General features: G+C 47.8%; 4 protein-coding genes across 4 annotated transcripts; 1 reads left to right on the top strand and 3 right to left on the bottom strand.

The window, feature by feature from the left end:
• Positions 1–29,198: 29,198 nt before the first annotated feature.
• On the bottom strand, positions 29,199–31,405 carry LOC123056697 (uncharacterized). Its single transcript, XM_044479999.1, has 2 exons — positions 31,385–31,405; positions 29,199–30,975 (listed from the first exon to the last, which is right to left on the bottom strand). Exons 1-2 carry the CDS (start codon positions 31,403–31,405, stop codon positions 30,265–30,267), a joined length of 732 nt encoding a protein of 243 aa, XP_044335934.1. The 3' UTR covers positions 29,199–30,264.
• A 48-nt stretch (positions 31,406–31,453) lies between these two features.
• On the top strand, positions 31,454–31,995 carry LOC123056696 (uncharacterized). Its single transcript, XM_044479998.1, has 2 exons — positions 31,454–31,561; positions 31,670–31,995. The coding sequence occupies exons 1-2, from the start codon at positions 31,501–31,503 to the stop codon at positions 31,993–31,995; spliced, it is 387 nt and encodes a 128-aa protein (XP_044335933.1). The 5' UTR covers positions 31,454–31,500.
• A 1,835-nt stretch (positions 31,996–33,830) lies between these two features.
• LOC123057761 (indole-2-monooxygenase-like) lies at positions 33,831–36,391 on the bottom strand. The gene is made up of 4 exons (XM_044480664.1): positions 35,802–36,391; positions 35,023–35,380; positions 34,572–34,648; positions 33,831–34,490 (listed from the first exon to the last, which is right to left on the bottom strand). The coding sequence occupies exons 1-4, from the start codon at positions 36,294–36,296 to the stop codon at positions 33,867–33,869; spliced, it is 1,554 nt and encodes a 517-aa protein (XP_044336599.1). The 5' UTR covers positions 36,297–36,391; the 3' UTR covers positions 33,831–33,866.
• Positions 36,392–54,562: 18,171 nt separating this feature from the next.
• Positions 54,563–56,802, bottom strand: LOC123060068 (indole-2-monooxygenase). The gene is made up of 3 exons (XM_044482633.1): positions 56,280–56,802; positions 55,491–55,919; positions 54,563–55,407 (listed from the first exon to the last, which is right to left on the bottom strand). The coding sequence occupies exons 1-3, from the start codon at positions 56,769–56,771 to the stop codon at positions 54,784–54,786; spliced, it is 1,545 nt and encodes a 514-aa protein (XP_044338568.1). The 5' UTR covers positions 56,772–56,802; the 3' UTR covers positions 54,563–54,783.
• Between the last annotated feature and the right edge of the window lie 14,905 nt (positions 56,803–71,707).

Genomic DNA, 71,707 nt, shown 5'->3' with positions numbered 1-71,707 from the left:
TTCGCGGATCATCAGCAAGGCAAGTAACACTTTGATCATACCTCCTACTACCCAGTTTTATTGCATTAGATCAATCCTCAAACATTGCATGATTACGATCTAATTAAATTGTGGGATGGGAAGTAGTTGAGGTAGTACCTATTACATGTTGTATTATCAAACCATTGGGTGTTACTTCTATGTTTGCCTATTATGCCATGCTATGCTAGTAGACGTGGATTGGGTGAGTGATATCCATGACATTTGTGAGTTTGTTAATTAATGGTTTATCTAAGGTGGCAACTTAAACACACATCTGGGTGGATTGAGGTACCTGGGTATTCCAGGATTACCTGTTTTTCTTTATGGACCGCCACCAGGCCCAAAGGGATCATGAGATTTTTTTCATACTAGAAACTTCCGTGTGTAGCCACAAGCTATTATGGGCTCTGGCATAGTTGATTAAGTCGTGCGAACTCTTACTTGGTAGACTAGCAGATGTAGGGGAAAGTAGGTGTAACGGTCTATCCATTGTAAGGTGCTAGCGCTTCTGAAAGACTATTTCTCGGTCATCCGTTTCTCAAAAACCGTGTAGTGCGACAAACCAAACGGAGGCGATCGAGTCTTGTGGGGAAAAGTGCGCAAAGCTCTGCAGAGTGTATAAACTAATCATGGTTAGCCGTGTACCCGGTTATGGACATCTTGAGTATCTACTACTTGGATTATCATGTGAATCTCAACATGTTACTCTAAAATTTAATTTTCATGGGTTCTGTTTAATGATGATGCTTAATTGGGATTGAGAATGCTGTCAACCATTCTCAATGTTTAACAACTACCATGATAGTTAAATAAAATTTATTCCTTTGAAGTAGGGAAAAATTAGCTTTACGCTAAACTGTAACCATAAAGCGTTCCACCAGCCAAATATGCATATAGTATAGCTGTTTCATTCCATTACTCTCTATGTGTTACCTTGCCAGCATATTCCATGTGCTGACCCGTTTTCGGGCTGCAACGTTAATGTTGCAGACTTTTCAGACGATGATTAAGGAGTTTTAGGTTGTGGTTCTATACTTAGTGGTGCCGTTGGAGTTGATGGACTCACTATCTTCTAAGCCTTCCGCTGTTATCGTTATTAGATGGCCTTAAGCCATATTTATTGTAATAAGTTCTCTATTGAGACACTCGATGTAATAAGTGTGTGATTGCTACTCTATTATAAATCCTTCAAGTACTATGTGGTGTCAGCATTACTGATCTAGGGATGACACCTGAGCATAGAGATTGGACCGTTTGAGGTCTGGTCGCTACATAACATGTCTTAGTACGGACATCTGTAAATGAAAAAGGCAGAAAAGCCTGACTATCTACCAGATCCTGCCGAGGGCACAAGATCATAGCTGAGGTAACAAGCTAAACCTTGAAGTCCACACGGAACTACTAGCGAGACTGAAGTCTCTCTGCAAAAACATAAAATAAGCAAACGTGAGTACAAATGTACCCATCAAGACTTACATCAGACCTAACTACATATGCATCGGTATCAACAAAGGGGTGGTGGAGTTTGACTTCAGCAAGCCAGCTTTGACTCGGTGGCTATCCTGAACTACGACTGCAAGTAACTCTTTGAGGTGGCGCACACGAGTCCACATATTCACCATATCAATACTCCACTATGGATCCGCTCCCGTCTCCATACGAGAACGCCATCCATAGCACTCACGCTTATTATCTTGCGCATTTTAGAGTATCCACATTCACTTGTCTATGAACTATGCAAGGGGTCCAAGTTTCCATATCCAAGGAATCCGGCTATTCGAATAGATAATGATAACCCTGCAGGGGTGTACTTCTTCACACACGCTCTCGCCACTTACCACCATGTACATGTCGTGTATCTCGGCAACCTTCAAGCGGAAGCCTGGTGAGGTTGTCTGCCACGACCTGACTAATCACACAAGTCTCTAATCCAGGTTTATCACCTATTTGGGTTCCATCCGCAAGGAGATCCGGCCGAGGTGTCGCTCACGGCCCCAAACGATGTGTACAGGGTTCCCAAGCCCACCAACCGGGTGCCACTTGGTACACTGGGCCACTGTGCCTAGCCTGTCCCAAGCCCACCTATACCAGGTGCCACTTGGTAGACTACTAACACTACCTACAAACACCAGAAACTAGTTGCAACTCCTGGACAGAGATCGAGTTGATTAATAAGTCGAGAGAGCTTGGAGCACCCGGAGCCCAATGTGTGGTAGTAACTGTTCATGGATCACAAACACAGAACTCAGTTCCTAAGGACATCTGCAATGAGACAACCCACCATGTACTCCTACATGGCCTCTCACCGCTACCTTTACCAAATCGTGTTCACACACTTAGCTCTCAACGGTAGAACATGTTCACCACATTCCAATTCATCCCCGATGAATCAGACCTGACTCAACTCTAAACAGTAGCAGGCATGACAAACAAGCATGAATGAGTAGGCACAACAGGGCTCAAACAACTCCTACTCATGCTAGTGGGTTTCATCTATTTACTGTGGCAATGACATGTCATGCAAACGAAAGGGTTCAACTACTGCGGCATGTAATAGTTGAATCGGTGTTGTCCTAATGCAGTAAAAGAGAGCAGGAGCGAGAGAGTGGGATTGTATCGGAATGAACAAGGGGGTTTTGCTTGCCTGGCACTTCTGAAGATATCATTGGGTCTTCATCAGTGTCAACAATCACATCGTCGGTACAACGTCTCTCGAGAGGGGACAACCACCGGAAACAGAGAAGGAACACAATCAATGCAATGCACAACATGACGCATGATAATGACATGGCATTATGTTGTTGATTGAGCTAATGCAACTAGCAACACAATTAAATACCATTCATATGATTTGTCCTAAACCGTGATCGTAAGTTGTTCTAACATGCATGAAAATGGTACAGATGGATAGATTGGATTTTCTTGATAATTGTTCTTATATAAAATATTTCATTTGGAGTTACGGTTTAATTTCTATGATTTTTAGAAGTTTAGGATATTTATGAAATAAATAAATCATTTCTGATTTATTTAAAATCCAGAAAGGCTTTACTGCGTCAGTACTAAGTAATGCTGACGTCAGCTGGTCAACTGGGCCGGTCCAGGTCAAACCTGACCTGCGGGACCCATTGGTCAGTGACCCTGGGCCAGTTAAGTCGCCGACAGGTGGGGTCGGGTTAACAGCCACGTCAGCAAGTCAGCACTGACGTGTGGGGCCGGTCAACAGGTGACATGGCTAGGTCAAACTGACCTGTGGGGCTCGTGGGGGTAGTTTAGTCTAAACAGTAGCTAAGCAGGGTTAATTAGGTTGTGGGGCCCAATAGTCAGTGGCTCTGGGAGGGTTAGCTGGCCATGATTAGCGCTAATCACGCGGCCACGTCGGCTTGCCGGAGTTCAGCCGGCGGTGACCTCGAACCACGGTGGAGCCCGCTCGGAACTCGCCAGAGGCCACGGGTCGACGCGTCAGGGGCACCAGAAGGAAGCCCGTGCCCGTATGCATCCGGGGAGACCAACGGGAGGGCGCCGGATGGCCAGAGTTCGCCGGAAGCGAGCTCCTGGCGGTGGACGGAGCTTGGACAGGATCGGCTACTCGCTATGGTACATGGGAAGGTGAGCTAGGAGGTGCGTTCGTCTCCTGGTAGCAGCACGAGCACGATGATGTGCTCAGGGGCAAGCTACGATGTCTGTAGCCACGACGGCGACATGGCCATCGGCGGCGAGCTTCGGGCACTTATGGAACGACGGCTAGAAGATGGGAAAGGAGGGGGCGAGCAAACAGGATAGATGAGGAGCTCACAGGGAGGCGGCAGAGAAGGTCAGTGGGCTCGGGGGCGACCGGAGCGAGGCGAATCGACGAACGGCGTCCGGCGGGTACCAAGGTTGAAGACGACCAGATGGCAACGATGCAGGCCTCTGGCGAAGCGTGGCTCGGTGTGGAGGACGTAGAGAACGAAAGTGGAGCTCGGGGACACGTTCGTGAGGCTAGGGCAGGCCGATGGCCGCGGTGGCAGCGATCGGCGGCGGCCGTGGTGTTCGGCTGCGGGAGAGATAGCGAGACAGAGAAGGGGAGAGGAGGTGTGGGGGATCCATACGACTATAGGGGGGTCGTGTGGCATCTCCAGAGCATCGAGGGGGAAAGCGGCAAGCAGGAGGTGCCCGTGCGCGTGCCGGCGGGCGTCGGCCACACGCGCTCCAGTCCTTCTGGCGCGAGCTGGAAGAAGACAAGGGAGAGAGATGGGCTGGGCCAACAGTGTTGGGGCAACACAGTGCAGGCCAGGTAAGTGGCTCAGGTACTCTCCTTTCTGCCTTTTATTTCTATTTTCTATTTTCTGACATTTGTTTCTGATTTAGTAAAATACTAAATCAATTTTAAACTTCATGAAAATAATTGTGTCAACTAAGTGGACTTATACAAAGCCACACAACAATTTTCAGAATTATAGAACATATATTTATATATATAATAAATATAAATCCAATTCAAATAGTTATTGAATTAATTCCAAATGCCCAAAATAAATATTTCTGAGACTCCAAAAATATTGGTTTGAGTTTTACCTCTTGCCAATATTTTTATAGCTTGACAGGAACATTTTCTTGGGTTTATTTGAAACAATTTTTAATGTTGATCATTTTTGTAAAAGACTTCTGAGGCTTTCCACTTTCCCCAATTCAACTTTCAATAAAATTTAAACATGATGCAACAAGATCAAGCAAGGACAACAGGGGCTGAGCTAGGGCTGTGACAGTATGTACTGTCGGGTAATTCGTTATCCTTTGGAAGCTTCTTCTTCAATATTTTCAGTAGCTTCTCAAATGCTTTGTCGGCCACAGCATTCTCTGCCTTCCACTGCAGCAATTCCAGTATGGTATCGAGCTTTGTGTAGCCATCTTTGCAATTGGGGTACAACCCTTTTTTGTGATCCTCTAACATGCGATCGAACTTCAGCTTCTCCTTTTGACTTTCGCATTGCGTCCTTGCATCGACAATGACTCGGCGGAGATCATCATCATCGGGCACATCGTCTGGTTCCTCTTGATCTTCAGCAGCTTCACCCGTTGCAGCATCATTAGGCACATCGTCTGGTTCCTCTTGATCTTCACCAGCTCCCCCCGTTGCAGCATCACCGTATTTAGGGGGCACATAGTTGTCATCGTACTCTTCTTCTTCGTCGTCTTCCATCATAACCCCTATTTCTCCGTGCCTCATCCAAACATTATAGTGTGGCATGAAACCCTTGTAAAGTAGGTGGGAGTGAAGGATTTTCCGGTTAGAGTAAGACCTCGTATTCCCACATTCAGTGCATGGACAACACATAAAACCATTCTGCTTCTTTGCCTCAGCCGCATTGAGAAACTCATGCACGCCCTTAATGTACTCGGAGGTGTGTCTGTCACCGTACATCCATTTCTGGTTCATCTCCGTGCGTTATATATAATTAAGTGTCCAAATTAATAGAAGTTCATCATCACATTAAAACCAAAGTACATACATAGTTCTCATCTAACAACATATAGCCCTCCAGAGCATCTAATTAATTAAACCATACATTGAAACTATATAAAACATTGCAATGAGAAAACAAATGTGATCATAATCGCAACCAAGGTAACAATTGATCCAACGGCATAATGATACCAAGCCTCGGTATGAATGGCATATTTTCTAATCTTTCTAATCTTCAACCGCATTGCATCCATCTTGATCTTGTGATCATCGACGACATCCACAACATGCAACTCCAATATCATCTTCTCCTCCTCAATTTTATAATTTTTTGGTTCAACAAATTGTTTTCTTCTTCAACTAAATTTAACCTCTCGACAATAGGGTCGATTGGAATTTCCGATTCAAATACATCCTACATAAATAAAATCTATGTCACTTTGGTCGGCATAATTTTCATAAACAATAAATGAACCAATAGTTATAAAGATAATATATATACCACAACCGAATCATAGACAGGACGAGGGCCGACGGGGGCGGATACCAAAACCATCGCACTATATAAGATGCAATAATAAAAGTAAGAAAGTAATAAAAGTATCTATGTAAACATACAAGTAAGAATATTTTTTCCTTTCAGAAAGAAGATAAGAACAAGAGGCTCACCACGGTGGTGCCAGCGATGAGCTCGGCGCGGGTGATCGACGGCGGTGAAGACGGGGACGGGGCGTGACAGACTGCTAAACCTAGACAAATATTGAGGAAAATGGAGCTTGGAGGTCGAGCTTGGAGAGGAGAAACCTTAAGTAGTGTGGCTCGGGCATTCCATCGAACACCTTGTGTGCATAGGAGGTGAGCTAGAGCACCACCAAGCCCTCTCCCCCTTGGCTAGAAAAAAATAGAGTAGTGTGCTCTGCTCTTACGCGAGGGGGTATATATAGGCACCTCATTGGTCCCGGTTGGTGGCATGAACCGGGACTAAAGGGGAGCCTTTGGTCCCGGTTCAAGCCACCAACCGGGACCAATGGTGGTGGACCAGAAACAAGGCCCATTGGTCCCGGTTCATCCCACAAACCGGGACCAAAAGGTCCAGACGAATCGAGACCAATGGCCCAAGTGGTCCGGCCGGCCCCCTGGGCTCACGAACCGGGTCCAATGCCCCCATGGGTCCCAGTTCTAGACTGAATCGGGACTAATGGGCTGACCCGGCCTGGACCATTGCCCCCTTTTCTACTAGTGGAGAAGTGTTTCCCCTCTGGTCCATGGCCTCCATGGCATGGGACGGGCGAGAGCCCCTCTGAGATTGGATCTGTCTCTCTGTCTCTCTTTGTTTCTGCGTTCTCAGATATTTCCCTTTCACCATTTCTTATATTCCCGGAGATCTGTAACTCTGATTGGGCTGAAATTTTAACATGATCTCTATCTGGATATTAGCTTTCTTGCGGCGAAAGAAGGGCGTCAACCGCCTTACGGGCTGTCCACGAGGGTCAGGGGCGCACCTACCTCCCTAGGGCGTGCCCACCTACCTCGTGGGCCCCTCGAGCATCATCTCACGTGGATTTTTCTTCCCAAAAATCATATATATTCCAAAAAAATCTCCGTCAGTTTTTATCCCGTTTGGACTCCGTTTGATATGGATATTCTGCGAAACAAAAAACATGCAACAAACAGGAACTAGCACTGGGCACTGGATCAATATGTTAGTCCCAAAAATAGTATAAAAAGTTGCCAAAAGTATATGAAAGTTCAATAATATTGGCATGGAACAATCAAAATTTATAGATACGACGGAGATGTATCAGCATCCCAAAGCTTAATTCCAGCTCGTCCTCGAGTAGGTAACTGATAAAAAAGATAATTTTTTATGTGGAATGCTACCTAGCATAATCTTGATCACATAGCATGAATATTAAGATACGAGTGATTCAAAGCAATATTCTATAATTTGACATAAAAACAATAATACATCAAGCCTACTAATAAAGCAAACATGTCTTTTCAAAATAACATGGCCAAAGAAAGTTATCCCTACAAAATCATATAGTCTGGCTATGCTCCATCTTCACCACACAAAATATTCACATCATGCACAACCCCGATGACAAGCCAAGCAATTGTTTCATACTTTTGACGTTCTCAAACCTTTTCAACTTTCACGCAATACATGAGCGTGAGCCATGGACATAGCACTATAGGTGGAATAGAATATGATGGTGGAGAAGACAAAAAGGAGAAGATAGTCTCACATCAACTAGGCGTATCAACGGGCTATGGAGATGCCCATCAATAGATATGAATGTGAGTGAGTAGGGATTGCCATGCAACGGATGCACTAGAGATATAATTGTATGAAAGCTCTAACTGAGACTAAGTGGGTGTGCATCCAACTTGCTTGCTCATGAAGACCTCGGGCATTTGAGGAAGCCCATCATCGGAATATACAAGCCAAGTTCTATAATGAAAATTCCCACTAGTATATGAAAGTGATAACTCAAGAGACTCTCTATATAAAGAACATGGTGCTACTTTGAAGCACAAGTGTGGAAAAAGGATAGTAGCACTGCCCCTTCTCTCTTTTTATATCATTTTTTTGTTTTTATTTTTTATATATTTTTTATTTTATTTTTCGTGGGCTTCTTTGCCTCTTTTTTTTATTTGGGCTTCTTTGGCCTCTTTTATTTTTTGTAAAGTCCCGAGTCTCATCCCGACGGGGGAATCATAGTCTCCATCATCCTTTCCTCACTTGGGAAATGCTCTAATAACGATGATCATCACACTTTTATTTACTTACAACTCAATATTACAACTCAATGTCTAGAACAAAGTATGACTCTATATGGATGCCTCCGGTAGTGTACCGGGATGTGCAATGACCTAGCGTAGCAATGACATCAAAAAACGGACAAGCCATGAAAACATCATGCTAGCTATCTTACGATCATGCAAAGCAATATGACAATGAATGCTCAAGTCATGTATATGATGATGATGCAAGTTGCGTGGCAATATTTCTCGGAATGGCTATGGAAATGCCATGATAGGTAGGTATGGTTGCTGTTTTGAGGAGGGTATATGATGGGTTTATGGTACCGGCGAAAGTTGCACGGTACTAGAGAGGCTAGCAATGGTGGAAGGGTGAGAGTGCGTATAATCCATGGACTCAACATTAGTCATAAAGAACTCAGTTACTTATTGCAAAAATCAATTAGGCATCGAAACAAAGTACTACGCGCATGTTCCTAGGGGGATAGATTGGTAGGAAAAGACCATCGCTCATTCCCGACCGCCACTCATAAGGAGGACAATCAATAAATAAATCATGCTCCGACTTCATCACATAACGGTTCACCATACGTGCATGCTACGGGAATCACAAACTTCAATACAAGTATTTCTACAATCCACAACTACCCACTAGCTTGACTCTAATATCACCATCTTTATATCGCAAAACTATTGCAAGGAATCAAACATATCATATTCAGTGATCTACAAGTTTTATGTAGGATTTTATGACTAACCATGTGAATGACCAATTCCTGTCATCTCTCTAAATAGATGTATGTGAAGCAAGAGAGTTTAATTCTTTCTACAAAAGATATGCCCACGCTCTAACAAATATAAGTGAAGCAAAAGAGCATTCTACAAATGGCGGTTGTCTATGTAAAGAGAAACAGACAATCCAAACTTCGAATGATATAAGTGAAGCTCATGAGGCATTCTATAAAGCCATACTCAAAAGATATAAGTGAAGTGCATAGAGCATTCTATAAATCAACCAAGGACTATCTCATACCAGCATGGTGCATAAAATAAAAATGAAAACTAAATGCAAAAGATGCTCCAAGATTGCACATATCGCATGAACGAAACGAATCCGAAAACATACCGAGAATTGTTGAAGAAAGAGGGGATGCCTTCCGGGGCATCCCCAAGCTTAAACGCTTGAGTATCCTTGAATATTTACTTGGGGTGCCTCGGGCATCCCCAAGCTTGAGCTCTTGCCTCTCTTCCTTCTTCTCACATGGAGACCTTCTCGATCATCGAACACTTCATCCACACAAAACATCAACAGAAAACTCGGTAAGATCCGTTAGTATAATAAAGAAAATCACTACTCTAAGTACTGTTGCAAACCAATTCATATTTTGTTTTTGCATTGTGTCTACTGTAATATAACTTTTTCATGGCTTAATCCACTAATATAAATTGATAGTTTCATCAAAACAAGCTAACTATGCATCAAAAACAGAATCTGTCTAAAACAGAACAGTCTGTAATAATCTGAACATTCACCATACTTATGGTACTTGAAAAATTCTACCAAAATTAGGAAAAATAAAAAGATTATATAGGAAGACAGTACAAAAAGAATCAGAACCATTTGACGTTCCAGCTAAAAATGTAAAATCGCGCACTACAGTCAAAGTTTCTGTCCTGCACCGTACAAACCATCAAGCAAATGTAAACATCCTAAAGGCAAACCTTGGCACATTATTTTTATAATATAATGGAATTGTACAAGGGGATAATTATTTTTATTGAAAAGTTTATGTAATCAAGAATCACAAAGTTTCCGTGAGCATGAAAAAGTTCAAGGCTAGCTCCCACTTCAACAATGCTTGTCTTTCTCACTTTCGCTTTCCTTTTTGAAAAAGTTTTGGGTTCCCCTCTTTATTTTTGTTACTTTTAAACTATATGAAAGCACTCAATAGAAATAAATGACTCTCTAAAACTTCCGGGTTGTCTCCCTGGCAGCACTTTCTTTAAATCCGTTAAGCTAGCACTACTAGGAAAAGGGCTATAGATGAAATTGACACTAATGGCACACCAGAGAAGTGGTGAGCCACTACTATATACTAATGGCGCACCATGTGGCGATGCGCCATTAGTGTGGAAGACACTAATGGCGCACTAGGCACAAGGTGCGCCACAAGTAACATTTTTTTCATTTTTCCAAACATACTAATGGCGCATCCTGGCAAAGTGCACCATTAGTAGTTCTAATTAGTAATGGCGCACCAGCCATGGAGTGCGCCACTACTGTATTTTTTTATTCTGTTTTTTGCAAAACTACTAATGGCGCACCGTTGCAAAGTGCGCCATTACTAGTTTAAACTAGTAATGGCGCACTCTGCCATGGTGCGCCATTAGTATATTTTTTTTTACTTTTTTGCAAAACTGCTAATGGCGCACGGCCAGCAGGTGCGCCATTAGTATGTTGGGTTACTAGTGGTGCATTGCTGTATGGTGCGCCATTAGTAACCTGGGACCAGCTAGATATTTTGGACAGCCATACCTACATACTCACTTTCGCCACTTCATTCCCTCCACCTCCTTCTCCAAGCTTGTCGGCGGCCTCCTCCTCCTCACCTCATTTGCACCATAGATTCATTAAAATTAAGTGGTGAAATTACCTTTTTTGATAGGTAAGTAAGGGGAAAGCTATCTTCATGTTGTAGATCTACTTTTTTTCTCCCTAGCTCGCTCCAACAACATGCACATGCACTTTTTGTGGCCTAGCTAGATCTATGTATGTTTGTGGTGTTGCATATGTTTGTGGTGTTGCATATATGTTTGTCTTTGCAGGTACCGGTATTTGAAATGCGATAGTTCCCAATATTTTTCCCGAATGTTGATTCATTTCCGTTTCGGCGAGAATTTTGGCACTATGCATTCTTTTTGGTCCTATTTTTAGGGAAAGTCATGCCAAATTTTTTCTTGGTTCTAAAATATCGTTTTGCTCTACCCCGCAGGCGGCCATGGTCCGCACGATGACCGAAGGCATCGTGAATAGGTTTTTGAGCTCCGCAAAGGCCGAGATGCTTCAAAAGAACGAGATGGAGATAAGATGTCCGTGTCGAAGATGCAAGCTGAAGAGCCTTATTGCGGACCCGGATTCCGGGCAGGTGTGGGACCACCTACTCTTGCGTGGTTTGAGGGATGGCTATCGGTGGCAAGGTGATGAAGATGACTATGAAGTCGTCCATGGGGGCCGGGCAAGAAATGAGGAAGGGCAGCAAGACAACCACCGCGGCTCGGGCGGGCGAGAAGACGAAGAATCTCCAGGACATGATCACGACGGTGATGTTGTACACAGTCATCATGTAGAAGATGCCGGACATGATGATGAGGAAGATGTCGGAGCAGACGAAGGGCATGATCATGAAGATGAAGATGCCGGCGAAGCAGACGACGATGGACCATCGATGGGCTGGGTGCAGGACCCTCATATTCAAGAGCTGCTTCTCAAGCAGACGGATAATGCAAGAGCTGCCGCTTGAGAGAAAGCCAAGATGGACCAACTGGAGATAGACACGGTTACTCCATTGTATGAAGGATGCAGACCCGAGGATACCCGCCTGAAAGTAATGCTCATGGCTCTGGAGATGAAGATAAAACACAAAATGACCGACGCATGCTTCGACGAGAACATGTCATTCTGGCACGAACGTCTTCCCAAGGGGAACAAGTGTCTGGCTAGTTTTGAGGAGGCGAAGAAAGTCGTGTGTCCTCTGGATTTACCGCACGTGAAATACCATGTGTGCATGAACAATTGCATCATTTATCGGGGCGAGCACGCGGAGTCTACCATATGTCCGGTGTGTGGCATCACTCGATACAAGAAGAGGAAGAAAGTTCCTCGAAAAGTGGTGTGGTATTTTTCGATCACTCCTCGTCTGCAGCGGTATTTCGCGGACCCTAAGGTAGCAAAGCTCCTGCGTTGGCACGCGGATAGGGAGGAGAAGAAGCGAGAAGATGATTCAAATGATCCGGAGATAAATAAAAAAGACAAGATGCTAAGTCACCCTAAGGATGGGAGCCAGTGGTAAGCATTAAACTTCGAACACCTAGATTTTGGGAAGGATCCAAGGAACATCGTGCTGGGCGCGAGCACCGATGGAGTCAATCCGTTTGGCAGCCAGAGAAGCACACATAACACCTGGCATGTGTTTGTGTGGATGTACAACCTTCCCCCTGGTTGTGCATGAAGAGGAAGTACATTCACATGAGTATGCTAATTGAAGGGCCGAAACAACCAGGGAATGACACCAATATGTATCTGGGGCTGCTGAAAGAGGAGCTAGACACGCTCTGGAAAACGCCAGCCAATACGTGGGATGCCGCAGAGAAAGAATATTTCCCTATGAGAGTCGGGATGCTCACGATGGTGCACGACTATCTCGGTTACGGATATCTCGCGGGGCAGGTGGTCCACGGATTTTCTGGATGCGTCAGGTGCATGGATGACACAACGTATCGCCAGCTAGATAGAGATCCCGGGTCTTCGAAAACTGTGTTCATGGGACATCGAAGGTGGCTTCGCGATGATGACTCATGGAGGAAACGCAAGGATCTGTTGGATGGTGAAACCGAACCCCGAAGATGCCCGTGTACGAGGAGCGGCGAGGAAATAGACGGGCTGTTGAAAAATTGGAAAGATTGCCCACTGCTGAGAAAGAAGCAAAAGGCGCCAGAGCTGGGAAAGAAGCGAAAGGCGCTAGAGCCGCTGCTGAAGGTATGGAAAACGAGGTCTGTTTTTTGGGACTTGCCGTACTGGAAGATCCACCGTGTGCCTCACAGCCTTGATGCCATGCATATCACGAAGAACGTGTGCGAGAGTCTACTTGGTACCCTGCTCAGCATGCCAGAGAGGACCAAAGATGGGCTGAAAGCAAGGGTAGACTTGAAACCAATGGGCATCAGGCAGGAGCTTCACGCTAATGATGATGACGATGATGATGATGATGATGATGATGATGATGATGATGATGATGATGATGATGATGATGATGATGATGAGGCGAAGGAGGACACAGAAAGTGGTCGCAAAGGCAAAAAGGCCAAGAAGACGGGAAATGACTACCCTCCCGCGTGCTTCACTCTAAGTCAGGAGGAGATCGAGCAGTTTTTCACCTGCCTCGTAGGAGTAAAACTTCCTTACGATTACGCGGGGAAGATAAGCAGATACCTAGACCCAGCGAAGCAGAAGTTCAGCGGGATGAAGTCTCACGACTGTCACATGCTGATGACGCAGATACTTCCAGTTGCAACACGTGGGATCATGGACGCGCACGTCCGTGAAACGCTATTTGGCTTATGCAACTTTTTCGACGTCATCTCTTGGAAGTTGGCTGGCGTGAGGCAACTCAGAAGGCTATAGGAAGAGATCGTGGTGATATTATGCATGCTTAAGATGTACTTCCCGCCCGCATTCTTCATGTCCCTTTGAGAGTTTGAGTACTTGAACTGTGGCTTTATTTGCCCCTTGAAGGCTTTTATTGTTACATTAATAACTTCTATAGTGGCTGCAGCATGTGCTATAAATCCAGATTCTACTTTAGTTCCAGATTTCTATGCATGCCACCTTGTTGTGATTAGTTAGGTTAGTTTAGTTCCAGATGTATGAAATATACTTATTGTTCAGGGTTGATTGCAAACTAGTTCTGGTGCCTCCAGTGGATTAGAGTGTGGAGAGCCAAGAAGCTTTATCTCTTTAAATTCAGTTAATTTCCTTACTGAAATTAGGTTGTTGCCTTGATACAGTATTGTACAGTGGCTCTGCCTCTGGAAATTTTATTTGATTGTGAGATGATTGGATTTTGAAATGTAGGCATATGGTACTGACCTATAGTACTGCTGTTGTATATAAATGGGCTGCTGTAGAACTGTTCTTCATCTTTACAGTGCTATTGTATAGAAATATGCTGAATTCTCTGCTCTGGTTGTTGCAAAAAAATGGGGTCCTGGGAGACGCCGCTGCTGCTTGAGGCCCTTGAGAGGCCCTTCGTGTCGTGATGAATTTGCAGGTACCCCGAGAGGCCCTTGAGTTTGCCGGAATGTCGATTAACTTCTGTTCCGGCAAATTCGGGTACTCCATATGTCCTATTTTCAGCAAAGGTCATGCTGAAATTTTCGGTGAATTTTAGCATTACTTTCTAAAAATTGGACAAAATGGGGTACTTGCGACTAATGCATGGGTCGGGGTATCTTACTACTTAGTTAAGTAGGATCAACTGCCCCGCCATTCTTGCTGCATTAAACCATAGGTGGCAATAGAGCCAAGTGATTAGGCCCAACTTAGAATTCTCCTTAGCATCGATAAACCCTAGATGATAAACTCAACATAGGTGGCAATAGAGCCAAGTGATTAGTGCCAAGTGATTAGGCCTAACCTAGGGTGCCTCGGCATCGATAAACCGTAAATGATGAAAACTTAACTTGGCTTCTATAGGGTGCCTCGGTGTCGATGAGAACCTAAATGATGTACGCTTAGTCTTTTAGGGTGCCTTGGCGTCGACAAACCCTAAATGATAAAAGCTTAGCTTTTAGGATGCCTCGGTGTCGACAAACCCTAAATGATGAGACCATGATCTTGTTCCTTGACAATAACCAACTTTTTGACCAAACTTTTTTCCTATTTAGAGCGAAACATGGCCCACAATGATGAGGCCAGTGGTTCGGGCGGCAAGCAATTCTGGGAGCTGTCCTAGGAGTTGGATGAAGAACCTCACCGCTATGAGGACGCCGCGGAAGACACCAATCCTGACTACACAACCCCTAGTGGCGTCGGGGATGACACCACTGACGATGGCGCCGCGGATGCCACCACTGATGATGGCAGCGCATGCACAAATGGCAGCCAACCGAAGAGGCAACGGAAGGACCGGCGCCCGAACGTGCTCGGCACCGTCAGGGAGGAATTTACTGAAGTGAACTCCGACGGAAATCCGACGGCGCCCAAACACGTAGTCAAGGGGTACTCGGTTCAGCTCGGGTGCATTCTCCGGAGCACCGTCTTGATCAACACCGAGAACCTAAGGCATAAGGACCGAGGGAATTTGCACAGCCTCCTCTTCACGATGCTGCACGAACGATACAAGTTCCCCGCTGAGTTTGCAAACACACGCCTCTCAGGGAATAAAGTGAATGGTGCCGCCCTCACGAGGATGAGCACGGCCCTGTCTACTTGGAAAAGCACGGTGAAGGCAATAATTGAAAAAGGTGATAGTTATGAGAAGATCAAGGCGAAATATCCTTTGATGAGCGAATATGACTACACGGAGTTCAAGATCAATTGCAAGAGCCCCTCAACCTCCGAATCAAGTCAGTGGGGGAAGAAATGCGGCAGTTGAACTTAGGGATCCACCAACTCGGTCCCGGCGGTTACAGAGTGGCAGAGCCTATATGGGACAAGGAGGACGCGGAGGGTGCCGAGCAAGGCCTACCGACCCGCTTCGAGAAATATCGTGACAAGCAGACCAGGAACTTTCTCAGGGCCCGGTACAAGGAGGACCCGGTAACAAGGGAGCTTACCACGGATCCGAAGACCAAGGCTCTTGAGCTTGTTCTGGTAAGGAATACACCCCCGCGTAATTAGCTCCATATGGTTGCATTCTAATTAATCCCCAATATATCCAAATGGTTCACGTTCCTTTCGCAGGACAGAGAAAGCAGTAGCGCGGGGTCGTCTCAGAGCTCCCCTTTCGACACCCCTTTGAATAGGGCGTTGAACATAATGAAAAACAAGGATAAGCTCAGTAAACCAACGTCAGCTGGTCGTGTGGCCGGCAAAGGATTGTGCACAAAATGGTCGTCATACTATACCGCTGGTGGGCGAAAGGAGAAAAAGACCAGCTCGGAAAGCCAGTCGCGCGAGGTTGAAGCACTCAAGGCACAAGTGGCACGGATTCCGGAGCTTGTCCAAGAGCAAGTGGAACAACAACTGGGAACGAAGCTCAACGCCACGGTGCCTACGTTGATTCATGGGCTGGCGACATGGATTGCGGGCGGCCAACAGGGGCATCCCCCGGTTCCTAGCTTCACGGACAGCAACTCGCACAGCGGGCTGGCGGCGCCATTGGTGTCTCTGGCGGAGGCGGTATTCGTGTCTCCGGCGCCAGCACGGGCATTGGAGCTTAATGCACCCGAGTGTACGCCGGCCGGCACCTCGCCAGCAAGCGGCCCCTCCGTCAGTAGCACGCTCGCCGTTGGTGGCGCCTCGACATTAGCCGAGCTCGACGGCATCACGGTAACTAAGCCTCTCGGCCGATGACTTCATCTCCTTACCTTTGACAGGGCATCCCTGATGCCCTACATGTTTTCGCGGGGCGCCGCCGACGTTCCTTGCACTCTCCTGCACTTCGTGGGCGGCGAGTTGGTCGATGTCGCCAAGGGCAGAATCGTTCAACCGGGCAACCCCGTGTTCCACGGTAATCCGATGCCACCCACAGTGTATAGGGTTGAAGTGGTTCGGGTGCTGCCAGGCTGCGACGAGCTGTTACCTCCGATTCGACCCGCTGGGGCCGACGAAGAAGATGAGATGACCCTCAGCACCTGCGTAAGCTGGCCCCTGCTTTGGCCGAAGAGCCAGATTCGTTTGGGGGTGGGGGACACCACCCCACAGACAAGACCGCCAGTCGTGTCGGCGCCAAGCCATGGCAAGAACGCCGCAACGCTACCGGACAAGCCGGACAGCCCTATGGCACAAGATCCGGACATGCATATGGCACAGGATCCGGACGACGACGGTACATTTACCGACGTCGATAAGTACTTTGCCGAACATGGGTACGGTGACGAGTTCTACGGGCCTCCTACTCAAGAACCCAACCAAGACGACCACGATCTAGCTGGTACGGCGAAGAAACCCAGTTGCAACAGGCGTCGTCTGGCGTTCAGTTCTCAGGAGACACCTCCAGCTGTTGCCTTCACCGAGCCTCAGATAGCTGAGGTGCCAAATATTATCAGCCCCAACACGCTCAAGAAGGCGGTCTGTGAGCAGAACTCGGTCCCATTACAGCAGATCAAGAAGAAGAGCCGGAAACAGGAGACTAAAAAGGGCGCCGGTGCGAGCCAGCCGGCACCGAGTACGATCCGTGCTCAGGACGGGCCACCTTCACCTAAGGATATCTCGAGGAGGGAGCATGTGGCAGGTAGGGCGATACTACCGACAAATATGCTCAATGCTGCAACCGGTGCTATGTGGAGTCTGCACGACGGTGTTCTTTCTTTGGAGAAGCGGCGTCTCAGAGAGAATGATGTGGCATACCCGGTTTTCATGGCCAAGGTGCCAGAGGGCAAGGGCTTTGTGGATGGCGACATCGGGGGTACGATCGTCCTGCGGTTTGATGACATCTTTGCTATGTTTAACCTTCATCCGCTGCACTACACCTTCGTTCGGCTATTTTCACTGAGTATGGAGATGTGGATCATTAGAGACAAGACCCCGGACATCGTGATAGTCGACCCCTTCTACAGGCGTGCCAAGCTCTTGAACAGCGCTGGGGACCGCCAAGTCGCGAGTTCACACCTCGAAGGCATCATTCTGGCAAACCCAGATAAGGATAACTTCCTTGTGGCTTACTTTCCCGAGTAAGTCATCCCTTAACCTCCCCGTAACATATGATTTCTTAGATTTTGATCGTTCATTTTTTTCTAACATTCCGTATTCTGTGCAGTGGCACACATTGCACACTCATCCTCTTAAGCCCAAAATATTCCATGGCCACGTATTTCGACCCGAACCGTGACTCCAAGATAGACTACACAAATATCAAGAAAGTTCTTGATGATGTTCTCCCCGGCTACGCCAAATCTAGAGGCACCTTCACCAGGGCAGTTCTTAAGTACGGCAAGCACGTGTTCGCCCACAATACGACCTTCTGCTTCGTCAAGCAGCCGCCTGGCGGTCCGAAGGATGCCTACTACGCCCTCCATCACATGCGGGTGATCGTAAGGGACATTCATCACCTTCTGCTACCAGATAATCTCAAAGATTGGGCCGCGAGCTTGTCGGCAATCCAGGACGCGGACATCAGACAAGAATTCTTTCTCATCCAGTCGGAGTTTGCGGACATCATCCATCAAGATGTCCTTCATACCTCGGGGCAGTTCTTCCTCAGATATCAACCGTCCAACAGTGAGATAGACAGAACGCTAAAAATTCAGACTGACAACACCCGCGATTTGATGACCATCACGATAGACGGCGGCTTCATCCACGCTCCTGTCCCATGAGTCAAGTCGAAAGTAGTGATGTGTACTTCTGAAACATTGAATGGCTCATGTTGTAATTAAACTTTAATGAATTGTATGTCTCTTTGGTTTGGACAGTCGTTCAACTTAGATGTAATCGATGCTATTTATTAGTAGGACCATGAATCATGCTATTAATGTCTTGTTTTTCTCTTCCGATCCTTTTGTTGCATACTAATATATTGCTTATGTATGTAGTGTTTGTTGTTTGTCTTGTGCATAGAGATGCCGTCGTATGTCGTGTACAAGGGTAAGGTTCCCGGAGTCTACGATGACTGGGAGGAGTGTCGGAGACAGGTTCACCGTTTCAGCGGTAACAGTTACAAAGGGTACACCACTAGGGCGGAGGCGGAATCTAGATACGCCCGCTATCTAGCGGGAGAGAGGAGGGAGCGTTGGAGGAACCGGATGAAGACCAGTTTCATCGCGATGATGCTCATCGTGATGACCGCAGCTCTCTTCTATGTGATGGTAGTTTAGATGATCGATATCGACTTGTAATGTGAAGACAAACTCGATACTCGTGGTCTCGAGACTTGTAATGTTTAATCTTTGTTCGGTCTTTTGAATTCGGAGACTAATATGATGAATTGTATTCGGAGACTACTCTTCTATTGTATTCGATGAATCTGCTGTTGTTGTGTGCTGCTGTCTATATTCTGTCAAATAATATATTTTGTAACGAGTGCAAAAATCGGAAAAGTAAAAAAAACCTAATATTCATACTAATGGCGCATCACTACAGACTACGCCATTAGTATGCCAAAGTATACTAATGGCGTATCACCCAACAGTGCGCCATTAGTATGCCAAAGCACATGGTTAAATATGGCCCCCTGGAAGGCATACTAATGGCGCATGGTGTTCTATACTAATGGCGCACTGCATGGTGCGCCATTAGTATACCAGATACTAATGGCGCACCGGTGGTGCGCCATTAGTAAGAAATACTAGTGGCGTGATACTAATGGCGCACCAGTAGGGCGCCATTAGTAGGCAAAACTGGTGCACCATTAGTAGCCCTTTTCCTAGTAGTGTAGGCATATAGTGCTCAAGTAGTGAATCCACCTGGATCCCAAGGTATATCAAAGCCGATTCTAATTAACAATGATTTGTAATTTAGTAGTGAGCACAAAGTAACATATATCATGCAATGACGAAGTCTAACTCTCTTCCTATGCATCGGCATGTCATAAAAGAACAATTCATGCACACAAAGTAAAGGCCAATGCATAGTATAAACATTTTCTTGCAATTTTATCATGTGGGAAGCATAGAGAGGTGGAGATATAGTTCCTGTCTCATAATAATTGCAAGTAGGAGCAGCAAGCACATGCATATTATATTCATCAAAATCATCATGTGCAACGGTAAAAGGCAACCCATCAATATAATCCTTAATAAGTGCAAACTTCTCCGATATAGTGTAGTCGGGAGAATTCAAAAAGATAATAGGACTATCATGCGTGGGTGCAATAGCAACAATTTCATGTTTAATATAAGGAACTAAAGCAAGTTCATCTCCATAAACATAATTCATATTGGCATCTTGGCCACAAGCATAGCAAGCATAATCAAAAAGGGATATTTCAAAAGAATCGACGGGATCATAGCAATTATCATAATATTCATCCTTCGGTAAGCATGAAGGGGAATTAAACAATGTATGAGTTGAAGAGTTACTCTCATTAGAAGGTGGGCACGGGTGATCAATCCGCTCTTCCTCCTTTTGTTCTTCGCTCTCCTCCTCATCTTTTTCATCCAATGAGCTCACAGTTTCATCAACTTCTTCTTCCATAGATTCCTGCAAAATATTAGTCTCTTCTTGGACAGCGGAGACTTTCCCAATAAGCGCATTAATTTCGTAATTGTATTCATAATTCTCATAACAATATTTCAGGATAGCTAAATTTTCAGGTCTATAAACCGAATCATCAAAATCTACAAACTCTTTAAACATAGATTCAATTTCATGAGCACCCATAAAAGCAACAAATTCTTCTATTTGTTCCACATCATAGCAATCATATATACCATTAGCATAAGAAGCTAAGGTTCTATTATCATTAAATTTGCATTAAAAGGGAAGGTGTGGAGCCTTCATCCTAGAGCAACAAGTATAATCATATCTCAAGCATAGTTGCCTAGCATACCACTTCAATATATGAATTTGATCCCATAATAGTTTCCCTTTTTATGTCAAGCGGTAATCCCTAAAGTATTCACGTTGATCCAACGTTACTCCCATTACATAATTGAATGGGGTTTTCTCAGTATTATTAAAGTAGTACATAATATTTTTCACATAACCAACATCGAGGGTTCTAGGAGGTTCCCCATCTCCGTGAGTAGCAAGTACACCTATTTTTTTTGGTATTTCGTGTTCCATATCCATAACTAAAGATAGAAAACAACTAAGAACAGCAAAAAAAATTACTTATTGATAAAGCAAACAAGCACACACGAGAATATTCACCCCACGCTATTGCTCCCCGGCAACGGCGCCAGAAAAAGGTCTTGATAACCCACAAGTACAGGGGATCGCAACAGTTTTCGATAAGTAAGAGTGTCGAACCCAACGAGGAGCTAAAGGTAGAACAAATATTCCCTCAAGTTCTATCAACCACCGATACAACTCTACGCACGCTTGACGTTCACTAGTAGAAAAAGGATCAAACGTGAAGCACATTAGTGCCGGTTTGAATTTGAGCCGGCACTAATGGTACCATTAGGTGCCGGTTCGAACGGCTATGCATTAATGTCGGTACTAAAGGGGTGATGGCAGGCTGGCGCCAGGCCGGGGCCCCACGATCACCTTTAGTACCGGTTCGCGTCACAAACCGGTACTAAAGGGCTAACCTTTAGTACCGGTTTGTGCCACGAACCGGTACTAAAGGAGTATGACCTATAGTACCGGTTTGTGACACAAACCGGCACTATAGGGCAATTTTCAAACTCTACCCCCCCCCCCCCCCCCCCCCCCCCCCGTGTGTCGCCATTTCAGTTCTGAAAAAAATCAAAAGAAAATGATAAAAACTTCAAAAAATAAAATCCTTCGAGAGGTAGTTATATTACTACATCTACTAGTTAGGAAAATTTGAAAACTTAAATTTGGACATGTTTTGCAAAAAGTGTAGTGAAAATGTAAAACGGCCATAACTTTTGCATACTATGTCGGAAAAAAATGTATAATATATCAAAAAAATCAGCACGAAAATCCGCATCCGATGGAAACCGCCTACGGCCTGTTTGCAATTTTTTAGAATCCTCAAATTCCAAAAGGAAAAAAAGATATGGTCAAATTTAAGTTTTTTTAAAAAAAATTGTTAAATCTGGTCAAACTACTTATTCAAGAAGTATTAATGTTACTACATAATTATTCAAGAATATTAGTGTTACTAATTAATTATTTCAATTTTTTGAATTTTGGTCAAATCTGGTCAAACTATGGTCAAACTGTGGTCAAACTATGGTCAAACTTATTCAAGAAATATTAGTGTTACTAAATAATTACTGTTTTTTAGAATAATAGTTTCAAACTCAAACAGTGAAATGTGTGACTTCATGTTCAAGCTAAACTCCTGAGGGTTAATAGGATTGGCATCTTACTATTGTCAGGAAAACAACAAGTGCAGATGTGGAAACGAAGGAGAATAGAACCCGAAAGTTAAGCGTGCTCAGGCTGGAGTAGTGAGAGGGATGGGTGACCGGTTGGGAAGTTAGATGATTTGGAATGAGTGATCCACACTTGAGCAGTTAAGAGAGGTGATTAGAGACTAAATCACCAAATAATTCAGAAAAAATAAAAATCGAAAAAATAAAAATAAAAAAAAATCCAAAAATTTCAAAAAAAAATTCAAAAAAAAAACTTTAGTACCGGTTGGTAACACCAACCGGTACTAAAGGTCCCCCATACCAGGGCGCGAGCTCACGCCACGTGGTGGCACTTTAGCGCCGGTTCGTGCCGAACCGGTACTAAACGGGGGGGGGGGGCTTTAGTGCCCACCAATTAGTGCCGGTTATGGAACCGGCACTAAAGGCCCTTACGAACCGGTTTTAAAGCTCCGTTTTCTACTAGTGGTTCGCTTTACCTAGAACAAGTATGAAACTAGAAGTACTTTGTAGGTGTTGTTGGATAGGTTTGCAAGATAATAAAGAGCATGTAAATAAAAAGTAGGGGCTGTTGTAAGTAAAGAAGCAATAAAGTAAATATAGCGAGTGTGGAAAAGTGGTGGTAGGAGTTGTGAAATTGCTCCTAAGCAATTGACTACTTTACTAGACCGATAGCAATTATTATGTGGGAGAGGCCACTGCTAGCATGTCATCCCTGACTTGGAATTCTATGCACTTATGACTGGAACTATTAGCAAGCATCTGCAACAATAATGTTCATTAAGGTAAAACCCAACCATAGCATTAAGGTATATTGGTCCCCCTTCAATCCCGTATGCATCAATTTCTATGCTAGGTTGAAGCTTCTGTCACTCTTGCCCTCCAATACATAGTCCTATCAACATTCAACTAACCCCAGGGTGTGATCCACACGCGCAATCATATGATGGGCACCAAAGGACAGCAACATAACCACAAGCAAATTAAATCAATCATAGCAATTCATCAACCACCGATAGGACAACGAAAATCTACTCAGACATCATAGGATGGCAACACATCATTGGATAATAATATGAAGCATAAAGCACCATGTTCAAGTAGAGGGTACAACGGGTTGCGGGAGAGTGGACCGCTGTAGATAGAGGGGGAAGGTGATGGAGATGTTGGTGAAGATGGCGGATGTGTTGGTGTAGATCGCGGTGATGATAATGGCCCCTGGTGGCACTCCAGTGCCACCGGAAGCGAGTGGGGGAGAGCCCCCCTCCTTCTTCCCTTCTTCTGCTTCCTTGACCTCCTCCCTAGATGGGAGAAGGGTTTCCCCTCTGGTCCATGGCCTCCATGGCACGGGAGGGGCGAGAGCCCCTCCGAGATTGGATCTGTCTCTCTGTCTCTCTCTGTTTCTGCGTTCTTAGATTCTTCCCTTTCACCGTTTCTTATATTTCCGGAGATCCGTAACTCCAATTGGGCTGAAATTTTAACAGGATCTCTATCCGGATATAAGATTTCTTGCGGCGAAAGAAGGGCATCAACCGCCTTATGGGGTGGCCACGAGGGTCAGGGGCGCGCCTGCCTCCCTGGGGCACACCCCCTACCTCGTGGGCCCCTTGGGCATCGTCTCGCGTGGATTTTTCTTCCCAAAAATCATATATATTCCAAAAAAAAATCTCCGTCAATTTTTATCCCGTTGGACTCCGTTTGATATGGTTATTCTGTGAAACAAAAAACACGCAACAAACAGGAACTGGCACTGGGCACTGGATCAATATGTTAGTCCCAAAATAGTATAAAAAATTGCCAAAAGTATATGAAAGTTGAATAATATTGTCATGGAACAATAAAAAATTATAAATACGACGGAGGCGTATCAGGCGGCGGAGCACAAGGGGGTTCGCAGCGGAGCGTGGGGCCGGTGCTCGCGGCATAGCGGCGTGCGTGAGCGCGGCGCAGGCAGCGGCCAGAGCCGCGTCGGTCGTTGTAAACACGCTGTCCAGGCGGCACATCAAGTTCGAATGTGTTCGCTCCACACTCCTAAGGTATGTGCCCAGTGAAGATCCAAGGTCTTCGTTGCCTATGAGCCTACGACGGCAGGAGCACGACATGGCTTGCACCAAATCTGGCTGCTAGCAGATAGCCCAGTGCTAAAGTCTCGGTTTCAATTTTGGTCTTAGCATTTTCCCACTCTTCAGTAATTGTCCCGCAAGTGTCGTCGAGGAGGTCCGAGTGCGACGGAGATTACTCGCGACGTGTGTTAGAGTACTTAATGGGTCTAATGGGCATGTGCTGGTAGTATATCCCGTTAGTCTTAGGATTAATTAAAGATAAGGGTCGCTTGCTTAGGGGTAAGTAAGTCTTGCTTAGGAGTCAAGTAAACCTCTTTATATAAAGATGTATCAATCTAATCAAGCAATAATTAAGAAGAAACTCCCTTCCATCTTGCTTGGCCGTGGGCAAAAGGCCCCCGGCCGGCCCTCTCGCGCCCTCCTTCTAGCAGCGCCATAACAATTTGGTATCAGCTAGCTTCGGTTCGATCATGTCTTCAACGCCGCTCAACCCGTCTCTTCCGCCACCGGTCACCTCGCTGCCTCCGGTGACCACCACGACTGTCGCCCCACTCCTGCGCGCGATTGGATCCTCGGTCGCGCTCGCCCCCGCCGTCCTCACCTCGGAGGAGGTGTCCGAGGCGCTGCGGGACCTAACCCAGGCGGTCCAGGAGATCCGCATGTTCTTGGTCGGGTCCTACGGGCCACACCCGGCTGCGCCACCCGTTGCCTCCACCGCGCCGCCGTGGCTGCCGTGGCAGCCGCTACACCAGGCAGCCTCCGCCGCGCTCGCCGGGCCGCTACAGCAGCCGCTGCAGCTTCCATCCACCGCCCCGCCCTGGCTGCACTGGCAGCCGCCGCTCCTGGCAGCTTCCGCCGCGCCCGGTGGTCGGCGTGTGCGGGAGATGTGTGGTCTGTAGCTGCCGCTTCTCCCAGCTGCGCTTTGTTACATAAAGGACCTCGATCTTGTCTGCTACGTCAGGGATCTTGGGCATGTTGTTTTCCACACGGGCAGCGACCTCAAAGTCTATGACATTGGCGGTTGGGGGGCGCACCCCTCCTCGTCATTCTCCATCTCAAGCCATCCACTCTTCCCTGTGCAGTGCAGTCCAACAGCCGTCCGGCGGGGAGAAGACAGGGCGTCACCGACAGGAGCACAGCGCGTAGCACCACTGCATTCCGTCGCCGGCCGCCGAGATGGGCGCCTCTGCTGGTCGCTCTTGCAACCACTTCCAGGTGGCCATACACATGCACTCCCTTTGTCCAGGTGGTGTCCATGGGATTTAGGTGGCTATACACGTGTATATCCGACGTGTGGACAATGTCCACTTTTTGTTAAGGGGTCCAAAATAAAGCGTCCCAATCCATTTCAGGTAGAGGGTAATAAAACAAGCCGAGATGTAAAAGGCTTGTTTTTAGGTTTTAGGTTTGTGTTGCGTCGAGTCATGGTTATAAGTTGGTTAGGCTGCACCTCGAGGACAAGCTGCATGTCTAGGTGGGGTTTAGTGTTAGAGTACGTAATGGGCCTAATGGGCCTGGGCTGGTAGTATAGCCCGTTAGTCTTAGGGTTAATTAGAAATAAGGGGTGCTTGCTTAGGGGTCAAGTAAGCCTTATTTGGGAGTCAAGTAAACCTCTTTATATAAAGAGAGAAGATGTATCAATCTAATCAAACATGAATTAAGAAGGAAATCCCTTCCATCTTGCTCGGCCGTGGGCAAAAGGCCCCCGGCCGGCCCTCTCTCGCCCTCCTTCTAGCAGCACTGTAACAAGGTTTCAGAGGAGCGACAGCTCCGTAGCCACCGTCGCCACCCTCACCATCAGTTACCTACCATTGCTGTTCCATGCACCTTTCCTTCAGACACACCTGCATACCTATCTACCTAACCAGCACCCACCAGTCCTGATCATGACCATGGGTTGTTTTCTTAATTTATTTTGGTAATTTATTGGATCTGGGTTACACCCCGTCTATCTGAGATAAACAATTGGTCTGAAGAATTATGGACACTGGGTTGATTGGCCTGAATCACCTATGACCCCCTTAGGGAGATTTTTGGAATGCTTTGACAATTCAGGTTCTGGTTCTGTATAGATGCACAGTGATGAACAGGTAACAATCGTGACTTGGAAAAATGTAGATTTTAGTGTTGCTCACGCCAAATGCAGAAGTTGGATTTAGATTTGTGCACCAACTTCCTAACGAAGAATCTTGGGATTTCAGTTTAACTGACTCTGTTTTATTAGCATCTGTTGTTCACTGCTGGAATTTGCACATGTAATCTTCGGTACTACAGTTTCTTGATTCTATAGACTGGATCCCATGTTCTGAATTTAGGTGAAAAGTTTTCTTTCGGTGGAATAAGGTTCTCCCTGCATAGGGCCAACCCAATGGTGTGTCTAGCATTGTTGGAGGGTGGATGGAGGTGTGTCTCCGGCGGATCTCTCGGGAATCATTCGGTGGTTGTCTTTGGTGGGATCCTATTGGATTTAGTCTTCATCCATTTACATAAGTGTGTCTTTAGGTTGGATCCTTCTGATCTACGCTTCCGCTCATTGGCGGTGGTTGATGTCCTGATGCGTCCTATAGGGTCTTAGCACGATGGCTTCCGGTGTTTACTACAATACATTTTGCCTGGCCCCGGGGAGTGAGGGGTTGTGATTGTTGGAGAGTCCTAGTCCGGCTGCTATAGCTAGAGTTCCTAATATAGATCACGTCGGTTTGTATCCGACCTAAACTTGTAACTCAAGTTGATTACCCTGTACTTGTGTATATATATATGACATAATGAAGAGAGGAGGCATGCAAGCTAGCAGCGCCGATTCATATCAGTTTATACATGGTATCGAGCAGATCGATCCTCTCTCTCTAAACACCAGCGCCCAACACCACCTCTTTCTTTCCCACCACCATGAACGCCGACAAGTTGCAGAAGCTCTAAGAGGAGATCATGAACTGCAAGTCCATCATTAGGATGCGCGAAGAAGAACTCAAGTGCCTTGCCGCAGAGCAAGGCAAGGCTGCCGTCGCACCCTCCCCTGCCACCGTCCCTGCACACTCCTCCTACGTTGCTTCAATCAAAACCTATGTGACCATCACCCTCGATCACAGGACTCTACCTACTCCAAGTGGAGTGAGCTTTTTCTCGTAGCTCTTGGACGCTATGGCCTCTCCAACCACGTCACCGGCGACGCCGCCGCCACCCCTTCCGACACATCGCCCACCTCCGATTGGGGATGTGATGACTACATGGTGCTCTCCTGGATTTATGGCTTGATTTCCATCGAGCTGTTCGGCATCATCATGGCTCCAGGCTCCATGGTGCGGCAGGTGTGGGACTCCATCGCCAACCTCTTCCACGACAACAAGAAAAGCCGCGCCCTCGCCCTCGACGCCGAGTTCCGCAACACACCGCAAGGAGACATGTTCGTCCATGACTACCGCGCCAAGCTCAAGTCTCTCTCCGATGCTCTCAGTGATGTCGGCATAACCATCTCTGATGAGACGCTTGTCCTAACGATGCTCCACGGCCTCAACGAGCAATTCAGCCACCTACGGTCCTTTCTTCCATTTTAGGTGTCGTTTCCATCTTCCCTCCAGACGCGCTCGGCCCTCATTCTTGAAGAAGCACAGAAGAAGACGGATGCAAAGAACGTTTCTGCTACTGCACTCTGGGCCAGCGGTAATACTATATTGCCAACTACGGGCGGCGAATGCGCTCCATTGTCCAGGGGAGGACACAACAACGGTGCTCAGTCTCCTCTCGCTCCCTCTTCTGGCTTGTCCAACAGCGGCGGCCACGGCACCTTCAGCAACAATCACAACCGCGGCCACGACACCTTCAGCAACAATCGCAGCGGCGGCCCAGGACGTGGCCGCTCCAAGCCCTGGATGTACAATCGCTGGACTGGCCTACAACGCATGCACAGCTTCATCAACACCCTGCTCCAGTGCCGTGGCAACCACAACCATGGCGCGCTCCTGGCGTCCTGGGTCCACGACCTGCAGCTGCTTCCCCGCAGGCGTACGCGACATATGGACCACCTCGGACAACTCCCACCTACAGCGGGCATCAGCAACACCTCGACCCAACACTTCTGAACGCACTCAACAACATGCATCTTCCTGGAAATCAGGAGTGGTACATGGACATGGGAGCTTCCTCCCACATGTCATCGAATCATGGTACTATCTCCTCTCTAAAGCCTTCCACTCAAACTGTCATAGTAGGTAATGGCCAAACCATTCCTGCAACTCAGGTTGGTCAATCTACACTTCCATCTTCAGGCCAATCCCTCTCTCTTCGTAATATTCTTGTCGTTCCTCACATTATTAAAAATCTTATCTCTGTTCGCCAACTCACTACTGACAATTTTTGTTCCGTTGAATTTGATCCTTTCAGATTCTCGATGAAGGCGTTTCCTTCCAAGGTCGTGATCCTTCGCTGCAACAGTCTCAGGCCCCTGTATCTCGTTTGTCGTCCTCGACAAGATGAAGCTCTCGTCACAACCACTTCGTCATCACTCTGGCATCGCCGCCTCGGACATCCTGGTCATCACACCATGTCACGTCTTCAACACTTCAAGTCTAGTTCATACAATAAAGATGGGTCACCACTCTGTCATGCCTATCAGTTAGGAAAACATGTTAGGCTTCCGTTTTATGATTCTCAAACATATACAATTCATCCGTCTCAAGCTAGCAACCCCAATTCATATCAGTTTTTACAGTGATGACGGCGCATATTTGGTGCGCTTCCGTGCTTCTAATCGTCGCTAGGTGGTCCACCGATCTGAATGTAATTTTTATTATTTCATATGTTCATTGTACTACCAGAGTACATCGGCCGAACACCATACACACCACCAAATCCACGAAAACAAACTAGACCCTAAGGATGACCCGAGAAACAGATGACCATCCATTATGTAGCTTCTACGGATGCCTTTTTTGTGGCCTCATTCTGGCTTTTTTTTCTAAGAGCCTTTTCCACAATCATCCTGCCAGATCGAGGACAAGCCACCTACGCGCGTTTGAGCAAGCTATGAACCTCTATTTCAAAGAGAATCGCATCAACCTTGTCATGCACGGTCTCCACCCGCCCAACGGTCACATGCGATTGGGTAACAGAAACATCAGAACCTCCATGAGTCCCTAAGGCGAGAGGCTGGCTCGACGCCACAGGAGCAGGTGCCAACATACTGACCGCACCAACATCATCCACCATAGCAACCTCTGGCATAATGGACTCGTAGGTCCCTAATTGCTCACATGGAGGCGGAAACCGCCCGTCACACAAGGTCGTCGGCAACTCCACCTTCAGTTGCTCCACAGAGAGAGGTGGAGTCCGTTCCCTACAAAGCTCTAAAATCCCGGGCATGATTTGTAGCACCGGAGCAACAACCACATCGATGCACGAACCCTCAGAGGCAGACAACGGCGAGCTGACCCTAGCACGAGGAGAGAAACGTCCATGAAGCCCGGCTGAACACTCATCCTCAAGGTTAACATCATGCACATCCAAGGGGTTTGACACAACACTGGTCTGCAGCACAGACGGCACCTGAAAGAGCCCACTCAGAACAGCCTCAGCACGCTCCAGAAAGTTCCCCATCTGAAGCATCCAACCCTGCATGGAGCCAACAACATCGTGCAGAGGCTGGACCGCCTCCTTCAGCTGGGAGGAAGTCACGCCTTGAAGATCAGAGAACAACGAATCAACCGCAAAAGCAGACTCAAGCACCACATCCGCTAGAGCTATTGGGGGTCGCCGTTCTTAGCGGCTCCATGAAACGCAACAACTGAAGCCCAACAACGAGCTATCGATTGGGGAGGACAAACACCAGGAGCCACAGATCATGGAGGACATGTCGCAGGCCACGACATTGGTTGGCATCCATCCCTCACACGATGACCTGATTGAAAGCATCGAATGCACCGGACCGGATCCCTGCACTTAACCGCCCGATGGACTTTAGCAAAGCAGCGGAAACACCTTTTCCTGAGCCACATGGGCGGAGGGGCGCGCTCATGATGCTTGAAGGCAGGGGATGGCAGAGCCTGGCGCATGCGGCGTGATTGGACAAGCTTCCAGCCTGTCATCTCATCCGTCAGCCCACAGGAGGGGCGCAACGAAGCTTCTGTTGCCAAATCCGACTGAACACGGCCCGAGCTCGACGCTGTAGGTGGTAGCAGCAAGCCGGAAGCGGAGGCACCGGCAGCCGGTGGTGCCGGGATGGCAGCCGTCGTAGCTGGCTTGCGTAGGTGGTGTTGGATGGCCGGGGCAAGGACAACCACAACAAGCTGAGAGGCGGGAGCAACGGCTACGGGCGGCGAGGTCGGAGCAGCCGCCGGTGGTGAAGTGGCCCCCGTCGTTGCGGGCTGGGCGAGGGCTGCCAAGGCAAGCAAGGCGGCGGGAGCTGGGGCAGCGGGCGACGAGGTCGGAGCGGCCGCCGGTGATGCCGGAGCGGGCTTGCGGAGGTGGCCTCAGATGGCCGGGCCCGCCCTGCGGAGGGCAAGCGCCGCCGCAGCAAGCTGAGTGGCCGGAGCTGGGGCAGCGAGCGGCGAGGTTGGAGCGGCCACCGGCCGGGAGGCACACGAACTCGATTGCATTGTCCAGGGAGGCGGAGGAGCTCGAAGGAGGGGCGGTGAAGAGAGGACGCGGTGGGGATCTCAGATCCGGTCGTGGCAGGAGCAGGGGATGCCGGAGGAAGGAGATCGGGGTGCCGGCGCCGGCGCGCTCACCCGTCCTGCGCGAAGACGCGAGATGCGAGACCCATCCCCTCGAATCCCTGCATTCGCATTTGCTTCTGCCCTAGATCGGAAGTTTTCCGCAAAGAAAAGTATACGCTGGCAAAAAAAATTATGAAGAGTTCTCTTTGCTGGCTCTATTTTATTGTTCATCTTCTCCTTGGTAGAAACGAGGGCTTCACATGCTCGGTTAAAAAAAACTAGAATCAGAAAGATCAAGCGACGGAGGACCAGATCTAGGAGATTAAGTGTGAGGCGTATGCGATCTTAGGATCGGTGTCGAATAGTAATAAATGAAAGTAACCGATCTTTCAAAATTATTGTACGGAAACCAATCGGCAAATAAACATATGTATATCACAGGTTTGCAAGGTATCCTTGACATGGCATATACCCCAATTTAATTGTGGAACCGTAATAATAATCAAAAGCGTTATATAGAGAGATAAATAGGGAGGGCGTAATCAACGCACCGCACCAAAAAACTGCTCCATCTAGGCCTAGAAATAGCCGGCAGAGAAAGATGCAGAATAGCATTACAACAAGCACAATACACACGTACAGCAAAAGTACTTAGGAGAGAAAAAAAATGGAGGCCACGATGATGAGGATCTTCGGGATGCTGATGCTCGTCAGCCTCTGCAGCAGAGGTATTCAATCCGTTGATCCACTCTCCGAATCCAAATCGGACGAATCTAATTTTCTCATGTCGATTTTGATCGATTTTCTACTTGTTTTTGTTGTTGGTGTTGGTAAAGGCAATGCGGAGTTTCGGGAGTGCACCCTGTCGGACCTCCACGTGACCCAGACCGCCACGGGGATGAACGCCGGAGGGAACCCAGAGTACGCCGTGGAGGTGGAGAACAGGTGCATCTGCACACAGACGGACGTCAAGCTGCTTGCCCCCGGGTTCAAATCCTCCGAGCCTGTGGACCCCAACGTCTTCCGGCCGGACGCCGACGGCAAGCTCGGCACCCTCAACAACGGCTCCCCGGTGTACAATGGTGACAAGATCAACTTCAACTACGCGTCGGCCACCAAGTTCAGCCTCGCGCCCTTCTCCTCCAGCGTCGCATGCTCGTGATTGGGACGATTACTTGGAATCGGTGGGCCTGATGAATAAGTTTGTGTCGGTTGATTGATGATATATACGTTTGTAAATTAATCCGCACATGCATGAAAACGTTGCTTTGAGAATTGATGGGTTTGTTGAAATTCGAGGGTGGATGTATCTTGCTACCATTGGAAAATTTTGTGAAAATCCCAAGAAAAAGTCAGCACATGATATACAGTATCAATTCCTCAAATAAAAACACCATTAATGTACTATGACCAAAAAGTTTAGATCTAAACGTGCTTCACAGTGTCATGAGAATCAAATTTAGGTCTTGAAATTTGTGCCATCGTAGCTCTCATTTCCTTGAAATCTGTAATTAGTGTCTGTTTGTCATACTGTGAATCAAAATTTTAAATATAAAAACATATGTCTTGTTCTACTATATATATATATGTGCTGAATTATTTTCAGATATGTTCACAAGTTTGGAGATATCTTCTCCTTGGCAAGATTTTTTTATTTCGTAAACAAAACAAGTTTGCGTCTCACCCCAATATCAGAACTTTTGAAAAAAAAAATTGGATTTGAGATTTCAAATTTTATTGGATTTTAATCTAATTTAAAGAAATTAGTTTGAATTTAGCTGAAAATTTCAGGATTAAAATATTTCAGACCCCACCAAAGTTTTGAAAATTCCCATGAAATTCTGTTGATATATTTAATCCTGTTCCTTGGTATTATCGGTAGGATTTAGAGTTCCTTCCGCCAAACTTGTGCATATGATTTTGGGGGCTGCTACGCATCGGCCGGTGGATCTTTTTAAAAGATCCGCCACCTCGTGAGCCGTCGGTCTGATACAGATCTAGTAGGGTGAACTTCTTTTCTCTACTTTGCAATAAAGACCTTGTTGCGGAAACATTTCTAATAGAGATTGTGTTGCAGAATTTTTATACAACAGAGGTTGTGTTGCAGAATTTTTTGCAACAGAGGTTGTGTTGTGGATTTTTTTTTGCAACAAAGGTATTGTTACGGTTTACTTTGCAACAATGGTCTTCATGCGAATTTTCTTCGCAACAACGTTCTTGTTGCACATTTGTTTTCTGCAACAGTAGTGATGTTGCAGAAGTGGACGATGCTTGCGTCGTCAGTGTCGAGAGGTCGTCTTCTTTCATCACCCGGTAGTAGTAGGAGCAGGCGCTGTCGACCGAGAAGAGGGAGGAGGTGAGAGGGTGGGTGGGTGGTGGAGGCGGCCGACGACCGCAATGGCTAAGCGCATGTTCGCCGACATCAGTGGCGGCACGGATGGATGAAGGAGAGAAGAGGGAGGAGGAAAGAGGGTTGATGGTGGTGGAGGTGGCCGACGACCACGATGGCGGAGTGCGTGCTCGCCGGTGTCAGCGGTGGCACAGCGGGGGTGCTTTGGAGTGGCACGGGTGGTGGCTTCTCTCGATGGGATCCAGATTCAGATCTCGCAACACATCAGTTGTTGCGGTGAGAGGAATCACAACAACCACTCAGTTGCAAAAACTAGTATAGGTAATACGTTGCTTCTGGTCATCTCATTAAAATCTGATCCGATGGCCACGAAGATGACGGACTCACGTGTAATGTTCCGTCGGGTGATTTCAATCATTTCCCTATGATTTTTACGGTCTACTTCTACTAAGCATGCGAGTTTTCAATTCGTGTTTGTCAAGTTCCCGTGCATTATTCACGTAACAATAAAAGTAGCTAGTAGTCAAACTTCTCCATTGATGTCCGAAAACAATATTTGTATCGATAATAAGAAAGAATTGGCTATTATTTATTTGTACCATTATTGCCAATAGCACCTTCTTTACAAAGAAAAACATTATGCGATATAACACACTATTTACCTTATAGTTTTTTTTTCGCGACTACATGCATGATTTTGGAATCAACAATAGTTTCTCCTTCCGACGGACGGTTAGCCCAAACACCTCTGTCATATCAATATCTTTTCTCTCAACCCCAGGCGGAAGTTCCCAGTCAAAATGGCACACAATGTCTGCCAACATAAGCTCCGCATTCGCGACCCCGAGGTTCATACCAGGGCACATCCTCCGCCTTGCTCCGAACGGCAAGAACTGGAAATCATTACCCTTGAAGTTGACATGCATACTGCTACCTTCATCTGTAAATCTTTCAGGAATGAACTCTTCCGCATACTCCCAGGAGCTCGGATCCCTACCAATGGCCCATGCATTGACGACCACACGCATCCCAGCAGGAACCGTGTATCCATCGATGATGCAGTCAGCCATGGCAAGGTGCGGAGCAAGGAGAGGAGCAAGAGGATGTAACCGGAGCGACTCTTTTATGACTGCTCTTAGGTACGTCATGTTGTTCATGTCGGTTTCACAGATAATTTCTTGTCGTTGGGGTACAATACCCCTCACCTCATCTTGTAGCTTCACCATCAGGTGTGGCTTCTTCATGAGCTCAGCCAAGGTGAATTCGAGGGCGTTAGCTGATGTATCTATTGCACCAAAAAATACATCCTGCATATATCAATTAATTAGGACAATGATAGATATATACAAATCAACTTGTTTAGTTTGAAAGGTATTATCTGTACTCACGGTCAGGAGAGCTTTCATGTGCTCTCTTGTGAGATCATACTCCTGTTGGACAGACAACATAATATCCACGGGAAAGTAGTGGCTGCACCCACTTTCGATGCACCCACGGTGCACCCATGCAAGAAAACATATCAAAACATTTCGAAAAAATATGAAACTTCGTGGAAATGATGATCAACAAATGTTATGAGGGCTTGCAAAGTTTGGTGGTCAAATAACATTCGACAAGCGCCCTACAAAAAAGACAAAATTGCAAAATCTGCTCAAACAGTGCACGTACATTTTGACTAATTTTCAGTGATTTCGTCTTTTTTGTAGAGAGCTCCTCAAATGTTATTTGGCCAACAAATTTTGCAAGCCCCCATAACATTTGTTGATGAACATTTTCACGAAGTTTCAGAAATTTTCGAAATGTTTTGATATGTTTTCTTGTGTTGGTGCACCATGGGTGCACCGAGAATGGATGTAGAAGAACCACTCTTGCGCTTACTCACATGATCGTCGATCACCTTGTCCAGCAGATCGGCCCATCTGTTCCTCACTCTTTCGGCCTTGGCACAAACCGCCTTCTTGAGCACTCCTACCCTACCCACTGCCGGAAAGTACTCCTCCAAATTGAACCCGCCTAGCAGCCGTGAGGTATCCTTGATGAGTTCCCCGAACAACTTGCTTTGACCATCTTTCAGGAAGAACTTCCCCGACACAATGCGGCACGCCATGTCATTAGCGAATGTGTGGAGCAGCTCACTCATGTCCACCGCAGCATCAGTAGCTGCTGCCTGGTTGATCTTGGCCATCGCCATGCTGACCTATAATAGCATGGGTCGTAAAGTATGAGAAGCTAACATTTACATATGTAGTACTTTCTCGGTCCAGGTTAATATATAAGTTTCCTTGGTATTTTGGGTCAAAGGTGGACCATATATAGATTCAACTACCGTTGGATTCTTATTCAAAAGTAGTTTAAGGTGGTATCATTTTTTATACATAAAGTCTATATTTTACTATTATTAGTTAATTTTATTTTAGAAGTTAAGCCCAAACTATGAGCGAAACTAATAAACCCGGACGGAGGAAGAAACAGTTAGCAGAGGACCACATGAAAGTCCATTCCGTTATTTTGTTTCTGATGGAAGTGAGAGTCCAAATCAGTACCAGAATAATGAGAGCAAGATCTTAAAAGAAAGGCTATCAGTACCTGAAAAATTAAATATAATTAAAAACCAGTACCTCCTCCGCAGCGGCGCCACGGAAAGACTGCACCTTCTTAGCACTCAGCATGTGTGTGGTGACGAGTTTCCTTGCTTGCCGCCAGTACTCACCGTATGGCGCGAAGCCGATGTCAGACGAGCGGTACATGATGGTGTCGGAGACGACGGAGTAGGGCCGTGACGCGAAGACGTGGTCATGAGTGTGCAGCACCGCCTCCGCAGTGCGCGAGGAAGACACAACGAGGTTGGGCACGGTCCCCTGCAGGCGGAGGAGCATCACGTCGAGGCCATGCTTCCTTGCGAGGCCGCTGAGAGAGATGTGGGGGAGGGAACCGATGAGGTGGAGGTGCCCGATGATGGGCAGCGCCGGCGGCGAAGGCGGGAGCCGCTGTCTTTTTGCACTGAACTTTCCGGTGAACCAGTACTGCATAGACACGATGAGGCAGAAGAGGAACAGAAACAACCATGCCCGTGGCAGGGTCTCTGGCAAGAGTTTCTGCAGGAGATCCACCATGGCGAACCGACGTTGGGGTGACTGGCTTTGTAAGTACTTTTTTTTATAGAGGAAAGGCCATAGCCCGAGTTTATAGATAAAGCCACCAGGCAGAGTTAACCTAGACCCAAACAACCAGCACACGATCACAGAAGTATCAAGCCAGAACACGAAGAAGGAAGTCTAAGTACATGGCTCCAAGGCCAGTACATGGCAAGCAGGCCAGAAGAAGATAAGATAGTGTAGCAACGCAGCAACGTCTACGGGCCCGCTTGGACTGGAAGGATGGAGATAGCAGAATTTCGGATCTTGGCTAACATGACGTCAAATGCATCCCTGTCCTCCTCCTTAGTCAATAATATTCATTGCTACAGAAATATACAAGTCTTACATAAGCAATCAGCAGGCTTAGCAGGAAAAACATGTTCGATAGTAAATTTATTCCTTGTCGTCCACAAGGACCAGCACATGGCAGCAAAGCCGACCCAAAACAATCTCCTCTGGGTCCCAACCAAAGAGTTAGCCAATGCCCGCAAGTCCGCGAAGGAGGTCGGAGCCCAGGAGACATGCAACCAGGATCTGATGCAACACCAAAACAATTTAGCCAGGACACAGTTAAAGAAAATATGAGGTGTATCTTCTCTCGTCCCACATAGAACACAGCAGTCAGAACCCGGACCATTAGGTTTACGAATTTGGTCACCCGTAGGTAGACGCCCACGAGAGGCTTGCCAGAGAAACACTTTAATCTTAGGGGGGATGTGAGCTTTCCAAATCCACTTAAATTTGGAGGTGGTGGATCCCTCAATGAGTCTGCTATAAAGAAATTTAACCGAGAAGCGGCCACAGGGAGAATGGGGCCACACAACTATGTCTTCCTCCTCCGAGAGCGAAGGGAAGAGGGCAGCAAGACGCTGCCAGTCTTCCAACTCTACAGGAGAGAGAGAACGGCGCAGCTGAAGGTCCCAATTACTCGACGCAAGCTCAGAGATAGAGATCTGAGGGTTCGGACAGTAGGAGAATAAAACAGGGAAAGAAGAGGCCAGCGGGGAGGCCCCGCACCACCAGTCGAGCCAGAACCTAGTAGACTTACCATTGCCAACGACAAACTTGACAAGGCCTTGAAAGCTAGGCCGGAGTTTAACAAGATCACGCCAAAATTGAGATGCCCCAGATGCCCGGGCAAACATAGGGCTACAGGAAGGGAAGTATTTTGCCTTTAAGATGCTGAACCACAAAGGCTTGTCCTGAGGGATATGCATGATCTTCCACCACCATTTGATGATCAGACATTTGTTCATAACCAGAGTATTAATGATGCCCAGCCCCCCAAGGATTTTGGGCTTACAAATGGTGTCCCATTTAACCAAGCGATACTTGCACTTGTTATCGGTCGCGTTCCAATAAAAGGCCCCTCTATGTTTGTCAAAACCAGCATGGGTGCCCATTGAAAGGAGGTAGAACCCCATCAAGAACATAGGGAGAGAGGAGAGGCAGACGTTAATTAAGGCCACTTTGCCCGCCTGAGTATTATATCTGCCCCTCCAGGGCATCACACAATTACCGACCTTGGTCACCACAGGGGCGAAGTCCTTGGCATACAGCTTGTCAGAAGTGATAGGCAGGCCCAAATACTTAATAGGAAAAGAACTCAAAGAGCAATTTAATAAGCGAGCCACCCTTAAAGCTTGGGTGCCAGAAACACCAGTGGCAATCACTTCGCTTTTAGAGAAATTAATCTTAAGCCCCAAAAGAGCTTCGAAACAGAGGAGGAGAAACTTGAGATGGCCGATGCAAAGATCATTAAGTTCCACCAAGATGATAGTATCGTCGGCGTACTGAAGATGCGTAACACCCTCCGGAATGAGGTGGGAACTAACAGGGGAAATATGGCCGGCCTCCGCAGCTCTAGATAGGATGTTAGATAGGGCGTCCGCAACGAAGTTAAAAAGAATGGGCGAGGCCGGGTCACCTTGCCACAAGCCCCTGGAGTTTTTAAAGAAGTTACTAATATGCCCATTAACATTAATAGCAGTATGGCCCCCTATGACCAACTGCATGATACGGTGTACCACCTCACTGTCAAAGCCTTTAGAAAGAAGGACTTGTCTCAGGAATCCCCAACTAACCGAATCATAGGCCTTTTCGAAATCTAATTTGAGTATAACTGCCTTGTTCCCAGATTTGTGAATGTCATGAAAGATTTCATGGAGACAGAGAACTCCGTCCAGGATGAAGCGACCCTTGATAAAAGCAGACTGAGTATGAGAGAGGGTGCGATGGGCCATTGGGGTGAGGCGAGTGGCCAGACATTTGGCAGGGAACTTGGCAAAGTTATTAATGAGCGCGATAGGTCTAAACTGGGAAATTAAGTCAGCACCCTTAATCTTGGGGATAAGAGAGATAATTGCATAATTAAGCCTGGAGATATCAACTGTGCCCAGGCAGTAACCTTGAATAACTTGGCAAATAAGGTTTTTAAGAATAGGCCAAAACTTTTTAAAGAAGGGGATAGAGAACCCATCCGGGCCAGAGGCAGAATTAGGGTTAGCCTTCCTTATAGCAGAAAAGATTTCCTCTTCAGAATAGGGGATCATCAGGTCCAAGTTTTCCTCCTGAGAAACCAAAGATCCATGGTTCCAGAAGTTGGTAGCAAGCCTGAAACCCTGAGCAGGCTTGGCAGAGAGAAGGGAAGAAAAGAAAGAGACCACATGGTTAAGGATGACGCCCTGGTCGGAAGTACGCACCCCATCGATAATCAGCCTATCTATTAAACATCTGCGCCGTCTCCCATTTGCAATCGCAAAGAAATAAGCAAAGGGGGAATCCCCTTTTAGGAGCCAATTGGACGCGCCCCTCTGGCGCCAGTAAATCTCATTAAGCTGATGCAGGTGCATCAACGCATATTCAAGGGAGAACCGAAGGGCCCAATCAGAGTCGGAGAGGCCAGAGGTATCCACCCGAGCATCAAGGGCCTCAATCTGGGCCAAGAGAAGGGCCTTATCCCTGCGTTCCTAGGCCGAGTGATTCTGGGACCATCCCCAAAGGAATTTGCGAAGCAAGGCCGAGCACTTATGCCAATCATCCATGGGTCCAAAGGAACGATGAGGAGCAGAAAGAATGGCACTGATTTTAGAACCAAGGAAATCACAAAAACCCTCAATAAGGAGCCAAGAGGCGTCAAACTGAAATCTAGAAGGGGAAGAAATAGAATGATTTCCAGTGTCAAGAATAAGAGGGGCATGATCTGAGCCCACAAAGGCCTTAGATTTAAGTGTCGCTAACGGGAAGAGAGAATCCCAATTCGAGCAAACAAGGACGCGGTCTAGGACGGAGCAGATAGGAGAAGGTTGGTGGTTGGTCCAAGTGTACCTAGATCCCACCCTAGGGATCTCACGCAGAGCGCATGAACTGATGAAGTCGTTGAAGGCGTCAGCCAAAGCCCACAAAAAATTATTAGTGTTCTTGTCTGCAGGGGAGCGAAGCAAGTTAAAATCACCACCAATCACTAAGGGGAGCGAACAAGCTTCTACTTTATTGGAAATTTCGTCCAGAAAAATGGAGAGAGGGAGTGGTCGGCTGGGCCATACACAACCATAAATTCCCAAAGAGAATTAAGCTGATGATGAAACAACACAGTGCTGGCCCAGAATATACCATGATCAAAAGCAACAAAATCAAAAACATCCCGTTTCGAACCTAACAGAATGCCACCAAAATGGCCCGAGGAGGGCAGGAAGTTCCAATCAAACCGATTCGCCCCCGCGATAGAAGAGAGCTCATGAGGAGAGAAGGAGGATTTAAAAGTTTCAATCAAGCCTATCAGGTCAATATTGTCCCCCCCTGACTGTCAGGACCCTGGTTCCAAGTCACATCGATCTAGCCGGTAACACCTCATATCACTTTGCGTCCTCAAGCACGGTATCCCCACGGGTGTTTCCTTACCATGGCCCGGGACCGTTTGCGCCTTTTGGCTCACATATATGATAGTGTCGCTAGCATCCATATGACAGAGAACCCGGGCCGACATGGCTAGTCGTGAACCCAAAGCGGCACTAACCTATGGGGACAGGCATACATGAATCACATCGAGCATGTCGGTCAGCAGCGTGTGAATCTGGGTTGTAGCACTGGGCTAACAGGACTCCGGGAACCCGGGGTGTAGCAGGCTAGGCAGGACTCCTGATGTCACCGCGTGACATTTCCCTAAAGGGACAGACACAGGAACGAAGTGAAACACATGCCGGCCAGTCAAGTGTCCTGAGTAGTAGTGCTGGGCTAGCAGGACTCCGGTGAACCGGGCTGTAGCGGACTACTATGGCTCATGGAAGCACTAGACTACATTTCCCCATAAGAGAGGTTGCCAAGGATAACAACTAGGTTGTCGGATCCCACACATACCAAGCATTTCAATCATACACACAATATGCTCGATATGTGTAATTACAACATGGCATCACAACATAACTCTACAACTCAAGTATTTATTCCTTAGGCTCCGAGGAGCGAGATATTACAAACATGGGTCTCATGACCCAACAATCACAGCATACAAATCAAGCACATGCGGAAGCTTAACATGTCTGAGTACAGACATCTACAAATGGAAAAGGCTAAGAAGCCTGACTATCTACCAGATCCTGCCGAGGGCACAAGATAGTAGCTAAGGTATCAAGCTAACGTTGAAGTCCACGCGGAACTACTAGCGAGTGAAGTCTCTCTCTGCAAAACATAAATTAAGCAAACGTGAGTACAAAGGTACTCAGCAAGACTTACATCAGAACTAGCTACATATGCATCAGTATCAACAACGGGGGGTGGTGGAGTTTAACTGCAGCAAGCCAGCTTTGACTCAGTGGCTAACCTGAACTACGACTGCAAGCAACTCTTTTGAGGTGGCGCAAACGAGTCCACATATTCACCATTCAATACACCACTATGGAACTGCTCCCGTCTCCCTACGAGAAGGCCATCCATAGCACTCACACTTATCTTGCGAGTTTTAGAGTATCCACTTTCACTTGTCTATGAACTATGCAAGGGGTCCAAGTTTCCATATCCGAGGAATCCCGCTATTCGAATAGATAATGATAACACTGTAGGGGTGTACTTGTTCATACACGCTCCCACCACTTACCACCATATACACGTCATGTATCTCGGCAACCTTCAAGCGGAAGCCTGGTGAGGGTGTCGGCCATGGCCTACCTAAACACTTAAGTCTCTAGTCCAGGTTTATCGCCTATCCAGGTTCCATCTGCAGGGAGTCCGGCCGAGGTTTCCACATACGTCCCCGAACGATGTGAACAGGCTTCCCGAGACACCAAACGGGCGCCCGGTACACCGTGCCACGGTGTATCTACCGCAACATAGCCCACCCCTAGGGTCAGCGCTACGCACGACCGCCAACACATAACCTACAAACACCAGAAACTAATTGCAACTCCTGGACGGAGTACTAGGGTGATTAAGAAGCCGAGAGGGTCAATTAAGTATCCCAATGAGTGGTAGTAGCTGTTCATGGATCACAGACACAGAACTCAGTTCCTGAGGATGGCTGCAATGAGACAACCCACCATGTACTCTTACATGGCCTCTCACCGCTACCTTTACCAAAAACGTATTCACACACTTAGCTCACACATGGTAGGACATGATCACACACCTCCGATTCATTCCCGATGAATCAGACCTGACGCAACTCTATGTAATAGCAGGCATGACAAACAAGCATGAATGAGTAGGCATATCAGGGCTCAAACAACTCCTACTCATGCTAGTGGGTTTCATCTATTTACTGTGGCAATGACAGGTCATGCAGAGGATAAGGGGTTCAACTACCGCAACAAGTAACAGATGAATCGTTGTTGTCCTAATGCAGTAAAAGAGAGCAGGAGCGAGAGAGTGGGGTTGTATCAGAATGAACAAGGGGGTTTTGCTTGCTTGGCACTTCTGAAGATATCATTGGGTCTTCATCAGTGTCAACGATCACAGCGTCGGTACAACGTCTATCGAGAGGGGACAACCACCGGCAACAGAGAAGGAACACAATCAATGCAATGCACAACATGATGCATGACAACGACATGGCAATATGTTGTTGATTGAGCTAATGCAACTAGCAACACAATTAAATGAAGTTGGTTTGAACCCAAAGTTCAAATTCAAACTCCACATGTGGTTATTTAAATACCATTCATTTGATTTATCCTAAACAATGGCCTTAAGTTGTTCTAACATGCATGAAAATGGTACAGATGGATTCCTTGAATTTTTCTGATAATTTTTCATATATAATTTATTTCATTCTGAGTTATAGATAATTTTCTATGAATTTTCAAACTTTTGGCTATTTTCTGGAATTTTCTGAATTATTTAAAATCCAGAAAATCATTTACTGCATCAGCATGACATAGGGGTGACGTCAGCAGGTCAACTGGGTCGGCCAGGTCAAACTTGACCTGTGGGACCCATACGTCAGTGTCTCAGGCTTGTTTGGGTGGATGACAGGTGGGGCCGGTCAAAGGCCACGTTAGCAAAGTCAACCTGACATGTGGGCCCGGTGGGTTAGTCTAAGTTAAACAGGGAATAAAATCCGGGGTTAATTAGCACGTGGGGCCCAGTTGTCAATGACTCCAGGGGGTAATCAGTAGGGTGCTTAGGCCCTAATGATGGTGCCACGTTAGCCACCGGCGTTTAACCGCCGGCGACGACAGGCCGCGGCGGTGCCCGCTTCGGGTTTGCTCTACGGGCCACCGTTCGACGCGCAGAAGGGCGCGTTTCAAAGAGGGGAGAGAGACGCATCCGTGGGTGGGCGTGGTTCAAGCGGGGATGGACGGAGTCAACGACGGCGACCAAAACGGCAGCGACCGGAGCACGGTGGGTTGCGGGTTTGGGGTTGCGGTGCACGAGAGGGGGAGATGTTGGTGGCTACGGTCTTGTGGGGTCATTCTGAGAACGGTGGTGTACTCAGGTGGAAGCTCCAGTGGCTATAGCAATGACGGCCACATGGCGCGGCGGCGGCGAGCTTCGGCTCCGGTGAGAACGAGGGGTACAAGGTGCAATCGAGGCGGGGAAGAGAGGGGTTCGAAGCGGTAGCTCACAGCGGTTGTACGGGGCGTCGAAGTGGGCTCGGGGAAGCACAGACGGCGTCGTGGCATTGCCGGCTATCTCGGTGGCCCGAGGTAGAAGACGACGATGTCGAGGGCGTTGCGGTGCTTCCCAGCTCACGTGACTCGGTGGGGTATACAGGGACGGCGTGGAGGAGCTCCCGAGCACGTTGGATGGGCGAGGGAGGGCTAGTGGCCGTGGCAACAGCGAGCGGCGGCGACGGGCATGCTCGGCCATGGGGGGGGGGGGGAATCAGAGAAGCGAGGGGGAGGGAGGTCCAGAGAGCGAGGGATAAGTGAGAGGGGGTCGGGGAGGTGGCGTGGCACTCGTGGGGGCGTCCAGGCCCTCGACGGCGAGAAGGAGCTGGCGAGGCGCGTGCCAGCGCGCCGCGGCCACGCGTTCATCCTCGTGGCAAAGGAGGAAGACGACAGGGGAGGGGGCCAGGTGGGTCGGGTCGGCCACTTGGGCCGCCAGGTAAGGTCCAGGTGGGCTTCTCTCTCTCTCTCTTTATTTTTCTTCCATTTTCTATTTTTCTGCTACTGTTTTGGCTTTAGTAAAAATACTAAAGCATTTTGAAAAATGCTGGAATAATTTGTGGACACTCTCTAGATTATTCTAGTGGCCCACATTTAATTTCAGCATTATCTGAGCATTTAATTTATTTATAGTATTTAAATGCCCAAAGTCAAATACAATATGAATTAATTCAAAAATCCAGGAATGACCAAGAAATATGTCCATGTGGTGCTAGGGTTTGAACATCCCCATTTCAGGTTTCTGAGAAAAAGTAAACATGATGCATGGAGGTTATGCAAGGATAGGCAAGACTAAGCTAGGGCTGTGACAGCTCTCCCCCACTAAACAAGAATCTCGTCCTGAGATTCAGGTCGTGAGGTAAGAAGACAGAGGGGACACACGACCAACACAATCTTCACGATCCAGGTTGCACTTCATAAGATTGTTGATTCGATCACCATCATTGTCTCGAAGTCTTGCTCCAGGAATTCCTACCGACATGACAACGAGAGGGAAAGAAACTCTAGAAGGATCGATCTTCTCGAAGATCGAGCAACTCAGGATCAACTCATGGAGTGAGACATAGGAACATCTCTCCAATTGAGACACAAAGTTCACATCAGGGTGATGGAAAGAAGCGGATGATAAAGATTCAAATTTGGTAGGCAACAATTCCATGCTTAAGTAGGATGGTGCATGGTTTCAAGGTTGCGAGGAGATAATTGTCATGAACCCATAACAGGGCACCTTGGAGAAGGTGACTCGTTGAACTGTTCCCTTAAGTGGCAAAAAGAATTACTTTTGATTCGGAGATCATTGAAACTCTTTATGCCAGCCTAAGGCATCCCAATCGATCATTTGAAAGAGTTCAAAGAAATGATATACTTGGACTAGAAAGGATGATGTGGACTACCTTGTTGAAGACAACGCAAGGGATGATTTGCTTGCGCATGCTCTCAAGAACTTGAGCATTTCCATATTCATCAAGGTTCTACCAACATCCGTGGCAAGGATCCTGGCAACACGACATACTACCATGATGACTAGTGGTGGATGATGCGGATACAAAGGAGATAACACCTTCTCAGATCTTCCCTTAGCGAGGCTAAGGGAACAGAATCTGGACGATCGACCGAGAGACATTTAGCACTCCGCTTCTAATGTTCTCCTTGATGTGCTAGCGTAATCCATTTATAGATATGGTTTGATATCTAGAATATCATGTAAAAGATCGAACTTCGGAAGCTCAAGAATCCATAAGGAATAACTACAGAGGCATATCCTACGAGATCCATATGGGGAGGTGACCAAGTTCTTCAACCAAGATACTACAATAATAGGCCTTCCGGTTAGGTGTGTTGGCCACGACATCCACGTTACTGGTTACAAAGAGACCAACATTATAGTTCTCGGAGTATGTTCCAACCATCATATCTGCCTGAGATTCAGATCTGGTTGGTGTTAGGATATTCCATACCCATCCAGTCTAGAAAGAAAATGAGAGTTTGCAACACAATTTGACGAGATGACGTTGCGAGATTCTCGGGGAATGAACTGCGATAGCAAGCTCCAAAACATGAGCTGGTTCTGCTACAAACCTGTGAACACGCTATCCAAGACGAGCATGACCATGTAGTAGTCTTATAGTAAAACACTATCGAGTTCAGGTGGGGAACCATCATCAAGGATTTCAAAGTCTTTACGCAAGTCCATGGATTAGATCCCAAGCATAGACTTCTTTGCCTTGAACAAGTCAATCAGTGGCTTGGTGTGCTGGGGAATACATATGGAGTGGATGTAATTAATCTACCAAACCATAGAATACATTCACACATGCATAACTGACTTGGGACGGTGCCAGGGGAAAACAAAAACAATCTTTCTCGAACTCACGGCGGCAACTTGCACCAAATGCACATGAATTCGAGGAAGTCACTTCTTCCATCCAGGCATAAGCTTCATGAACAGAACACGAAGGCATTGCTTATAAAGTTTCCAACACTAGGTTGATGTTCAACATGAATCATGGGGGAGACAAAATGTTGTTGATGGGCTCAACAACAACTCATCGGAATTTCCATATCACTGGACTTCAACCATCATGTGAACACGGTGATAGCATTGGTAAGACCAAAAGATGTAATGGTGTATTCTCGAGGGATCAACCACGGGTAAGACAACATTACGAACATCGTTGGTTCTGATTTGACTTGACGATAGCCCATACTCAAGTCAAAGTTTTGGCAAGGCAATAGATCCAACAACTGATCACGAGGACCCATCGATGGAGATATCATTTTTCTTCAACGCACACACACAAGGATATCCCTTAGTGATGAACTAAGTGGATTAAGATTTTATCTTCCAACTCTCCAAGTTGTTATTTGACTCAACCAACTAGCTTAGGGATATCCAGCACAGATTCTTGGTGAAGGGTGATTTATAAGAAAACCAACTTGATCACGAACTCAACATAGCTGTCAGGTGACAACCTGGTAATACTTCTGAGAAGATCTTCGGAAAATCACGAACCACCGATATTTTACTAAGCTCGAGAACAATCTCGCTTTTCAGAGCAAGATGATATGATCAAATAAGCAAGGGATTGAGTAATCCTCACTCATTAATCGAAGGGTGCACCAGAAATAAGGAGTACGTAGCACAATCAATCTTAGGATGATGATTTAATAACCAACATGCTAAGAATGAGAATATTGTCCATTAACTACCAAGCAATGGAGTTGCTAGGAGTATTGGTTTCACACATCATGGCTCACTTGCTGGCATTCCGGTTATAAAAACACGGGAACCGGGGAATGAACAATGATGGCAAGAAGTATCACTGTATCAAGAGTTCATAGGATGGTGTGCAATTTCCATGACAATCTTGATATAAAGATGGTAATACTCCAAGGTAGAACAGAATCAAAAACTGGATTGGCATTTGATTTGTGGATTACAACTTCTTTGACCCAATCCTAGATATGGATAAGGTGCTGGAGTTTGTTTCTCCTAGTCATTCTGAATAGGATGGCTTGACGGACCAAAAGAATAGTAGGCATCGATGAACACAAATGCACAACTAGTCCTGACTATCAATTGATGGACAGAGGTCAGAATACAACTAAGAGAGACAACTCAAAGGAACATATGGTTTTATGAGTTGCGGATGCATAGATTTGGTATGTCAAACAAGTTCAACATTTTTCTTCCATGTAATCCATGCAGAAAGGTAGGACTGGCAGATTCACAATGCAGAATGGATAACTCATTAAGAGCACTCTGGTTGTGATCTTTTGATACAACAAACTTCTGCCATAAGTGGTTCATAGTATTTGGAAGAAGGAAATACCTCGGACCTCGAGGACTATCGCAAAGGTTACTAATATCCTAAAGTAACTAGCAACACTATCAACATGAGGTAAGTAGGATGAATCTCGGATTCAAGAACCCATGAATAGAATACCTACCACTACATGGCATCACGTGATGCTTTCGAGAATGGTGGCCAGAATCATCACACCGGGAACACAAAAGATGGCTAGATTACTAGGTGACTCCCTAAAACACCTAGGGTCATAATAATAGCTCCAACATATATGTCGAGGCAATAGAGTACCTCAACTGACCGGTTAGTGTGATTAATCTGGCCCAAATGGACATCAGGAACAGGAGGAAGGCATTTGCAAATGCATCAGACTATTTAGAAACCTGGAATGACTCGGACAGCATAACGGTTGTAAATGCTCAAAAAGATTTGAGACATCCTGCAAAATAGTGGTGTAACCACTTAACATCATCATATCAAGGGTCTGATTTGACTGACAACATACTAAAAGTAGTAGAAACTGAACTGAAACTCGAATCCAAAAATCTTATAACTCTACGGATTAGTAACACGTCATCCTGATAGATAGATGAGAAGGCCTAGTTCTTAATCCCCGTAGAAGAGAAGAGGATGACTCAGATCAGAAGGGCATAAGATATAAGGAGTAAAAAGAGCCTTATGTTCCCTTCCACAATCAATTCCCTTATATAACTAAAGCATTTCTAGACTCGACTTCGACCAATTGGCTTGGTAAACCTACAGGCAGTCAGGCTCTGATACCAAAGCAGTCAGGACCCCGATTCCAAGTCACATCGATCTAGCCGGTAACACCTCATATCACTTTACGGCCTCAAGCACGGTATTCCCACGGGTATCGGTTTACCATGACCTGGGACTGTTTGTGCCTTTTGGCTCACGATATGATAGTGTCGCTAGCATCCATATGATAGAGAACCCAGGCCGACATGGCTAGTCGTGAACTCAAAGCGGCACTAACCTATGGGGACAGGCATACATGAATCACATCGAGCATGTCGGTCATCAGCGTGTGAATCCGGGCTGTAGCACTGGGCCAACAGGACTCCGGGAACCTGGGCTGTAGCAGGCTAGGCAGGACTCCGGATGTCACCGCGTGACATTTCCCCGAAGGGACAGACACAAGAACAAAGTGAAACACATGTCGGCCAATCGAGTGGCCTGAGCAGTAGTGCTGGGCTAGCAGGACTCCGGTGAACCGGGCTGTAGTGGACTACTATGGCTCATGGAAGCACTAGACTACATTTCCCCATAAGAGAGGTTGCCAAGGATAACAACTAGGTTGTCAGATCCCACACATACCAAGCATTTCAATCATACACACAATATGCTCGATATGTGTAATTACAACATGGCATCACAACATAACTCTACAACTCAAGTATTTATTCCTTAGGCTCCGAGGAGCGAGATATTACAAACATGGGTCTCATGACCCAACAATCAAAGCATACAAATCAAGCACATGCAGAAGCTTAACATGTCTGAGTACAGACATCTACAAATGGAAAAAGGCTAAGAAGCCTGACTATCTACCAGATCCTGCCGAGGGCACAAGATCATAGCTGAGGTATCAAGCTAACATTGAAGTCCACGCGGAACTACTAGCGAGACTGAAGTCTCTCTCTGCAAAACATAAATTAAGCAAACGTGAGTACAAAGGTACTCAGCAAGACTTACATCAGAACTATCTACATATGCATCGGTATCAACAAGGGGGGTGGTGGAGTTTAACTGCAGCAAGCCAGCTTTGACTCAGTGGCTAACCTGAACTACGACTGCAAGCAACTCTTTTGAGGTGGCGCACACGAGTCCACATATTCACCATTCAATACACCACTATGGATCCGCTCCCGTCTCCCTACGAGAAGGCCATCCATAGCACTCACACTTATCTTGCGAGTTTTAGAGTATCCACTTTCACTTGTCTATGAACTATGCAAGGGGTCCAAGTTTCCATATCCGAGGAATCCGGCTATTCGAATAGATAATGATAACCCTGCAGGGGTGTACTTCTTCACACACGCTCCCACCACTTACCACCATATACACGTCATGTATCTCGGCAACCTTCAAGCGGAAGCCTGGCGAGGGTGTCGGCCACGGCCTACCTAAACACTTAAGTCTCTAGTCCAGGTTTATCGCCTATCCAGGTTCCATCCGCAGGGAGTCCGGCCGAGGTTTCCACATACGGCCCCGAACGATGTGAACAGGGTTCCCGAGACACCAAACGGGCGCCCGGTACACCGTGCCACGGTGTATCTACCGCAACATAGCCCACCCCTAGGGTCAGCGCTACGCACGGCCGCCAACACATAACCTACAAACACCAGAAACTAGTTGCAACTCCTGGACAGAGTACTAGGGTGATTAAGAAGCCGAGAGGGTCAATTAAGGATCCCAATGAGTGGTAGTAGCTGTTCATGGATCACAGACACAGAACTCAGTTCCTGAGGACGGCTGCAATGAGACAACCCACCATGTACTCCTACATGGCCTCTCACCGCTACCTTTACCAAAACGTATTCACACACTTAGCTCACACACGGTAGGACATGATCACACACCTTCGATTCATTCCCGATGAATCAGACCTGACGCAACTCTATGCAATAGCAGGCATGACAAACAAGCATGAATGAGTAGGCACATCAGGGCTCAAACAACTCCTACTCATGCTAGTGGGTTTCATCTATTTACTGTGGCAATGACAGGTCATGCAGAGGATAAGGGGTTCAACTACCGCAACAAGTAACAGATGAATCGTTGTTGTCCTAATGCAGTAAAAGAGAGCAGGAGCGAGAGAGCGGGGTTGTATCGGAATGAACAAGGGGGTTTTGCTTGCCTGGCACTTCTGAAGATATCATTGGGTCTTCATCAGTGTCAACGATCACAGCGTCGGTACAACGTCTATCGAGAGGGGACAACCACCGGCAACAGAGAAGGAACACAATCAATGCAATGCACAACATGATGCATGACAACGACATGGCAATATGTTGTTGATTGAGCTAATGCAACTAGCAACACAATTAAATGAAGTTGGTTTGAACCCAAAGTTCAAATTCAAACTCCACATGTGGTTATTTAAATACCATTCATTTGATTTGTCCTAAATAGTTGCCTTAAGTTGTTCTAACATGCATGAAAATGGTACAGATGGATTCCTTGAATTTTTTTGATAATTTTTCATATATAATTTATTTCATTCTGAGTTATAGATAATTTTCTATGAATTTTAAAAGTTTTGGCTATTTTCTGGAATTTTGTGAATTATTTAAAATCCAGAAAATCATTTACTACGTCAGCATGACATAGGGGTGACGTCAGCAGGTCAACTGGGTCGGCCAGGTCAAACCTGACCTGTGGAACCCATACGTCAGTGTCTCAGGCTGGTTTGGGTGGATGACACGTGGGACCGGTCAAAGGCCACGTCAGCAAAGTCAACCTGACATGTGGGCTTGTGGGTTAGTCTAAGTTAAACAGGGAATAAAATTCGGGGTTAATTAGCACGTGGGGCCTTGTTGTCAATGACTCCAGGGGGTAATCAGTAGGGTGCTTAGGCCCTAATGATGGTTCCACGTCAGCCATCAGCGTTTAACCGCCGGCGACGACAGGCCGCGGCGGTGCCCGCTTCGGGTTTGCTCTACGGGCCACCGTTCGACGCGCGGAAGGGCACGTTTGAAAGAGGGGAGAGAGACGCATCCGTGGGTGGCCGTGGTTTGAGCGGGGATGGACGGAGTCAACGACGACGACCAAAACGGCGGCGGCCGGAGCACGGTGGGTTGCGGGTTTGGGTTTGCGGTGCACGAGAGGGGGAGATGTTGGTGGCCACGGTCTCGTGGGGTCATTCTGAGAACGGTAGTGTACTCAGGTGGAAGCTCCAGTGGCTATAGCCACGACGGCCACATGGCGCGGCGGCGGCGAGCTTCGGCTCCGGTGAGAACGAGGGGTACAAGGTGCAATTGAGGCGGGGAAGAGAGGGGTTCGAAGCGGTAGCTCACAGCGGTTGTAGGGGGCGTCGAAGTGGGCTCGGGGAAGCACAGACGGCGTCGTGGCATTGACGGCGATCTCGGTGGCCCGAGGTAGAAGACGACGATGTCGAGGGCGTTGCGGTGCTTCCCAGCTCACGTGACTCGGTGGGGTATACAGGGACGGCGTGGTGGAGCTCCCGAGCACGTTGGATGGGCGAGGGAGGGCCAGTGGCCGTGGCAACAGCGAGCGGCGGCGACGGGCATGCTCGGCCATGGGGGGGGGGAATCAGAGAAGCGAGGGGGAGGGAGGTCCAGAGAGCGAGGGAGAAGTGAGAGGGGGTCGGGGAGGTGGCGTGGCACTCGTGGAGGCGTCCAGGCCCTCGACGGCGAGCAGGAGCTGGCGAGGCGCGTGCCAGCGCGCCGCGGCCACGCGCTCATCCTCCTGGCAAAGGAGGAAGACGACAGGGGAGGGGGCCAGGTGGGCCGGGTCGGCCACTTGGGCCGCCAGGTAAGGTCCAGGTGGGCTTGTCTCTCTCTCTCTCTTTATTTTTCTTCCATTTTCTATTTTTCTGCTACTGTTTTGGCTTTAGTAAAAATACTAACGCATTTTGAAAAATGCTGGAATAATTTGTGGACACTCTCTAGATTATTCTAGTGGCCCACATTTAATTTCAGCATTATCTGAGCATTTAATTTATTTATAGTATTTAAATGCCCAAAGTCAAATACAATATGAATTAATTCAAAAATCCATGAATGACCTAGAGATATGTTCATCATTTTTGGCAGAGGTTTTCACCCTTATCAGAAATCGTGAACATTTTCAAAGGGCATTTTTGGGTTCATTGAAAATGACTTTAGTTCAGCCTATTTGAAATCCATGTGGTGCTAGGGTTTGAATATCCCCATTTCAGGTTTCTGAGAAAAAGTAAACATGATGCATGGAGGTTATGCAAGGATAGGCAATACTAAGCTAGGGCTGTGACACTGATCATATCTTTGATTTGGTCTCGGCGTCCCCGAGCGCCGAAACCTCTGACGTTCCAGAAGAGGGCTTTCATTTGTAAGAAAGGTTTTTGATGCACAGACTCGACCTGCAGGGAGCCAAGCAGGATTTAGCCCGTTTAGGAGCCCACTCTGGACCGGAGCTCTCCCGGAGAAATGGCGAGCTCAGTTGCTTATAAGCAGCCGGGCAAAGTAAAAAAGGACAATGAACTTGCAGCGATATATTGGTGATGGTGATCTAACTGTGTCTGTTAACGTATACGTCTGCACGCGAAATCTAGTGTTCCAGATGGATGGGCTCTAGCTTCGTACTCAATCAGTATACGTCTGCCACTCGTTTAGCCATCATCAGGACCTCCGGTCGTGGAATTCAGTCACGCGGGAAAAGCATATCTGTGGTGCACTGAACATGGAGCAATATTGGCGCTGGCGCGTGATGTAGTAGTGTCCACGTTTTGTCTTCCCGATGGATTAACACGTCGTACAATCGTTCTCAATCAGTCGCTCGCCCAGCCAGCGCCTCATCCGTAGGGATTTACTGGCCCGCCCGTCGTGGAATTCAATCAATCATGCGGTTGAAGTAGGAGGCCAAGCGCACCACGGCACTCCAAGTTTTCTGACCGGTAATGCTACACCCACATAAGGCTACGTATGTGTTTTACGTAATATGCAAGGTGGACCAATCAGATTAGAGGAAGGAGGATGAAGCAGCCCACCCTTGCAAAAATCAGGGGGTGAAGTTAATTAGTTAGGAAAGTTACGTTAGTGTTTATAGGCCCTACGTAGATTTAGGATTTTCGTTTTTTGACCATCCACGGCACGGGAAATTTACCCACCGTAGAAGGACCGTGCGTGCATGTGAGGAAGACAAGTGGAACACGGTGTGTTTTGATAGGCTCGATTTTTGTCCAAGAGTGATTTTTCTACCGCACATGGATGCACAGAGATACCAAGAATGCTACACATATGGGTTTTTACAGGAGTTTACAGGATTGATTTTATGTGGCAGTTTTTGATTGGGTGTTAATTGGGGAGGGGGCCACCCCCATGAAAATCAGGGGGGGGCAATGTTTATGAAATTTGGGAGGAGTTCGTAACAACCTGTAAAGCCTCGTAGATGTAGCATTTTTGACAGAGATACACCGTCCACATTTCCACACACATATTCATCGTTGGTTCTTTTTTTTTTTGCACTGCAAACCTTTTTTATTCATTTATCAGAATAGTTACACCCTTTACAAGCATAGGAATTGCAGCCAACGGGCCGAATCTAGCCAAGTATTAGGTGGAGATATCCTATCCAAGATAGCTAACTCATCCGCTACATTTCCTATGACAGTGATTTTTCTACCGTACATGGATAACAGGGATACACCATCCACCCATATATACATCGTCGGTTGTTGCTCTAAGATTTGTGTCATGTTTCTACTTTTTTGTTAAGGATCTTGTTTTTCAGCTATTGCATAATGATAATGGGACAGATAGAGAGAATAAACATGAATCTAGAGAGGCGACTTGATGACGATCATGACAAGCGTACCTCCTTCTGCTCGTACGGCCGCCGGGGCTCATTGCAGCCTTCCTTCTTGCCCACCCGTCCACTATATCTTAGCCTGAGGATGCCCTCACCTACTGTCAACAGTGTCCAAGATCTTGCGTGCAGACTAAGAGAGGCGGCGGTGGTGGTTGTTGGATAAATTAGCAATTCTCTGGCTGTTTTAATTCATATAACCGATTATACCCACCAGTCGGCCAAGTCAAAGCCACGACGGCGGTAACCGCATCCTCGGCAACCTTCTTCTAGGTTTCGGAGTCTCCAGACATGGTGATATTGAGGAAGTAGAGGACGTAGTCGAAGTTGAGGACAAGGACCATGAAATTTTGATTTCAACTTGTTCCATAGGGTCCTGCGGATTGAATTTAGATCTGGAAATTTGTGTCATCGTAGATGCATGTTCTACTTATTTGTATAATTGTATAATTAGTCTTTGTTTCCAGACCTGTGAATCAACTTTAAATCTGAAAATATGTGTCATGGTAGACGCGTCATGGTAGATGCGTGTACGTTTTTTCCAGAGCTGTTTACAAGTTTAGGGATTCATTGTTCTTGGTATTGGTAGGATTTAGAGTTCTTGTGGCCGAACTTACGCATATGACTTTTATGGTAAGCATGTGAGTTTTCATTTCCTATTTCCCCAATGGATGTTATATTGTAGTATAAGATAACAGTAAGAAATTCGAATCACAAAAGTAATAGACAACTAGCATGTTGCACCTGCATTTGCGCATGCAACCATGCTAGTTTAATTTAAAAGTAGTCTGACATTATGGTTTTTCTCTTTTATTTCATAGGTATATAATGATAAAAGTAGTAGCCTAGTATGTGCCTTGACGATTGTCAACATTCAAAACAACAATACTGTTGCTATAAAAGGAAGTATTGGCCATTATTTATTGGTGCCATTATACCTGGTAACACCTTCGTCCCAAGAAAACCGTTATAGTGATAACACATAGTATTTAGCTTAGCTTTATTTTACATGCGTGATTTTGGAATCAACAATAGTTTCTCCTTCCTACGAACGGTTAGCCCGAACACCTCTGTCATATCGATATCTTTTCTCTCAACCCCAACCGGAAGTTCCCAATCAAAATGGTTCACGAGGTTTGCTAACATAAGCTCAACATTTGCGATTCCGAGGTTTATACCAGGGCATATCCTTCGTCCTGCCCCGAACGGCAAGAACTGGAAATCATTCCCTTTGAAGTTAACATTCGTAGCGTTGCCTTCATCTGTAAATCTTTCAGGTACGAATTCTTCCGCATCATCCCAGGAGCTTGAATCCCTCCCAATGGCCCATGCATTGACGACGACACGTGTCCCAGCAGGAACCATGTATCCATGGATGGTACAGTCAGCCATGGCCAGGTGCGGAGCAAGGAGAGGCGCAACAGGATACAGCCTGAGAGACTCTTTTATTACTGCTCTTAGGTACACCATGTTGTTCATATCAGCTTCGCTCACAATTTCTTGTCCCCGGGGTATGATACTCCTTACTTCATCTTGTAGCTTCCGCATGAAGTGTGGCCTTCTCATGAGCTCAGCCAAGGTGAATTCGAGGACGTTAGCTGACGTGTCTGTTGCACCGAAAAATACATCCTGTGGATAACAATTAGTTAGGTTATACCGAGAGACATACAGAAATCAAGGTATATAACTTGAAAGGTATTATCTGTACTTACCGTGAGGAGAGCTTTCATGTGCTCTCTTGTGAGATCATACTCTTGCTGAACAGACAACAGAATATCTACGAAGTCGCCATCCTTGTGATCAGACGCTGATTTACGCTTGCTCACACGATCGTCGATCACCTTGTCCAGCAGATCAGCCCATCTGTTCCTCACTCTTTCGGCCTTGGCACATACCGCCCTCTTAAGCACTCCTACCCTACCCAATGCTGGGAAGTACTCCTCCAAGTTGAACCCGCCCAGAAGCCGTGAGGTGTCGTTGATGAGTTCCCGGAACAACTTGCTCCGTCCATCTTTCAGGAAGAACTTGCCCGACACGATACGGCACGCCATGTCATTCGAGAATGAGTTGAGCAGCTCGCTCATGTCGACTGTACCACTAGCTGTGGCTGCCTCGTTGATCTTGGCCATCGACATGCTGACCTATGAGAGCATGCATCTTAATTAATATATGAGAAGCTAACAGTTAGATATGTAACTCTTAATTAGCTAGCAGAGGACAACATGGAAGTCATTTTTGTTTCTCTTGCAAAAGACATGGAACATGGAAGTCTTTTTTTCCTTTTTACGAGAGACAGGGAAGTCATTGTTTTCCTTTATTTATTGTCGGATGTACTCCCTTCGTACAAAAATACAAGATGTTTTTGCAGTTCAAACATCTTATATTTTGGTGCAAAGGTACAAGTAGCCAAGTCCAAATGAGTGTGACAAGAATGATCGCAACGTCATGAAAGAAAAGTCTGTCAGAGTGGCGAAAATTGCAAGATAATCAGAAATCAGTACCTCCTCCGCGCCGGCGCTGCGAAAAGACTGCACCTTCTTAACACTCAGCATGTGGGTGGTGACAAGCTTCCTTGCCTGCCGCCAGTACTCGCCGTATGGCGCGAAGGCGATGTCAGAGGAGCCGTACATGATGATGTCGGAGACAACGGAGCGTGGCCGCGACGCCAGGACGTGGTCGTGCGTGCGCAGCACTGCCTCTGCGGCGCGCGGAGAGGACACGACGAGGGTGGGCACGGCGCCCAGCCGGAGGAGCATCACGTCCGGACCGTGCTTCCTGGCCAGGTCACGGAGGGAGACGTGTGGGAGGGCGCCGACGAGGTGCAGGTGCCCGATTATGGGCAGCGCCGGCGGCGAAGGTGGGAGGCGCTGCCCTGTTGATCCTGTCTTTCTGGTGAACCAGTGATGCAGAGACAAGAGGAGGAGGGGGAGCAGGAACAGAAACCATGCCCGCGGGGGCGTCTCTAGCATGAGCTCCTGCACGAGGTTTGCCATGCTGAGCTCAGTTGCTTTATCAGGTTTTGCATCACATGCTCTGTTGCTTTATAAGCAGCCAGGCCGGGTAGAAGGCGAAAAAGCATATGCATACATTGACACATATCTGCGGTGCACTGAACTTGGAGCAATATTTGTGCTTGTGTGTCCAAGTCAGGTCTAGTCTTCCAGATGGATGAGCTCTTCGTATTCAATTAGCATACCTGTGTTAAAGTTGTCACTGGCTCAAACGTGCAGCAGGTTGTCCTTCTCCTCGTAGCTACCGATGAATAGGCCATAACAGCCTTCTCCTCTCACCGATCGTGTAATTCAATCACGCGGGAGAAGTAGACATCCAACCTCCACACCACGTTCGTCTCTAGAAGTTTTGACCATCCACGGCACGGAAAGATCTCCACAATGCTAAGTCTCGTAATACTCATACTAGTATGCATGCATGTGAGCAAGACAACTGAAACACGGTGTTTAATTTGATCAACTCGATAGGACCATTTTTGTGCCAAGTGAAAAAGCATATGCATACATTCACACATATCTGCGGTGCACTGAACTTGGAGCAATATTTGTGCTTGTGTGTCCAAGTCAGGTCTAGTCTTCCCGATGGATGAGCTCTTCGTATTCAATTAGCATACGTGTGTTAAAGTTGTCGCTGGCTCAAACAGGTTGTCCTTCTCCTCGTACACTACCAGAAAAACTGCTTGCGCCGACGGCCTCATCTATGCCGGCGGCCCCCGTCGGCATAGATGGACCTATGCCGACGGCCAAGCACAGGCCGTAGGCGTAGAAAAGCCGTCGGCATACATCCATCTATACACTTTGGAGCAACATCCGGGCCAGACCCACAGCAAGATTCCCTCCGTGTAGACCCGACGCGTTCGTGACGGGACGGGGTACCAGAGGGGGGTAGCAATGCCGCCAGGTGTTGCGGTGGTCCCTCCTACGCTTGTGGAAGCATGGTGGCACGCTCAGGCACCCGACACGCGGCGGGGGGGGGGGGGGGGGTGTGCCCCCTCACGGGCGTCGCTGCCGCCATGTCTCGAAGGGGGGAAACGGCCACCACAGCTTACACCCGGGCACCGGGCCGGTAACTGAACGTTTCACCATAATTGTCCATTTTCTTAACACAATTCTAATGAATACGGCCGGAGCTCACAAATATGCCGTAATAAAAAATAAAAAATATGCCGTAATAAAGAACTGCAAAGTACCTATGCCGACGGCCTAGCGGTCGCCATAGATTGACACGTGGCATGTCCATCTATGCCGACAGCTAAGCCGTCAGCATGGGCTGACCTTATCCACAGCCGCACCCACCCCCTCCACTCATTCTTCCTCCCCCACCGTCTCCCCCCCCCCCCCCCCCGCCCGACCCCGATCCCCACTCGCGCCGCCACCGCCCTATCCCGACCCTCGCCGCTATCCCCATCCCCTCCCCCAACTCCGGCGCCACCCCGCCCCACTCCCATCCCATCCCCCAACTCCGGCGCCGCCCCGCCCTCATCCCATCCCCTCCCCCACCGCCGCCGCGCCGCCCCCACTGCCTGCGCCGCCCCCATCCCCTCCCCCACCACCGCCGCATCGCTCCCACTGCCCGCGCCGCCCCAAGCCCTACCCCACTGCCGCCGCACCGCCCCCACTGCCCGCGCCGCAACAAGACCGCCGTCGACGCCGCCGGGCCGGCCCGTCCTCGTACTTGGCCGCCCCAGCTGCGGCCGCCCCATAGCCGACTGCGCCGGCGGCCGACGCCACTGCCCCGCCCATCGACGCCGCCGGGCTGGCCCGTCCCCGTACTCGGCCGCCCCGGCTGCGGCCGCCCCATCCCCGACTGCACCGGCGGCCGAAGCCATTGCTCCGCCCATCGCCGCCCTTCTCTGCCCCGACCTCGTCGCCTCCCTGCCCTGCTCCGCCCTGCCTCTGCTTCACCGATGAGTCCCCTGCTGCTGCATTGCTGCTACCGCTGCCGCTTGCTGCTTGCTGCCGCCGCTGCCGCTGATGCTTGCTGCTACCGCTGCTTGCTACTTGCTGCTGCTACGTTAGGTTAGTTAGTTTAGGGTTTAGATGGATAGATTAGTTAGATATATAAATAGTTAGATAGATGGATTATTTTATTGATAGGTTAGTTGAGAAAAAAATTGTTGTTGATATATAGATGGATAGATGAGTGGATACTACATCATGATATATAGATGGATAGATGATGATGATGAATATGTGACGAATAGATGATGAGCCCCTATAGTTTGTTTTTTTGCCTACATGATGCAAAAATAAATGAATGCATGTTTAAATGTTTTAAATATGCTCTATGAGTTGTGATGTTCTAATTATTTGTCGCGATGGAATTTGCAGGGTTTGTGGTGTTGCATTCATCAGAGTGACCGTTGTCCGATCCGTTGGTCCCCCTGAGCATCCCTCTGCTGTTCGACTACTTCCTCTACAGCCGAGGGTGAGCTACAAGTCCATCCCCTCCATTTTTTCATATCACTAGATTTCATTCTCAAGTCAACTGGCGTAACCTAGGCTTCTCCCGTCCGAAAGGGTTGCATCGATAAATATGCATTCAATTGCATATTTATCACCGCAGCTCTTTCGAATTGTCCAGCGTTTTCCATGGACAGCCCGAGGATGTGTAGATTGGGTATGTTCTCCATGTTCTACCCCGTTCCGAGACAGGATTTCGGCGGCACCTCCCCATTGTTCTCTGGAGCACATTCTCTCGGCTATTTGCCAAGACGTGTATCTGGAGAACAGCGGGGAGGTGCTGCCGAAATTTTGTCTCGGAACGGGGTAGAATGGAGAACGTACTCAATCTACACATCCTTGGGTGGGATTAGGACCCATCTTTAGCTATTAGAGATGTAGGTGGATTCAATGCGGTAGAAACTGAAAATTTGATGTGACTAATTTAAGTGAATCCTTAATTATGTTGTGTGGCTTGGAAAAAAGCAGGGGATGGCAGATAATCAGTGGATGTACAGTGGTTTTATCCGTCGGACTTGAGTAACATCAGAGTGGATCGCGAAAACCGATGTGTATTTGAAGGAGATATTCGGTCGTCCAAAGAGAATTATCGCGACAATGCATCGATGAATATGAGGACGACGGGGTCAGGGACATGCTAGATGATGTCATTATTGCAGAAACGGCAAATGCAACACCTTTAGAGAATGAACCGGAGGAGCCGGAGGCAACCGCAAAGGCCTTCTTGGAGGTCTTGGCCTCGTCGAAGAAACCTCTTTATGCGGGTGCGGAAATATCTCACCCGGATGCCATCTCGCAACTGATTGCAGTCAACGCTGAGAACGGCTGTAGCCAGAAATGCTTCGAAGCATTCCTGGGAGTATGGGCTAACAGCCTCCCTGAGGGTCATGAACTGCCGAAAAGCATGTACGATACAAAGAAAATCATGAAGGCACTCTCTATGGATTAGGCACGAGTATGCGGATGACAAGTACTGTAGGAAGTGCGGTTCGTCTCGGTACATTGAGGTGGTCAGTGAGGATGGTGAGAAAAATCAGCTAACCATCCCCGTTACGGTTCTTCGGTATCTTGATTTTATAAAAAGACTGCATCGCCTTTTCATCACGAAGGAGTCTGCAAAAATGATGATGTGGCACAAGGAAGGTATAAGGTACAATCCAAAAAAATCATACATCCATCGAAAGGGGAAGCATGGAAGTCGTTCGATGAAGAATACCCCGAGGAAGCAGCCGAGGCTGGGAATGTCAGAATAGCCATATCAGGTGATGGGTTGAATCCATATGGTATGTCGTCCAATCCATACAGCTGCTGGCTGGTGTTTGTAATTCCGCTCAATCTTCCTCCCGTTGATCTAATGCAACGGAAGACCATATTCTTGTCGCTCATCATTCCAGGGCCTGAATACCCGGGGAAGCAATTGGGTGTGTTTATGCAGCCTCTGGTGGATGCTTTGCACCATTCTTGGTAGTTTCCGAGGTTGACATACGATCGGGATCTGCAGAAAATTTCTTGATGAAAGTTTGGTTGCACTATTGCATGCATGACTTTCCCTGCTATGCTCTATTCTGTGGATGGTGTACAAGTGGGAAGATGCCATGCCCAGTGTGCATGCAGGCTCTACGAATGATTTGGCTGAGTAAGGGTGGCAAGTATGTAGCATTTGACCTGCATCGACAGTTCCTCCCTCCAGACCATCCAGACAGGGAAGACAAGAAGAACTTCACGAAAGGCCGGGTTGTTCATGAAGTAACCCAGATTCTAGCATTTTCGGGGGCAGATGTTTTTTCTCAGCTAAAAGCTCTCAAGCCTAAAGTCAAAGGCAAAGGCAAAGGCAAAGGCAAAGGCTTCAAGGGATATGGTGAGACGCACAACTGGACTCACATTACCCCCTTCTCGTAGCTTCCCTATTTCAAGGACCTCAAACTTCCTTACAATATTGATGTGATGCACACCGAAAAGAATGTGGTAGAGTCCCTTTTCCACATGATCCTCAACATTCCTGATAAGAGGAAGGATAACGTTAAAGCTAGAGCCGATCAATAGAGAACTTGTGATAGACCACGCCTAAACATGAAGCCTCCCACAAGCGGTCGAAAAAACTGGTTCAAGCCGGATGCTGACTTTGTCCTTAAACCGCAAAAAAAAGGAAGTACTTATCTGGCTGAAACAAATTTTGAAGTTCACTGATGGTTATGCATCGAATATAAGTAAGGGAGTCAATCTTTCAATCGGCAAAGTGACCGGCCTGAAGAGTCATGACTACCATGTATGGATTGAGCGGATAATGCCGGTGATGGTTCGAGGCTATGTCCCCGAGCATGTCTGGCGAGTGCTTTCCGAGCTTAGCCATTTCTTCCGCATGCTCTGTGCTAAATAAGTAAGTAAACAGGTGATTGAAAAGTTGCATAAGAAGGCAACGGAGTTGATAGTCAAGCTAGAGAAGATCTTTTCGCCATGCTTCTTTACTCCGATGACACATCTCATTCTGCAACTTACGAATGAGGTATTGTTGGGGGGGCCTGTGCAAAATTGCTGGCAATACGGCCCTGAGAGACAGAACAAGCATCTGCGACGGAAATGTGGAAACAAAGCTAAGATTGAAGCTTCCATAGCTGAGGCAGTTATCGTAGAGGAGGTGTCAGACCTCAGGACATCATACTATCCAGACCACGTTCCCCATCTGCATAACAAGGTGCCTCGATACAATATAGAAGAGCCCAAGTATCAACCCAGGCTCCATCTATTCAACGCGCAAGGTGGGAGAGCTGGGGCTTCAAAATCGTATAACATGCCACGACGAGAGTGAAAGGACCTCATGTTCTATATCTTGCATAACGTCAAGGAAGTTGAGGAAGTGTGGATGAGGTAATACCACTACACCATTCCTTTATGTCTTCCACATCATCATGTTCCATGTTCACTTAGTCCCGATCTAACACCGCTTTTCTTTTTTTAGTGATTTCGTTCAAGAGGAATGGACGAGAATGAATCCTCCTACTGAGGTGGAGGCACTTACTCTTCTCCGTCATGGAAACCCTGGACGTAAAATTTTTGTTGCTTGGTTCATGGAGAAAGTAATTTTACACACTCCCCTATTAAATACCTAGTTCAACATTTATTAGTTAACCGAACTAATGCACGCAACAATTTCAATTATACTTGTAAAGAAAAGATCCGAACATATCTATGGATGATGAATTGAGATGGGTTTCCATGGGTTTTGACCCTGCCGTCATGACATGTAAAAAGTATGATGTGAATGGGTATCGCTTCCATACAGAGGAACACCAAAACAGCCGGCCCCATCCCAAAACTATAAATACCGGAGTGTACACCCCTGGTCAAAATTCACTAGACTACTACGGAAGGGTACAAAATATATACGAGGTTAAATTCCTCCAGGGGTGCGAGACCCTAAGTCTGCCTGTGTTCAAATGCCGATGGTTCGATCCGCGGGAGGGGGTAAAACATACTCCTTCCATTGGTTTGGTCGAAGTTAAACCATCAACCGTCTATGCCGGAGCCGATCTCTTCATTGCGGCTACCCAAGATACACAAGTATACTATCTGCCTTACCCATGCCAGAAAGAGTATCTAAAGGGTTGGGAAGTTGTGTTCAAGGTGTCGTCACATGGTAAGCTACCGGACCCGAATGAAGACGATTACTACAACATTAACCCCATGACATCCGAGGGAGTTTTCTATCAAGAGCAGCCTGATGATGATGATGTGGTTAGAAACGATGACGCTAGACCATTGGGTGATGATGATGTGGATCCAAACGTAGACGATGCACCGAATGATGGTGAGACTATTGTTAATGAAAATGACATACTTATGCTAGAAAAGTTAAACGAATACGCTGACGACGAGGAAGAGCCTCCACCTCTGTCAGACAACGAAGATGATATGATTGATAGTGATGATGAGACGGACCGAGAAAGAGGTTACAACAATGATGATTCATATGGGTTCTAGCAGATGTACGTTTCAAGTCTTTTTTCTATTGTTTAGGAATATGCCTTTTATCCATTTTTATTAATGTGTTTATTATCATGCCTTTTCCTTCATTTCATTAATTTACTAATTGCTTATTCTCTTTTCAATGCAGGTTCGTGGAACATGGGCAAGGGGAAGGCCGACGGCGTGGGTTTCCTACGCAAGGTCGTCGGCCTGCCTAATCGGAGTGGTCGAGCACGTAATCCTCCCCATCGGCTACTTGACGATGACTCCTCACAGGGAGGTTGAGGGAGAGGTGTCCCTAGAGGAGGAGGGGGCGGGGGGAGAGCCTCTAGAGGGCGAGGTGGTGGGGGGAGAGCCACCACAGGGGGTCGCGGCCAGAAAGAGCGCACCCTCACCGACTTAGGGGTGTTGTCTTTGAGGCCCTCCTCTTGTGAGGTACCCTCCTCTAGTGAGGTACCCTCTGGCGAGGAGGAGGACGACGACGAGGAGGAGGAGGTTTAGGATGGGGCCGAGGAGGAGGTGGAGGAGGAGGCAGGCGAGGAGGAGGAGGACGAGGAGGAGGAGGAGGAGGTTGGGGACGGGGAGGAAGGCGAGGAGGAGGGTGGTGGCGGGGATGATGGTGGTGACGGGAAGGGGGTTGACAACAAGGGGTGGCTATGTGGTAACGCAAAGCTATCAAAGCAGGTTCCTGCTACTGAGGAGCAGAAGTGGCTCATTGAGCCCACGGGGAAAGAGTAAGTGCCACTTTATAACAATTTCATTATTTTGCTTGTCACATGCTTATTCCGGTTGTTATTTATTTTGCTTGTCACATGCTAATAGTTCATTCTTTTGCAGCAACTGGATATATTCTAAAGGGGTCCGTATTCCCAATGGCCTCATCACCGTCTTGCTGAAGTTATACTGGCCGGGGTTGTACTGTCCGGATCCAGTCAGGCACCCGGACCGTCGGGATTTGGCCACGAGCTGGGACCACTGGGAAGCGGCCCTCCACGCGGACCATGAGACCCATGCCAAGGCCGTGATCACTACTTTCTGGGTGAGTTCTCTTCAGAAGCACAAGTCCATTCTAGTTTCATGAATGATTTAACTCATGGCTTCTTCCATTCTTGTTTCATGCATGATTGTAGAAATTCTATCGAGTTCTTCTGGAGCACAAGGCCAGAGCGGACCAGATGGTACTGCACCAATGCAATAAGAAGGCCCGACAGATGCAGTACGAGGTGCGCTATGTGGCCATCTCGACATACTACCATGAGTGTCTTGGTGTGAAGATGACCAAGGAAGAAGCGCGGAGGATGGGCATTACCTTGGAGAGGGACGAGTTCTTGGCGGTAAGTATAAAAGATTTTTCATTATGCTTTCATTATGCTTTCATTGCCTTGTGGTACATTTCACCATTTCGTGTTGACATGCCATTATGCTTTTATTATGTAGGTGTGTCCAAATTGGTGTTATGGAAAATACGAGTCCTGGGCGGCATTGGTGGATCTTCGGTGTGATGAGGCTGGAGCCTGGGCGGCTATGAGAATCAAAAACAAGGCTAACCGAGGGAAGGAGGGAGTACATGCTCAGGGAAACCGAAACCACTATCTCCACAAGGAAGTTAATGTATGACTAACCCCATTAAACATTCTTCTTCTTCTATTTACTATCACTTTCTTATGTATGACTAACCTCTGTTTGGTGGTGCAGGAGGAGAAACTGAAGCGGCTGCTCTCACACATGCAGGCATGGGAGATCGCCCATACGGGGAAGGACCCCAAGCCCGGTGAGCCCAAGTACTACGGCAAGAAGACCACGGGGAGGAAGAAGGCCTACTTCGAAGGGTATCTGAAGTTACATCCTGACACACCTAACCCCACTGCGGCGGATCTGGACGAGAGGGTGTGGTGGGCATGGGGCCTAAGCAGCATGGTCGGGAGGCGGTTCTCGATGTTGTGATCACTCCTACTATCTCCTACACACAGCTCCGTCGGATCGACCCAAGCCTGAGCCAGCGCACGAGCCAGCCGATGACCAGTGCATAGTCACAGTCCCTCTTTCAGGAGCAATAATCTATAAGTATTTTCCCTCTTATCTTCATTGCTCACTTTATTTTCCGCATTTAGTAGTTGTATAAGTTCCATCATGTCATACCGTACGCCTACCTGGAGTACACACGCCTGGAGACCAAGGCGTGTCATGAGAGGCTTTATGAACACCAGGTGCAGAGGCCAGATGCAGGAGGCTTTTCAGAAAATGGCGGCCGACAGGTGTCCTTAGTTGCAGCTAGCACAATATCCTCCAGCACAACCAGTGCTACTGACCTTTGAGGAGTTTGTGGCACAGAACGCTGGCCCCTCGCCGGTTAGTTCATCCCCAATCTATTCACCCAAAGCATGTCATGCCTTTCAACACAGTCATATATCTCGTTAATATGTCTTTTCAACATCCAGGAAACAGGTGGATCTACTGTTGGCGGTGGTCTGCGTAGCACTCCCGAGACACGGAGCCCAACCACTCCAATCCACGGAGGCGGAGGTGGAGGTGGAGGCGGTCTTGGCGGTAGCGCTGTCGCTAGCAGTGACGACCTGGGCTTCAGCGGTCTTAGCGGTGACGACCTCCATGGTGCTTGATGTCCTGGCGCTTAAGCCTTTGGGTCACATTGTGGCGGTCTTGGTGGTGATGATACTTATATGCTAGTGATGTTTCTTATTGTTGTTTGTGAGATTCTTATATGCTTTGGTGGTGATGATACTTATATGTTTATGCTTTGCGATGCTTCTTATGATGTGTGATGATGAATTTGTTGTGTGATGCTGCTCCTTATTGTTATGTGATGCATATATTGTTGTATGATCTTTATATATGCTGTATATATTCAAATGAATTGAGCTGAAACAAAACAGAAAAAAGGCAGATAGAAACTATGCCGACGGCTAGGTCATCGACATAGAGCTGGCGTGAGCTCCCAGTGGCTGACACATGGTAGGTCTATGCCGATGACCTAGCCGTCGGCATAGTTTCAAACTAAGCCAACGGCTAGGCCGTCGGCATAGCCCTGCCCCAGGAGAGCCCAGTTGCTGCCACATGGCAGGCCTATGCCGACGGACAGGTCGTCGGCATAGGCCTGCCACGTGGCGAGCAGTCGTTGGTCAGCACTTGACGGCGGCCGCCGTTGGAGGTAACGTTGCCGACGGCCAGGGCCGTCGGCATAGATGTACGTACACCGTCGGGATTGGTCCTATGCCGACGGCCACCCGGGCTACGCCGACAGATATGTTGCCGACGGCCCTATGCCGACGGGGGCCGTCGGCATAGGCCTGTCCCGACGGCCAGTCAGGGCTATGCTAACGGCCTTGGCCGTCGGCATAGGGTGTGATTCCGGTAGTGGTAGCTACAGATGAATAGGCCATAACAGCCTTCTCCTCTTTTTTTAGAACGAAGACGCCAGGTGCGTCCGGCTTTATAAATTAATAAAGTTCCAACGGCAGCGTAACACACCATCAAGTCTTAATACAACACCAAAAGCCATTTCGGCCCATACCCACGAAGTTCAGACGCAACTAAACAAGCCACAGGCGAATTACAAGGCTGAGCCCGTACAGAGCGCACATGCTCGTCAAGCAACCAAAAGGGACCATGGCCAGAACCATAGTCATGGCTCCCTAGCCATCACGTACACTTGCATCAGATGTTGTTAGGCGGTCTTGATCATCTCAGCATCCCTGCGCCTCCCCAACGGACTCCACTGCTGCAATAGGAGGTTACATTTGAAGATAATATTAGCCGGGTGAGTTGGAAAGCTTCCCTCGATAGTGAATTTGTTTCTAGTTAGCTACATGGTCCAGAGTAATGCCCCTACACAACTCCACATAACCCAATTTGCAGGACCCTGAATCGCATCTAAGAGGTGAATGAGCTCCACAGCCGAGCGCGGGTCCCATTGGATACCCGCCGTGGTCCGGACACCGCTCCACGCAAACCTCGAAAGAGGGCATCGAAAGAACACATGATTGGCATTCTCTGGGTCCCTGCACAACGCACACGGGCCGGTGGCCGGTCCATTACATTTGGCCACGTTCAAGGAAGTGGGCAATTTATCACGGAACAATTGCCATAGAAAGAGTTTGATCTTTAGAGGCAACCGCGCTCTCCACAGCCCTGCAATCACAAGTTGCGCCAGCCCTCGACACATCTTGCGGTATAAGGAGTTAACCGAGAACTTCCCTGAGCTGGTGAGCGCCCAGCTCACCGTGTCAGGTTGGTCCGAGAGACCCACTGGGTCAATCAACTGCAGCAAGGCCACAAGGCTAGATTGCTCTTGCCCATTAAGTTCTCATTTAAAATGAATCTCCGGTGGTGTTGCCACGAGCGCATTTGCCACCGACATTGCTGGGTCGACAGCAATAACATATAGATCCTGAAATTCAGCCCATAGGGGTTGGGTTCCTATCAAAAAATCTGTCCAGAATCGCGTCGACCTACCGTTCCCTATGGCAAACGCTGGTTTGATCGCTTGTAGATCATTCCATAAAGGTGAGCCCCTTGTCCTCCCCTCAAGGAAGTTCCCATTAGGGAAATATTTGGCCCTTAGGAGGTCAACCCACAGCCCGGTGGCCCCCACAGCAATTTTCCAGATCCATTTACACATCATCGCGATGTTTAGCCATCTAGAGTTGGTGATCCCAAGGCCCCCCATGTCCTTGGGTCGACACACCCAGGACCATTTAACCATATGATACTTACGGTTCGGGCTAGTTCCTTCCCAAAAGAACTTGGCGCGGGGCGTGTCAAACTTTGCATGAACCCCTTCTGTGAGCAGAAGCAGGCCCATGGGAAACATTGGCAAGGAGGATAGACTCGAGTTCGTGAGTACTAGCCTCGTCGCTTTCGACAGGAATTTGCCCTCCTAGGGCAAACCCTACCCCTCACCTTGTCACACAGAGGTTCCCAATCCTCTATCGTGGGCATTTTGGTGTCTACCGGGAGGCCGAGGTAAGTAAACGGGATTTTTTCCCACTTTGCAGTTGAGCAAATCAGGAATGTGCCTTCCCTCCTCCGGCTCTACCCCCATCGAGATCACCTCGCATTTGTGGAAGTTTATTTTGAGGCCCGACATGATCTCAAAGCTAAGGAGGATTGCCTTGACCGTAGCAATAGTATGTAGGTCTGGGCAAAACAGCAATAGCGTGTCATCCACATATTGCAAATGTGTCACTCCCCTTGGAATGATGTGGCCTACCAACCCTTGGATATGGCCAGCCGTCGCCGCTTTCCGAAGCATAGCGGACAACGCGTCAACAAGAAAGTTGAACATGAGAGGGGACATCGGGTCCCCCTGTCTGAGACCGCGTTTGTTCCGGAAGAAGTGCCCAACTTCTCCGTTCAAAGAGACTGCAGTTTGGCCTCCTGAGACCAATTGCATAACGCGGTGAACCCAGACAGCGGAAAATCCACTGCTAATAAGCACCTGGCGGAGGAAATCCCAATTTTCTTGGTCGTACGCCTTTTCAAAGTCTAGCTTCAACAAAACCGCCAGTTCCTTCGTGCGCTTTAGTTCGTGGACTATCTCCTGGAGGGCAAGCTGGCCCTCTAGTATATTACGACCGTGAATGAACACAGATTGGTTATGGTGAATTGAACGGTGAGCGATCGGTCCTAGCCATGTAGCACACGCTTTGGCACAAATCTTAAATGGCACATTAATGAGCGCAATAGGATGGAACTGACTAATGTTGTCGGCCCCTTGGACCTTCGAAATGAGTGATAAAACTCCAAAATTAAGGCGTGCTATATCTATAGTCCCACGCATGAACCCATTGCAGATCTAAAAAATTGGGCCTCTAAGAAGAGGCCAGAAATGCTTAAACATAGCAACCCGTCACCCATCCGGGCCAGGTGTCGTGTCCACTTTCATACCCATCAGAGCGGCGTCAATTTCTTCGGAGAGGAACGTGAGCCCAGATCGTCGTTCTCACACTCCAAAACCCGTTGTGAGACATCCCACACGTCCGCGCACAGACCAGCCCTCTCGGCCTCGCACGTCCCCATCAAGTTGATGTAAAACTCATATATGTGGCGAAAAATGTCTTCTTGTCACAACAGAAGCACATGTTCCGATTGCAACCTAAGAATTACGCACTTCCGACGTCGGCCATTAGTGTAGGTGTGGAAATACTTGGTATTGGCGTCGCCTTTAAGTGTCCATTTCAGACCACTACGGTGGCGCCAGTATTCTTCCTCCGCACGTAGGGACGCCTCGACCTGCCCCTCTAGGTCATACCGGTGGACCCATTCCTGCTCTAAAAAGACCCGGGCATCGGCTTGCACATCAATCCTTGCGATTTCCGCTAGGATCGCAGCTCTGTGCTGTGAATCAGTCCTCCCTAGGTTAACGCCCCATCCCTTGAGGCTAGCCCTGAGCCGTCCCCCGACAGCGTTCTAGAACTCCATCGGGCCCCTCTGGGGCCCAATTTAATTAACACACGCCCACCATTTCTCCCTAAAGAGCTCCTCGAAGCCTGGCATTTCGAGGAAAAAGCGTGGGCTGCGCTGCAACCTATCCTCCCCCGAGGAGTAGACAAGCGGTAGATGGTCAAAGCCAATGCGAGTCTCCGCAACCAAAGTACAGAGGGGGAAGCCCATTTCCCACTCTGGTGACATGAACACTCATCCAGCACCGAACGGACTGGGTCTAGTTGTTTGTTTGTCCATGTGAACCTTGCGCCTCACCTGGCCACCTCCCTTAATGCCATAGACGCAATAGCAGTATTAAACATGGCCACCTGAGGCCAGTTTATGTTACTATTATTCTTATCCACTCCCGGCCTGATCAGGTTGAAATCCCCTCCCACCAGGATAGGGAGCGCCACCGCGGTCACCGTGGTGACTTTGGCTTGGAGTTCTCCCAAGAACTCCGCTGGTCGCGATTGATCGGCCAGTCCGTAGACCTGTATGACTACCAACTCGCGAAGCGAAGCCCGAATGCGAAAGTGCGCGGCAATGAAAAACGAACCAAAATCCCAGTTGATAATCTCATACAAGGCGCGACTTAAGCCCAACAGCATGCCACCCGAGTGCCCAACTACAGGAACATGCCTCCACTCGAATCGTTCTAACGGGTCTAGAGAGAGCAACTCATGAAAACGAAAGTCCGCCTTGATCGTTTCCTGTAACCCTACGATATTGACGTCCTCTCTGCACATATCTTCCTTAAGTTGGGTATCTCGCCCCGTGTGGCCGAAACCACGAATATTCCAGAACAGGGCTCGCATCTAGATGACGCGATTACATAGCCGGACACCCCTCGAGGTGACCGCATTTGCCACGCGTCTCACCTTGCCCCTGCAAGGCGAGGGAGAGGGGGCAACCACTGTTGCCTGACCCCCCCCCTCTTCGGGCACAGATAGAGCAGCGGTGCCCCTCCGACGGGTTCACCGGACCTCTGTTCAGCACACGCTGCCGCAGCAGCCATGAGCGCTGCCTGCGCCGACTCCTTGGCGCGAATGAGCGAAATCAGCTCTCTGAGCCCCCCCCCCCCCACAAACGAAGGGTCAACTCCACTCGCATCCAACACCTCATGCAAATTATCATCCGAAAAGGAATCAAGAACCATGAAGCGGGGCAGTGGATTACCTGAGATCTCCATATTCTTCTGCGCTTGAAGGAGTTCCGCCCGCTGCGGCGATGTCATGTTGCCCTTGGCTCCCTTGGAGCACGAGCTAGTGCTCACCGCCCGCTGCAGCGACCATCTTGGTGCGCTTGGCCTTGGAGATTATCGTCGTCTTGGCGGCCTCTTGCAGCAGCGTGTCGGTGGAGGGAGGCGCAGTCGCGGCCGCCAACGCCATGACAGACTGTCGTGGAGTGGGGGGGTGCCCCCAGAGATTCCATCGCACGCACCGCTGCCGCGCTGACCTTGCCCACCGCCATCTTCCTCATCGGCTTCACCGAGCCGCTCAGGGTGGAGCCGCGGCCACCAGAGGCAGGGGACCCGTCCAGGCAGAGACGCGAGGGGTTGGGGGAGAGATTGAGCGGGGATCGGCCACCGCCTGCACCCGCAGACGCAGCAGGGGCCGCACACATGGGAGGTGAAGATACCGACCCAGGTTTGACCTGTACTTGTTGGGGATCGAGAGCGTCTTCCCCATAGACCCCAACTCCACATCAGCCCGCAGCACTGCCGCCCCCTCCACCGGCGCAGAAATCCCAAGCTTGTCTCACGCCACCGTGTCGATGGAGTCTGTTGGAAATATGCCCTAGAGGCAATAATAAAATGATTATTATATTTCCTTGTTCATGATAATTGTCTATTATTCATGCTATAATTGTATTATCCGGAAATCGTAATACATGTGTGAATACATAGACCACAATGTGTCCCTAGTGAGCGTCTAGTTGACTAGCTCGTTGATCAACAGATAGTCATGGTTTCCTGGCTATGGACATGGGGATGTCATTGATAACGGGATCACATCATTAGGAGAATGATGTGATGGACAAGACCCAAT

This window comes from Triticum aestivum, chromosome 3A (genome assembly GCF_018294505.1).
Source record: "Triticum aestivum cultivar Chinese Spring chromosome 3A, IWGSC CS RefSeq v2.1, whole genome shotgun sequence".
In the NCBI taxonomy this organism is placed as follows: domain Eukaryota; kingdom Viridiplantae; phylum Streptophyta; class Magnoliopsida; order Poales; family Poaceae; genus Triticum; species Triticum aestivum.
Note: the sequence above shows the minus strand (reverse complement) of the source record. Positions and strands in the feature narration are given on the sequence as shown.

Excerpts from the sequence above, each read along its gene's own strand:
- LOC123060068 (XM_044482633.1), bottom strand. The coding sequence starts at position 56,771 with ATGGCAAACCTCGTGCAGGAGCTCATGCTAGAGACGCCCCCGCGGGCA. Across the intron at positions 55,920-56,279 it reads GCAGCGCCGGCGCGGAGGAG|GTCAGCATGTCGATGGCCAA; the intron begins GTACTGATTTCT and ends ATGCTCTCATAG. Across the intron at positions 55,408-55,490 it reads ACATGAAAGCTCTCCTCACG|GATGTATTTTTCGGTGCAAC; the intron begins GTAAGTACAGAT and ends TGTTATCCACAG.
- LOC123056696 (XM_044479998.1), top strand. The coding sequence starts at position 31,501 with ATGGAGGCCACGATGATGAGGATCTTCGGGATGCTGATGCTCGTCAGC. Across the intron at positions 31,562-31,669 it reads CGTCAGCCTCTGCAGCAGAG|GCAATGCGGAGTTTCGGGAG; the intron begins GTATTCAATCCG and ends GTGTTGGTAAAG.
- LOC123056697 (XM_044479999.1), bottom strand. The coding sequence starts at position 31,405 with ATGGAGCAGTTTTTTGGTGCG. Across the intron at positions 30,976-31,384 it reads TGGAGCAGTTTTTTGGTGCG|GGCAGAAGCAAATGCGAATG; the intron begins GTGCGTTGATTA and ends CTTCCGATCTAG.
- LOC123057761 (XM_044480664.1), bottom strand. The coding sequence starts at position 36,296 with ATGGTGGATCTCCTGCAGAAACTCTTGCCAGAGACCCTGCCACGGGCA. Across the intron at positions 35,381-35,801 it reads GTGGCGCCGCTGCGGAGGAG|GTCAGCATGGCGATGGCCAA; the intron begins GTACTGGTTTTT and ends ATGCTATTATAG. Across the intron at positions 34,649-35,022 it reads TTCTACATCCATTCTCGGTG|ACTTTCCCGTGGATATTATG; the intron begins CACCCATGGTGC and ends GGTGCAGCCACT.